Consider the following 72,089-nt stretch of genomic DNA (forward strand, 5'->3'; position numbering starts at 1 on the left):
TGATCTTGCACATCAGTACCCATGGAATTGCACTATACAAAGGCATGAAAAATCAAACATTAAAATAGATATTGCATCTTCAAAACCTAATCATCTTCCATAAATACTTTCTTCTCAATTAAAGTCTGCCTGTTCTTATAACAGAATCACAGATTTCATACAGAGAGGAAAACAAAAAAATCCAATGAGTACAGTATGCTGTGACAAAAAAAAACAGAAAAGACCCAACATCATTCTGAGGCCAAATGCATCAATACAGCAACAACATCAGAGGCCAATGGAGTCCTCGAGAGAGAGAGAGAGAGAGAGAGAGAGCGAGAGAGAGGGAGCGAGAGAGAGGGAGTGAGAGGTCTGAGCCCAGGGTGTCAGTATGTGCATGTGTGCATGTATGTGTGCATGTGGTTGTGAGTGCAGAAGTGTGTGTATGTGTGATCCCACACTTCAGTAACGACTGTAGGTTTTGTCTCTTGTCTCGTCTGTCCCTCTGTGCTCCATTCCTCTCCACCCTGAAACACAACAGACAGTGCCACTCAGTGGTCAGGAGAAGAAATAGCAACACTCTCAGGGAAAGGGCCAGGACACTGCTCTGGAGGGGAAAAAAAAAAAAAACATCTAGTCACATAATTTATGTAAAGACATTTTGGCTTTTACACATAATGCCATGTGGCATAGCACAGAACTCAGACACTGCTGTTATCGTCAGTGCTGCCACTGTCAGTGCTGTTAATGACAGTGCTTCCCATTGTCAATGGTGTGACTTCACCCACCTCGAAAAGATCACCCAGTTGCATGTCTTTTCCATTTTCATTCAAGCCTGCAGAAACAGTTATAATATCTGATATAATATCTAATATAATAAATTATTAGGTATATTGATTATATTTTATGTAACAAGTGTGGAATGACTTGACCTGAATCATAATGGCCATATTCCTACCACACACACACACACACACACACACACACACACACACACACACACACACACACAGACACACACAGACGGACATGATCACACACACACATGCACACTCAATCAACTTTTATTTGGTATAGCACCCTTTACTTCCCAGTTTTTCAGATTTATTTGCTCATCCTTGTTCCTATTTCAACCATATTCCCAGATCTGCCTGCTGCAGAGCTTTAAACCTTTTCCCAGATAAGTCTGTATGTTTATGTTTGTGTTTATTACTGTGAAATTCCTGCTGTGACTCCTGTCATTGACTGGAAAAACTCAAAAGAGACTGCCTACTTAAACAGACCTCACCCTTATCCCAGAGCTCAGACCAAACTGCCCAGAATCACCCCCTTTATACCCTTGCCACCACACCAGTACTGCTGTTCCTCTGATCCAGATACAGGAAGTGACCTGACAGGTTGTATAACATACTGTCTCCACATGCTTGAAAAGTTGAATATAAGAAAGCCTGTAATACGGCTAGTATTAATACTGCATAGAGTGAAACCACCACACATCTGGCCCCTATTAGGACTGGAATGCATGTTCCTGTGGTGATACTGCTCTGTGTTTCAGTGTGTTTAAGGCAAAGTTAGAAGTGTATCCATGAGATCCACTACCCATGTCAGAAAGTATGCATGGAGGCTACCACAGCTTCCCTCAGACACACAATAATCACTAATTTTCTAGATGACATAAGTATTAAATTTACAGTATAAAAACTGTTGACATTCTTGACAAAATAATGCTTGAATCGGACACATCGGTTCAGCATCAAACAAGTAATTTAGCTAAGGGCAGTCTTGATTTGTGTGCAGTATAGAGTGGCACATGTTGATTGCTGTCTGGTAGGTGGGGTGGGCAGAGACAGTGGGAGAGACACACACTTCTGTGGGTGTGGCAGCTGATCCTCCTCTTCTTCCTCCTAACTGGGGTCAGGTTTCTCTGGCGATTTCTGGAGCTGCAGAGAGAGGAAGAGGGAGAGCATGAGAAGGAGGCATAGGACAGCATAAACACAAACACATGCGCGCACAAGCACGCACACACACACACACACACACACAGTTACACAGTCATACAAAGCCTCTCTTTACATGAGGAGGAGCTGGTCCTTTAAAAGCATGCTATGGGTCACTGGAATCTAATTCAGAGTGTACATTACTCCTCATAAATGCACCAGTCAGGCCTGTGAGAGCAATTCTGCACACTCACTGTCCCCCTCACTGAAGCCAAACTGTACAACATGTTCTTCAGTACACCACTCCTCTGTACAAACTGGACTCCAGGGAAAGAGAGTACTCTGTTTTAACACTTAACACCCAACCACTCATAATGCAGGACAGGCTGAGCTAAAACCTGCATCATCCAACACACAGGACACACCTCTTCCCTTCCCAGCATGCCTCACTAATGACCCCACCCACATCACCCCCTGCAGGGTCCTCCTGAGCCCCACAGGGAGCGCTGTGTTCTCTCACTCATGATCTCTCTTTCAACCCTACTCTGCCCTTGCTCCTGCATCCTCAAACACCTCATAGCCATTGAATTTAGCGACTTTTCTGCTTTTATCAATTCATCTAATAACTCTACCAGCCAACTTGACCCCATACCAACTGGCTTCCTAAAACAGCTACTGCCTGCAATTGGCACACCGCTATTAAATCTTATCAACGCCTCCCTTATGTCTGGACACGTACCTCAGCCCTTCAAAGTAGCAGTTATCAAGCCTATTCTAAAAAAGCCTAATATTAATAATAATATAATATTAACAATAATCCCAATGACCTGTCAAACTATAGGCCCATCTCGAACCTTCCATTCCTCTCAAAAATTCTGGAAAAAGCAGTATCAAAGCAACTCTCTGCCTTTTTACACTCTAACAACATTTTGGAAGTTTTTCAGTCCAGATTTAGGCCTCACCACAGTACCGAAACTGCTCTCCTGAAAGTGCTCAACGACCTTCTACTCTCCTGTGACAATGGCTGTATCTCTCTTCTTGTGCTGCTAGACCTAAGTGCAGCCTTTGATACCATCGATCATTGTATCCTCCTTGACTGCCTCGAAAACCTGGTTGGCATAAGATATGGTATACCTCAAGGATCTGTGCTTGGGCCTCTGCTCTTCTCATTATACATGTTGCCTCTTGGCGATATCATCCGTAAACATGACATTAATTTCCACTGTTACGCGGATGACACTCAGTTATACATATCAGTCAAACCCGATGTCCCTCTGAATATTTCAAACATGGAGGCCTGCCTAACAGATGTAAAGAATTGGATGGCCCGAAACTTTCTCCTCCTTAACCCGGACAAAACCGAAATATTGGTCATAGGCTAAAATTCAATCAGGAGCAAACTCACTCATTTTACACTGGACCTTGATGGTGTCTCCCTTGCCCCGAGTGCAGCCATCAAAGACCTTGGTGTTGTTATTGATCCCGAGCTCTCCTTTGAAACTCACATAACTAACACCTCTAGGACTACCTTCTTCCATCTGAGAAATATTGCTAAAATCAGGAAAATTGTATCAATTAACAACGCTGAAAAACTAATCCACGCCTTTGTAATATCCAGATTAGACTACTGTAATGCCCTCTTGTCAGGATGTGCAAACGTCTCATTAAAACCCCTTCAGCTGGTGCAAAATGCAGCTGCTCGAATCTTAACTAAAACTAAGCGCTTTGAACACATCACCCCAGTTCTGGCTTCTCTCCATTGGCTACCTATTAAATACCGGATCGTTTTTTAAAATACTCTTACTCACATTTAAGGCTTTAAATGGGCTTGCCCCCACCCCCCATCTTAAGGACCTTCTTCATCCATATCTTCCGCAGAGAGCCCTTCGCTCCCAAAATGCCGGGCTTCTCACCATTCCGAGAGTGGGCAAAACTACTGTAGGCGGTAGAGCCTTTTCCTATCAAGCCCCTCTCCTGTGGAACAGCTTACCCTCCGAGATTCGGGGAACAGACTCTCTCTCCACCTTTAAGTCTAGGCTCAAAACATATCTATATAGTAAATCCTTCAGCTGAGGGACATGGCCTGGTGCTGGCGTGGATCATAGAGTCTCTGGTGGACTAAGTGGTCATTGCTTTCATGGACCCTGTGCCGTGATCTGGTGTTGACTGTCTTAGGGTCGCCCTCATGACTATGCCGGTCCCTTGACTCCCGTCCCCTAGGTATGCTGCCATAATGTTAGCCTGCCGGGGTCTTTCCTTGTTGCACACCTTTTCTCTGCCCCTCCTCTCCTGCCTCTCTGTTCTACATCCCTGCCATTCTTATCATCCACTAACCACTGTTTTCTGTTTGCTTCCTATCCCTGCTCCGGCCTCCTGTCCGGAGCTGTAGCCCAGGCGTCTCATCCTGTTTCCCAGTCCTGCTACCTCGCTGCCCTGCCCATCAAAGCCTACTGCGTTCCAAGAACCGGACATCCTAGGAGACATTCTTATAATAACTCTGCAGTTAACTACTATTGTCTGTCAATCGTAAATGTCTAAAGTACATCGCATAACTTGTCTCTAACTCTATCTGCCCAGTGCCGGCCAGAAGCAGATGGGCTCCCCCATGAGCCCGGTTCTGCTCAAGGTTTCTTCCTGATAGGGAGTTTTTCCTTGCCACTGTTGCCTTAGGCTTGCTCTCAGGGGGTCTCAGGCCTGGGAACAATGTAAAGCTGCTTTGTGACAAACTTGTATTGTAAAAAGCGCTATACAAATAAAAATGAATTGAACTGAATTGAATTGAATGGTGTGACATTATAGCATTCTTGCTAAAGGTCAAAAGAGGTCGTTGCTGCTCATTGACTCAAAGCCGCAAGATGGTCCCACTGCAGTCTACAGAGCAACAGCACCAGATATTACTACAGACCGCGAACCACTCCACTCCCATAAAATGGTCTGAAACCGAAGCATGTGAAATTGTGCTACTTGTAATCTTTTGCCAGGAGAGTGCAGTATACTTCCACTACATTTAAAGAGAAACGTCTGCTTTTATTAAAAAAATAAATAAAATTAAGCTGCAAACAAACCGCTGATGTGAAATTATGCTTTCCAAGCATGACGACAGGTAAAGATTTAAGATCAGAAAGGATACATAACACTGGAACAAAAACATTTACATTTTCAAAATTAATTTAAAAGACAAATTAGACCCAGTTCCTCAAAAGAGGAAATTCCAAGAGTGCTAAATAACAGGCAGAATGGCTACTGTACCTGTGGCTGTTCTTTTAGAAAATCAGGGAGCTGAAATTCACCTTTAAAGACCTGGAAAAAACAAAGCAATGGGTTTAGAAGCTGACACAAAAAGCATGGTGCATTTCAAAACAGCAAAGCTTTGTTTTTAGCTAGATCCTCAGAGCAAAACCTGGTTGTGGTTTTTTTTTGCTAGATCCAAAGAGAACATGGCCTTCTTTGGTTTACAGCTAGGTCCTGACAGCAAGGCTTAGTTTTGTTTTAACTCCACACTGGGCTTCATGTCGACCAAAGGAGACTGTTGTATTGTCACATAGACTGAAGCAGAGCAGACTATTATAGACTGAAGCAGACAGGTGAGTAGACTGAGTGAGGAGGATAGCTTACAGCATGGAAAGTGTCTGATCATAAGCTAGAGAAACGTACAATCCCCTGTTCAGTGTCTGCATATATCGTATGAGTCATTTGGTTTAAAACCCCTTTCAGTCAGTGCATGTATCGTGTGAAAGACGTTTGGTTTAACCCCCCCCCCCCCCCCCCCCTTCAGTCAGTGCATATATTGTGTGAAAGACGTTTGGTTTAAACCCCCCTCCCTTCAGTCAGTGCATGTATCGTGTGAGAGACGTTTGGTTTAAACCCCCCTCCCTTCAGTGAATCTGCGTATTGTATGCGAGTTTCAGAGGATCTATGAGCTCTGAGCTATACTCCTCATTAGCAGGAGGACGGAGGCATCTGTGCTCACTGCAAGCCAAAGCAGAAATGAGGGAGCAGAGCAGTGCACTTTGGGTAATTACTGATACTGCAGCCAGCCAGTCATTTGACTCTGTGACTGGAACTCCACCCTGTGCTCCAGCCCCAATCAGGATGAGTCACAATGAGCTCATTTCCTGTGGGATGGGTGTGTGTGTGTGTGTGTGTGTGTGTGTGTGTGTATAATACAGACAGACTTCAAACTGAGCAAATTCTATAAACTATTCTTCTAAAAAGCCATTCCTTTTTTCCTTGTGCCTGAAGCCCTCCCAAAACCAGCCGAAGAATCAAAGGATTTTTTTTCCAGAGGAAAAAAGACCTGTGTCGATGCCCAATGGAACAGAGCTGTCCAGTAATTCACTAATGACAAAAAAGAACCTTTAGAATGGATCCTTGTGTGACTTTTAACCTTTGGCTTTTCTTTGTTGTCTGCATGTCTGCTCTTGGTTTCCTGTTCCTGCAGTTGGCCAGCTCACAGTGAGCTCATATCTGTGAGAACTTCCTGACAGCAAAGCATTTTGTTTGGACTGTCAATACTCCTAAGGGTGCAATGTACAGATCACCACTAAAGAAGCTGTAGTTACTCTATAAAGGCCGTCAGGACAGAACATGCCCTATAAGTACAGGCCACTAAACACACATCCCCAAACTCAGACCCCCAAAACACAAACCCCCAAACACAGATCACCAAACACAGTCCCCTAAACACAGTACCCCAGACACAGAAACCCAAACACAGCTGTTGTGTAAATGTTTCTTAAACCCAGAGGGACAGAAGTCAATGGGTGACAGGGGAGTGCTCCCACTCCTAATTCTGTGAGTGTGTGAACAAATTCACAACATCACCAAGGACCGCTCAATAACCGCTGTCCAGCCAAATGATGTGTGTGTGAAGCAGGCCAGGGTGCGTTCTGGGAGGAGGGGGTGGCTTGGGGCCTCCTGGCCTCTAGCCTGTAAGTCAGAGGAATTTATTTGCGCTTAAGATTCAACATGAGAAGCATGCAAGATTTTTGTTTCCTCAGTGAACTTTCATAATGGTGTGGATCAATGACCTGGGCCAAACCCAGCACTTCTAAGCAGTGTTAAAGGACCCCTCTTAAAGGAGAAAGAGGGGTGATGTGTGATCGGGGTGGGGGAGTGGGTGTGCAGGTGAAAAAAGTGTCATTACACCAGTAATGGCTACAAGCTGACCAGAAATACCACTGGCTCTGGGAGCAGCCAGAGCGGTAACCTTGCACATTATCCCTAAATCTCCTACCAGGAGAATAGGGGCGGAGCGCCGCCCCCTGCTGAGAGCAGCTGGGTCAAAGTGTAGTGAGCGAGGCTGCTTCCAGGGAAACGCTAATCACCAGATGGGTGCTTGACGGCTTTGCAGCATGCTGAAATGCACACATTTCTGTGTGCTTGGTTTTTTTTTTTTTTATATTGTCCGCCCACATGTGAAAGTGCTGTCCCTGTAAAACACTGGTGAGGACTGCACTGACAGCCCAAGGACAGGAAAACGGGATGTCTGAGCTCTGGACTCCCCGCTCTCTGTGGGAGGCAGCGCTGCAGCAGTGGTCCTGACATCAGTGGCAGCTGGTGAGCTGGAAACAGGGGAGACTGAAAGATTACCTTTAAATCTATCATTACTTTCAACCTGTTCCCCTTTATCCTCCTTGATTAACAATAAAACAAATAATTCACAGAATAATTGACACCAATGTGTAAATAGAGTAAATGATTATGTTCGCTAAACAGCGCAGATTGTCTGTAGTTTGTGCGCTATTGCGAAAGCTACAGCATGAGGTTGTTTAATTAACAAGGATGGCAATTTGAACAATTAAGTGGCAAGTAATCCCAAAGCTTTCTTATAAATGTTTCACATTATAGCTTTCTTGTGTTACAAAATTCAAATTACAAAACGGATCTAAATTTAGTTAGATCAATTTAAATTACAAAGAATAAACTTTTAGGTTAGGTTGAGTGCAATGAACAATAACGTTTACAACACAGACCTCACAAAAGCTGTGATGTGTCATGAGAATTTAATATAGGCTAATTTAAAACAATCTGCACTGTTTCGGGAGCATGCTCATTTACTCCATTTATGCGATTGGTGTCAATTATTCTGTGAATTATTTGTTTCATTGTTAATCAAGGAAGATAAAGGGGAACAGGTTGAAAGTAATGATAGATTTAAAGGTAATTTTTCAGCCTCCCCTGTTTCCAGCTCACCAGCCGCCACTGCCTGACATGCCCACAGGGGGGTGGGGTTACTACTTTTATACATGGTTTTCACCCAGTGGAACCACTCTTAGATCCGCCCAGCAACATGGAGCTGACAGTGTGTGTGTGTGTTACAGTGTGGAGCATCTCCTGGTCACACACTGAGGGCCCATTAGAGGCTGCTGTTTCAGCTGCTCTCTGTATTCTGTGCAGGATCCAGTCTGTTTACAGCAAGGCTCCAAACCAATTAGAGCTTCTCTCTGCTTACGAGGGACATCTGAGCTCACTTCAATTATTTATCAAAACTGATCTCAAGCCTTCCATCTCCATACAGTAACCAAACCTTCCAGAGGTTACACAGATGTTCTCAGGCAGTAGAATGGTGTGGATCTATATGTGAAGTTTTTTTATCCATATACTAAGGAAACAGTACAGAATATAATCTTCTTGCAGCGGTCCTGGTCCCTGGGAGTGTGTGTGTGCACATGTATTGCATGTGAGGGTGAAACATGAACACAGCTTTGATTTCTGCATCCCGTTCCCATCCTGACACGTGATGCCTTTCCTAACTATCCCGCCCAAAACCAGCAGGACCCCTCTCTGACCTTCAGGGTTAGGATAACTGGATTAACTCTGGCCTGGCTGAGTTTACACTGCTCCTCAGACTTCCTGATGCCATCTCCATGGAAACGCCACATTAAAAGCGAAACCTCTCCTCTGATGGCTCCGATAACTTTGTGCCCAGAAGGCTTATGATGATGTCGACTGGTCAGCCTGTGCCTAAATGTTGAGGCGGTTCACTGGACAGGAGTCATAAAAAGCACAAATTATCCTTCTGTTTACCTCAGAGTGTTCATTGACAGCAATTGACAATCCATGGCAAGTCCACCTGTCACAGATGCCATTTCTCAGTGTGTCTTCCCAGCATTACTGCAGACACCCAGCAATTATTGATCAGAATATCCGCTTCTCCATGGAGATCAGGACAGCTGCAAAGCCACTTAATAGATATCGACTGTGGTTTTGGAAAGCCTCCAGGACCTCCTCATTTACAGGGCCCTAATATCGGATCCTTCTTCCTGTCAGATGAGCCTTGTGACCATACAGTAATAATTACTGCTTCTTTCTGCTGTCACACAGAGCTGAAAAACCACAACAGCAATTGGGCCGACTTAGGAGAATAAACATATTCTATTACATCGCTCCCGTGACGGAGTATCCTGGGGGAGTCAAAGAGTACCTGGCCGTTTCGGCTCTCTTGGACAGTTTGCAGGTGGGAGAGACCAGGGTCCTTGGTCTGTGCCCAGGCGCTTTGCATGCAGAGCACCACGTCCCTGCCGCCACATGGCTGCCTCTCTGAGATGCGGCCTGAGCTTTCAGCACTAAGAGCAGCCTCTCTCTTGCCTGAAGCCAGTCCAGATCGCTGCATTCTGCTCCTCTGACAGGCACAAATACACTACTGTACTCAGCTCATTCAGGCTGGGTCACACTCACACACTCATATACATACATACACAGATACACACATTCATACACACACACACACACACACACACACTCATATACAAACATACACACATATGCATAATATGCACAAGCACACACACACACACACACACAAACTCATATACACGGATCCTGACACAGACCCCACAAGCACATTAATGGCTTCTGCACAACCTTCACAGCCATTACAGCTCAACATGTACCACGCGCTGCACTCTGAAAAGTGACAGAAGTGACAGAAGCAGCATTATGACTCACTATGTACAAAAGAGAGCACTCCAACACAGGCAGATGGTGGCAGCCATTATGGCTCAATGCACACTGTGCTGTGCAGCTTACAGCTGCCTTTGTGATTCTGAATAAACAGCAAAGGAAGAATACCAGTGGGAAATGGCAGGCATAGAAAAAACAACATTTCCACACCTGGTCTTTTCGCACAGTGGCAAAGAGAAGGGACGTCTTTTGTCACATCCTCCTGTCCCTGCTGAAAGGGAGCAAAACACCATTGTTCTCCAGTTAATGCTCAAAAGGCAGACAACTGTGGCAGACAGCACGACGCTGCTGTTACAAGAGTGACTGTATAATCTCTGACATCACAGCATTCATTACTTACCCACTTACCATTCTTTAGCAAAGCATTTTGACAAGGTGTGTTCGTCACCTTAACAAATGACACAGCTAAAAACTACCTTGATTTCTATTCGTGTAAAATTTCAGACAGTGAGTCTTTTACCTTAGAAGGCACTATAGTGTACAGGCATCTTATGTAAGGTCACATTTTCCAGATCACCTATCTACTGAAGCAAATCGTCTTGGGCACTTGGCTTGGGAGTACCGCAGTGGTAGGTATGGATTCAAACCTGCAAACTTTATTTCAGCTTCATGCCTCCTTTCTAAACCACCTGCTGCCCCTTTAAAGAAAGGCAGAAGGAGTCCTTGAGTGTGAGGTTAATATATCTGAAAGATAGGTGCTAGAGGACATTTCTGACAGCATCTGGCGTGATGCCTCCCATTCGGGATCGGAGTCCCAGAGCCAAGGAAGCATTTCAGCCGCTCTGAAAACAAAAAGCCGCCCTTAAAGGTGGTGATCTTGCAGGGTGCGTTTCCCTGGAAAAGGAATCTGTCTCAGAAAAGCTGGGCATGTTCTGGCTGCACAAAGCTCACAGCCCCTCTCAGGAGAGGTCTGACTCCCAGGAACATGAGCAAGCCTCAGAGAAGAATGGCTACACTGAAAAACTGATTAAGGTTAGTAAGATTCTGGCGTGTTGCTGTGCATGCTGGGGAAGAGAGCACAGCTGTATGTGATCTTGGGAAACACTTTAATGCAAAGCAGATGAGGAGCCCACTAACAGCCCCTCCCACAGGAAGAGACATAGTGTCTAAGCATGACAAGAATAAGACTAACAGTCCATCTTACATATACATACACACACACACACACACACACACACACACGCAAGTACACAGACACACATACGTACACATACCCATACACACACATTAATGCACACACAGTCTGTGTCTTTCCTGGAAACAGAGATCAACTCCTGGAACACATCACTCACTGCTTTCCTTACACTGTGAGCAAAACCTCACATATTCCAGACTTAGTCAGACTTCATTGACAATTGCTTGGGGCAATGCACTCCCAGACAGGAGGGGAAGGGGTCATGTGGTCTCTATTCTGAGAAAGCTTTCACCGCAGCATGAGGCTTGCTTTGAAAAGGAACTGGATATTCTGAAAACATCAAACAGTCAAATTTTGTGCTCAAGAGCATGCAGCTCTGCATGCCCTGCAACTGGGAGGGAAAAAAAACATCAAAAGGCCCTTTCTTAATGAATGCAAAGCCCCAGACAGGTATAGCACAGAGTCATACAGGAAGCTGTCCCTACAGCAGAGCAAGCAAGGCCACATAAATCCTCATCTGTGACAAACCTAAAGGATTCTTTTATTCTGCATGATTTATCTGCTTAGCTGACAGAGCAGCTTACAGAGCTTACCTCTGACATATATCCTGTACACGTGGCTGTATATTTTCTGATGTCATTAAAGTGAAGTATATTTGCTACAGCGCTGCTGCTCCCAGGACATGACCCTGCGACGTACTGCTGCACTGCTCCAACACTACACATTCCACTTGCTTTTTCACACACACACACACACACACACACACACACACGGAGACTATTTCACCTATCCTCCTTTCATGTCCTTACTACTCCCCCAAATGTATGCACTCCAAACACATCCCCTCCCTACTAAACCCTGCATACATACACACAAACTCATGTAAACTCCTGGCTTCCCACTCAAATATTTTCCATGACTTCTCCATGACATTTTAAGGAAAGCATTTTTATGAATCAAAACATTTTTTGAGGGAAACTAAGATGGAAATGTGGGGGTTGAGGGAATACCTCTGTGACCAGTCATCAATTACTTTTTTGGATTCTGTAAGCACAAACCAGCACGCCTGCAAAATAGTTAGTAATATTAGGACAATAACATTGCTTGGTCTGATAGTGGTGCAAATAATTGAGGTGGTATTTTAGAGAGAAAGATGAACACATTTTGCTCATTAAACAAGAAGGATGAATGTGCTCTCTGTTACCTCTGATTTTGGCAATGTCCCATGACTTTTTAAGGACAGTCAGACACTACCAGTTTCTACAGCTTTTCCATGACCTTCCAGAACTGAAAAAATTTTCAGGGATTTTCAAGGCTAGTGGGAACACTGGCAAAACACACACATATATACACATACACTCACACATGCTCTCTCTCATGCTCTCTCACACACACACACGCACGCACGCACGCACAGCCAACGTCTGACTCAATCATGCAGCTCAGCAGGGGTCCTCTTCTGGGCCCCACTGAGCCATCTATAAAAAATTTTCGGCTTGTGGTCAAACAGTGTTTGCAAACTGGACTCACGCAAGTTCACGTCAGATGCTTTTGCAGCTCCATGTGAAAGCCATTACTGTGGATTCCGTCTAGTCTTGACTCTCTCCCCCTTGCCTATGTCTGCCTCTTCTCCTCCAGCCTACGGACCCTCGTCATTATATTACAGATAAATGTTTGTCTTGGAAGAATCCGGACCCCAGCACACATTTAACATTTAAAAGAGGATAGCATCACACTGAGCCGAGGGCAGACGACCGGGAGAGCCTGCTCAGACACAGCTAAACACCACCCACTTTGCTTTTTTGGGGCACCGATTCCCAGGATGTAAAATATATAGACATGCACACATACAGCCTAATTTACAGCAAAGATGGAAAATAGACAGCTTACAGACTGGTGGACACTATCTGCTTTTCAAATGCATTAAATGTATTTCAGAGCTGTGGGACTTCCTGACAGTCTGTTCTTTAGATGGACTTAATTACTGTTCCCATACATCATAACTGAATGTTAAAGTATGTAGTTATTGAGAGCAATATTGTATTACTATGGGGTAGCAGTGGGATCTAACGGTCACAGCGTTGGGCTATAACCATGAGGTTGCACGGTCACTGTTTTCTGGAGTAAGGTACTTAAAATATTTTCAGTTACTGGAATCATAATATCAAGCTGATAAATCTAGCAACAACAGATCAAGGGACATTCAATAGCCAACATAACACATGGCATGTTCTAAAGCAAGCAAAAAAAGCATTCTACAGTATTCTGATTACAAGACAGCCGGCTCCTCAGAGAAACTGTGATCATGCAAAGGAATTGATTTAAATGATAAGAAAGCTGACTTCTATACTCTGGCAGGCCTAGCCCCATTTTCCCAGGAACAGCAAGGGTCTATCAGCCAGTAACAGCTGAGATGAGTTAAGCGCATGTGGCTAAGAGAGAGTGAAAGACTGGTAGAAGCACAGATGGTGACATTCAGAAAAATGCAGCATTTACTAAATCTGGTCAGCTAATAACCTAGCCATCCAATACTGCAGGATCTGGAAGGAAATGAACGGAATAATGCAGTGAGCATCTGCTCACTTGAAAACAGACTTTCATGCTTGGCCTTTACGTTGGTATCCGTCAGGGCATATTCCTGTCCTGTATTTATAATGCTGGCTGAGCTGTATTTATCAGGGACACTGGCTGGTCGAGTAAACCGGCGTGGCTGGCATGGGCTGCTGGCTTTCCCCTGCTGGGACGTGGTACTTTGGGGGTCTCTGGCAATGACCTCATTGCTGTAGGCTCACGTGTCATCATGGATCGAGACGTACTTCATGTGACCTGAGACGTGTTGTGGCAGGGTTTTATGGCTCTACGGTCAGACTGACAACCGGTGGCTGACCCCGGTGGAATTAATCACCGAAACCCTGCTCTCGGTGCTGATCTTCAACCTTGCCGCTACACTCCAGGTGCACGCCCGTCTTAGGGAAAAGGCCGTGGATGAGCACCCTCAAGGCTGAGGCTCATGCCATAGTCTGTCAGTGGTGGTGGCAGGAAGCTGCAGAAGGGTGGTCTGTTAAGGACCTATTTCTGTAATATAGCTGCAGTTCAGACTTTATTCCCTGTGCTTGGAGAGACTGATCAATGACTTGAGCATATGGAGCAGCTGTATAAATTAGGGATGTCTGTGATCTGATGCTCTGTGTTAACATGCTCTCCATTAACATTACTGACCTAACACTGTAAAAAAAAAAAAAACACATAACAACAGTTTATGTTTGCAAGACTCCAAGTAAGTATTCCAAAAGCAGCAGTGGTGTGGTGCTGTGAGCACTGTCTAAAATGATACATGGAGTCTCCATACACAGATTGCGCTTGTATGGATGTTGAGTGACTGACTGATTCAGTATTCCATGGCACGCCCTTCATTACAACAAGCTACACCGCATCCGACTCAGGGGGGATAAGCTGTTTTCCTCACTGAGAAAGCAGGAGCAGAATGTATTTCATCTCAAAGAGACAGTCAAGGCCAGCCCACACCTCTCCCTCTGTGAGGCCATTCCAGGTATGCTGTAATACTCCAGCCTCCTCACAGACATGTAGCGCACATGCCAAAGCACACCTACATGGCCAGCCGATCTTCCTGAACTCTCTTTCCCTCAGACTCATATTCACACCTCTGCTTGTGAAAAGCTGAAAACAGGCGGAGTTAAAGTGCTGCTGGATTGAAAATCCCCCTGACTTCATTCCTGGCAGGTCCTGGGTGCTCTCCAGGGTTTCCTGCTGTATAAATCAGAGGGTGTTTTGAGGAAAAACACAAGCAGACACATATGAAATCTGCTGCCAGGGCAGGGAGTTAACAGGCCACATGCGACACTGCCCATTTAAACTCGGGACACGGGGGTAGCTTCGAGTTCAGCAAAGCCTGGGAAACACATTTAAAAAAGTAAACCAGGAGGATTTCCTATAAATAAGAGTCTCGTTTTAAAACTGCAATTAGTTTGTGAAGGACGGGGAGTTTGAAAGCGTGTGAGTTCTGTCAGCATTTTGAGGGTGTGTCAGAGAGATGAAACCGGACTCCAATCTAAGAGCAGCCCACTTTCTGACCTGCAGAAGAGTTTCTGATTGAAAAACAGGGTAGCGTTTTTAAATGCCGAGGATCACAGACAGTATCGACCACACAGTCACTATGGTAAGCACAATTTCAGTTCATCAAAAAAAAGTGTGTTTATGGATGCAAGTCTGCTATAGTACAGAATATGTTACAGTGCTGGATATAAGCTTGTTACAGTGCAGGATGTGACCTTGTTACAGTGCCAGATGTGAGCTTTTTGCAGTACAGAATGTGTTCCTGTTATGGCCTGTTATGGTGTCAGATGTGACCCTGATATGGTGCTGGATGTGATGCTGTCACAGTGCTGTAAGTAACCCCATTACAGTACCAAATGTGATCCTGTCACAGTGCTGTAAGTAAACCAGTTACAATGCTGGATGTGAGCGTGTTACTGGAATAAACGTGGCCCATTCTGAGCGCACTCACCCTTCTGGTGTTGTCCAGGACCTTGGGGTCTGGCCTGCCATAGTTTGGGGGGTTGGCATGGGGGTCGTATCCAAGTCGGGCCAGCATGGGTGCAACGACAGGCATGTCCCTCAGCACATCCCCGGGGATCTTCCCTACCCACTTGGACAGGGCCTCCACGTTAACCGGCTTGATCACCTGGTCTGTGGAGCGCTCTACCCTTCAAGAGAAAGAGCCTTCATCAGCCAAGTCTTCAAAGAAACATCTGATTATCCACACATTCGACTGTGCAAGGACAAGTAAACCACACTGCTGCATACTTTGGTCAATGAATTAGCACACAGAAAACACTTTGATCCAAATGGAACATTGCCTGTTTGCTTATTCATTCATAAAGGTATTCAGGAGCAACAGAATGAGGGGGTTCACTCATCTCTGTATACTGCCATACACTGGCACACACTGCCACTCACAACTGCTTGTCATCCAGGGTAATCACACAACTCAGTAAAAGATTCCCTAAAGGGATCTCTGAGAGGGTTCTCTGGATTAAAAGAGATCTTCCTAGATCTATGATGATGATGATCTAGATTATGTAGATTAAAGGAATATCTCTCTTTAGACTGACCCTTGTGATTAGCTGACTACAGAGTACTTCTGTTCTTGTATGGCAGGGGACTGTCATGCTGGGTTGTCTATCACACTATATATCATATCATTACACAAAGCAATTATAAAATAGTATTGCATGATACTGAATGTATCCGAGGTAAAATCCATATGACCATAGTAAAGTTTTCCATTTTACATTTTGTATCAAGTGTACCTCCATTCAAAGTGAACAGAAACAGGAGAAAATGGAGTGACGGTGACAGTCTGGATTTAGTTGAATAATAGGATCTCTCTTCAGACCTGCAATGATGGTCGGTACTGATAGGTCCCATTTCTCAGTCAACGGACTAACATTCCACTGTTATGTCATTTACTGAGGACATTATTAAAGGCTTAACAAGAGCTTTCTTACTCTGTCCAACACTCCCATGCTCAGCCCCCAAACACTGACACTGCCAGCCTGTTGGCGGGCGCTTGCCTAACATATCCACAGGCAGGGTTTGCCTTCAACAGGAAAACCCTTTCCAAGGCAAGCCGAAGAATTTACCTGTCAGCAAATGATCTGCTAATTTCACAACAATTTCAGCAGCACCTGTGAAGGAAGGAATGTTTCTACCTGCAATCTGTAAGCTTGTTGGCAATTATAGGCTGGGATTGCTCTACAAAGGTCCTAACCACTAAAAGCTCCGAACATGTGTTCTGTACCTTTTAAAACCTTCCTGGGATGCTAACTCTCTGTCCCTAAAATGCACGTGCTGAATTTGGAAGGATGTTAAAAATGAAGGGAGTGTGTCATCAGTCTCAAAGTAAATTATTTATGAATAAAATAAAATATTTAATAAGGAGGGGATGAGGCTCAGCCTTTTATTTTCTGTTGAAATAAAGATGAGATCATGGGTAGTGGCAGATTAAATGTCAGTCATGTTTACATTAAATCTGAACAGCCTCTCAGAACTGAGGGGAGGTTATCCATTACTCACTGCCAGCTGCGTGTGATTGGCTGTGTCTGACCGTTGAGTTTTGGTGATTGGCAGGGTATGATTGGCTGCTTGTGATTAGCTGACTACAGAGTACTTCTGTTCTTGTATGGCAGGGGACTGTCATGCTGGGTTGTCTATCACACTACATAACGTATCATTACACAAAGCAATTATAAAGTAGTATTGCATGATACTGAATATATATATATATATATATATATATATATATATGTATATGAGGTAAAATCCATATGACCATAGTACAGTTTTCCATTTTACATTTTGTATCAAGTGTACCTCCATTCAAAGTGAACAGAAACAGGAGAAAATGGGAAATGTGTGCAGACTGGGAGGGACCAAGGAGGAGTCAGTGGGTGTCTTACTAAGCGTGCTCAGTCATGCCGCACACAAGGAGACGCCCACTGGGAGAAACATGGGGGCAAGGTGCTCCTCAGGTCAGAAATGCCCTCCCACGTGAACACTCTCCTTAAGTACACTCCTCCAACCGGCACAGGAACTCAGGGCAGCCACGGAGAAAGGGAGAGAGAGGCTCAAGAAGAGATTCTGTCTAAGCCTTAGAAGAGAAAAGAACAGTCTATGTATATCCTAATCTACAGAACAAAGCAGTCAGTGTATATCCTAATCTACAGAAGAGAGCAGTCTGTGCACACCCAAATTTACAGAACAGAGCAGCCAGTGTATCTCCTAATCTACAGAACAGAGCAGTCTGTGTATCCTAATCTATGGCCATGTTTTGTTCTTCTCCAGCCTACCCATTAACACCAAAGCAACACTGCCCAATGGTCTATGTGTTTATCTTGGCTCAGCCATGATTGCAGTCTCCTCTCCTCTGGGTAGGAGAGCTTGTTTATTACCCATGGGCTGCCGTCCAATCCTTATTCACAAATGGAAATGGCCACACCAACGCAAGTCATTAAAAAAATTTGAACGACAGGCTGATGTGTGTTGAGAGGTAGCAAACCGATACACACCAGCCTGCTGGAAATGACTCATTTTTGACCATCAGGGAAGCAGTCTCCCGTATGCAACAGAAGACAGGTCTGTGTAACATGGAATAAAGCCAAAACAGGCTGGAACAGATGGAGTGGTTTTAGAATGTACCCCATAACCCCCCGCCAGCTCGAGAGGACACGTGCTGATGAGTGCCTCGCAGGGTCAGACAGAGGTGGAGCTGTGTGTGACACGCCCCTGCCAATGGCTGGCTGACATGGACATTTTAAAATCACATTAACACTCAGTGGGGGGTGGGGGGCCTGTCTCTGTGGGTGACCTTTGAATGACACCACGGGAAGATGTGATGTTCCCACCGACGCTGCCACCGCAGGTCTCCTTGCGTTTGGGCTGGCGCTCTCAGACTCCTGCATTCTGGCCTCTGCTGGCTCAGATCTCTGCTTCCTCTTCCTCTGCACCCCCCACCTCCCACCCCTGTCTGTAACGCACCAAAGAGTCATGCTGACCTACCTGTCAGCAGCGAGCCACTGTGGATGGATGCAGCACAAGGCTGCAGGTATGATTAGTAGGTGCTGCACTGTGGGTGTGTTGTTGAGCAAGGGTTTGAACCAGCATCGCATCAGTATGGACAGTACATCCAGCTGTATAAACGGATGATCATTTCAGTACATCCGGCTGTAAAAATGGATGACCATTCCATTGAATCCAGTTGTAGAAATGGATGATCGTTTCAGTAAATCCCACAGCATAAATTGATGCTGGTTTCAGCATATAGTTGTTGAAATGACTGATCAGTGTAAATTCTGGCTGTGTAAGTCATCACAGATAAGGCTGTCAGCTAAGCACATGAATAATGTAAGAGTGGATGAGCTGTGCCCCTGGGTGTGACTTCCAGTGGTGATTATTCTGGGAAACACTCAGCTGTGCAGACTACAGGCTCTCCATCAGGCCTGCAGGAACCAGAGTGAGGGCCTTCTTACTGAGCGCTGTAGCACATCAAGCTCAATAGCAGGCACCACGTCACAGCAGGCTCTCTATACACCCAGTGGCACCTCTGCAGGGAGCGTACACACACAAATATACACACACATACATGCTCACGTGTACACACATACTCTCTCTCTCTCTCTCTCTCTCATACACACACACACACACACACACACACTCTCTCTCACTCTTACATTCACACGTGTGACCTACATGTGCACATGCACTCACACACACCAAACACCCTCTCTCACTCTCTCACACACACACACACACACCTCTCTCTCTGCAGCACACACTCTCACTCTCTAACACGTACACTCTCTTTCCAAAACATAATCTCATTCATTCTCTAACACATACACACTGTCCTCTCTCTCTGAAACATGCACACCCTCTCTCTCGCTCTCTCCCCATCTGGTTGTGCTGGCCCTATGAGAAACACACTACAGCTTCCCTAAAGGACTGAAGTGATCCAGAAGAGAGCCCTCTATGCCAATATTATTGCTGTAAATATTAATATTTCATATCTCCACTTGGATGGTTTAAGGATAGTTACAGTGTGTGCTATTATGTGTGTATGTCTGTTCTTGTCCATGGCAGGGTGTCTGGGTAATGTGGAATTTGTAAGGGAGGTAAGAGGGGCAGCAAGGACAGTTCTGATCAGAGCAGTGGTTTCTGAGTCTAGCGTGGGGTTTACTTCTGCTTGTCAGTCATTTGCCCCATATAAATATCACGTGATCTCTCTGGGTGCTGCGTTTCAATTTCCACAGTACTGATTTCCATTTCAATTTCCGTGTTCTCCCCAGTTCTGCCCTCTTGCTGCCAAAACTGTCACAGAAGCTGCTCTTCCTCTCAGTCAAACAGAAGAAATAATCCATGACTCCTGCCTTCCCTCCCTTCCAGAAAGAAGTGCTTCATGGCGCCTGGTTGTCTGTCAATTATTCATGGTCTTCCACCTCTTTTTCTTGGGGGGGTGTTCTGCTGAAGAAGCTCAGATTGCCTCAGACTGCCATGTCTGTCCTGTGTAGCAGCTCATGTTCTGCTAGCAGTCACCTCAATGGCGATGTAATTGCTGCTAATGGGCCCAGTGGTGCTGGAAGCCCGGTGTGCAGGTCTGAGAGCACCCGCGGAGCCGGGACGGGACCCGGCCCTGCCTCCGTGAGAGGACGCTAAGTGCTGAGGCGCACTGTCTCTCTCTCTCCAACCAGGTGTCCTGGGACAAATGTAATGTACAGTTAGACCCCCGAGGCTCAGGAGAGAGGGGCCATTACAAACCGACGAGCCCCGCTCCTCCCCAGATCCCATCCATACACACTCTTATATGAGAAGTTACTGAATGACTGTTTAATGGTACAGATGTTCCCCCTGAGGACTGTGGGTAATTTAGCAGAAAGGAGATTCAAACTGATGAGTACTGCAGCCCCTACTGACTGCTTTGGGGGTGGGGTTATGTCAACTTCCATGTCCTGTGTTGGTCCTGGTGGTTTTCTGAGGTTGGCCAGCGTTGACAAAACTGTAACCTCTCCTGTTGCACTGTGCAAGTTGCTGGTTGTCGTGTCTCCCACTGACCCACTGAAACACACACTAACCCTCCTCTCTCCCACTGACCTACTAAAACACACACTGACCTTCCTCTTACATATAGAGCCCTCACTGTGTTCAGCCCTCACTGTAGTCCAAGCATCACACCCCGATCTCCAGTCCTGCTACTTCGCTGCCCTGCCTATCAAGCAAACTGCGTGCCAAGAACCGGACATTCTCTAGGATACATTTTATAATTACTCTGTTATTTACTACGGTATCAAAACTCGCATGTCTTAGAATACTTGAAATTGTACAATGTACTTTATGTAATTCTATATGCTCAGTGCTGGCCAGAAGCAGATGGGCTCCCCCTCTGAGCCAGGTTCTGCTCAAGGTTTCTTCCTGTAAATTAGGGAGTTTTTCCTTGCCACTGTTGCCTTAGGCTTGCTCTCAGGGGGTCTCAGGCCTGGGAACAATGTAAAGCTGCTTTGTGACAACTTGTGTTGTAAAAAGCGCTATACAAATAAAATTGAATTGAACTGAATTGAACTGAATTACATGTGAACAGGTTTGTGGGAGTGCATCCGACACATTTCAGCAGAGTGCTGTCTCCTGCACAGCAGCGGATAAAACTCTACTGGATATCTTATGTCTCCCACACAAGCCTGTAAGAACACCTCTCAGTCCTTCTGCAGGGATTACAATCACTCTCCATAGTGTAATTCAGGAAGTCAGACATTTCTGGGAAGAAGCGAGTTTGGAGATTAACACTGCATTCTGTCAACATTTAAAAGTCACAGGTAATTTGGGCAAAGATGCTTTAGAATAAGGCTCGGGTGCTGTGAGCCTTTTACTTTGAATTATGATAATTGTGACAATATTTTCCCCCACGTCAGTAATAGACATGATTGGTCATTCTAAAAAGCTTCTTTAAAGATGTATACACAGCCCGAACCCACCCCACCCCCTCCCCACCCCCACCACATTTGTTTCAGGCTGAGCTCAGCTGCATTGCCATGGCAGCACAGTCACTGTTGCAGACAGGATGTGTTGAAGGTCTTGAGAGCTTTCCTTCATCTCTTATCTCTGGGCTCTGGTTAAAATCTGTATTTATTAACATTTAACCAAAATCAATGGCCAGTGGGCTGATGCAGAGAGGGCCTGAGAGTGCTCTAGGAAGGGGAGGAATTTCACAGAAAAGGCACATGTATGTGTGTCTGTGTGAGTGTGTGTGTGTCAGAGACTGTGAGAGTGTGTCTGTAAGCGTTACAATACTCAGTCAAACTCTTCACAAAGCATAGAATAAAAAACACACACACCATAAAAACAGACCCATATAGCCCACTTGAATACTCAGAAGGCCTTATAAACTCCCCCGGGGGTACATTCCGAACCTCCTACCTGAATGCTCAAGAGCTCTTACAGACCCTGTGGAGTTATACTTCAAACCACTGACAGTTTAACACTGCAAAATTGTGCAGTGAGGATAAGACCAGACAAGCACATATCAGCAGCACTCAAAGCTCACAAGTCACAATGACTACGCCATACATTAATAATGGATGATTCTTCTGTTTAATCATGACTTTGTAAAACTGCATCGTTACAGAAAGTTGTAAGATGCTGTGTAAGGTCGTGCAATGTAAATAGTGTAGGTCACTGGATTTGTGTTCTGTTACTGGATTCATTTCATAACTAAAAGGAGGGTCCATACAGCACTGGGGAGCCACATCTTGCTTTGATGTGATCAGATCTGTTTCTGTCTTTCATTCCAATAAAATAAAATTGTAAATAAACATTATGATGCTCTGATGAAGGCAGTGCAACTGCCTACAGTCAGCTCACTACAGCGGGACGGAGAGAGGGACCAGCACGCCTGGCAGCTTTATGGTGCAGAAAGGAGAGAAAGAAAAACACTGCTGCTCACTAATGCAGGAGCTCCAGGGAGCCCCCTGGAGCTAGTGTCCTGTCACGCGGGGGTCAACCCTCTGAAGCAAGGGTAAAAGGGAGTAAGAGTGATACAGAGAATACGCAGGGACGCACCAGACAGAGAGGGGACACACCAGGGATGAACTGGGTGGCCTTCGAAGCAGCAGACAAGGCTACCTGCACATCAGCTGATGTGTGGGGCAGTGTGCTCACGCTCCTCTTTATTGCATTGCGGGGGGATTGGAGGGGGTTAAGGTGAGTCATCTCCCCCTACCAAAGCCACTTCACTGTAAAGCACTCTGAGCTCCTTGAGAAGAGGAAAGGTGCTACGTACACAAACCTCATTCTCATCCTTGCATGCTCTGTCTGGTGGAGCCCGTGGCAAGTGTTGGTTACACTGCTGCTGTACCAGCAAAAGATAATTTCAGAGGCGAAACAATCACTGGGTGGCATCATCAGCATCATCTTGCCAGGAAATTGGATGGCTTTTACAAGTTTATCTTGTGAGTTTGTAAATGAAAAAAGAAAAGGAAAAAAGGCCACAACCAAGAACTAGGCCCAGCAGCTAGGACTACACTGGTGGAACCGCTTAGCCGTGCCTTTCTGCCATCTAGCGGTGAATCTGCCATTTGTCAGTGAGTCAGACCACCATTTCTAGAGATGCTTAGTCACAGCAATGACCCTCAAGCAGAATGTACACAGGCAGCTGGCTGCTGGCCAGATCGGAGGGACAATTTCCTGAATTTTCCATCATCTTTCACCCATTGTGTAACTGCATTAGGAAAGGTCCCATCCCACAGCTGCCATTTGGGGGGTACAGTCCCCCCCCCGGTAGCCCCGCTGTCTATTAAAGACCCAAATCAGGGCAAAGTCAGGCTGAGCCAGAGTATTGACCCTACTGCAGAGGACAGGACTGGGAAAATTAACTTGGGATTGGCTACAGCAGATTCATTCCTACTCGCGTCACACCTACTAGACCAAACAAACACCAAAGCAAGCTGTCCAGGTCACCCCCACAACAGCATGGCCCTTCTGCATCACCTCCTGCAGGGGTAGGGGGACGCTGCCTTCTTCCTCTCTTGATATCTGAATATTTTTTGGCTTTTTTTTTATCCCAAGGTCTTCTCTATCAGTACTGGACAGACTGAGTTCGGGGATGGCCTTCCCCCTTTATAAGCAGACCTGGGGGCGCCCAGAGGAAGAGAAGAAAGAAGAGAGAAAGACTTAGAAAGATGACAGGAGTAAAAAGGAAGAGGGGGCGGACTTAACCGTTAGGCACAGATGTGTTCACTGTACACTTATAAAATAAAACAGCTGAGTAATATACAGCTCCCAGTCTACAGACAGTAAGTAGAGCAGAGCCAAACATCAACCTAAAAGGGGGGGGGGGACTTAACCCTGATCCAAATCAGCAATTGCAGTTTGAGAACCATCACCAAGGCTCTGATGACAACCCCCTGTGCTGACAAATTGAGCCAAAACAGCACAGCTCGCCCACTGACAGCACTGTATTAGTTCATGGAAACTCCTGAGTGAGTGCCTGAGTGTAGGTGCCAAACAAGCCACACCTCAAGTGGAAACCACACAGGTCTGCTCAGGATCAGACTCACCATTTCCGCAGGAGGAGAGCTGTCTCCATGTGGCCTGTTAGTGTGAGAGAGTGAGTGAGAGTGTGTGTGTGTGTGTGTGTGTGGGGGGGGGGGGGGGGACTGTGTGTGTGTGTGTGTGTGTGTGTGTGCGCTCCAGGGTTATTATCGTATACTGACATTTTCGTAAACTGAAATAAAATAATTAACCCGAAGAAAATGTAAAACTAAAACAAAACGAAACTAATAATGATTGCTAAAAAACTAATAAAAATAAAATGAGAAAAGACAAAAAATAATTGTCGATATCATTTCAAGACGGCGAGTGTCACACTCAGGGGCGGTTTGTTCCTTAGGGCGATCGGGCGACGCACCACCAAAGGAGGAAAGGGAGGGAAATTTTCACATCACACATCCTACCACAGTGCTACGCTAGCTGTGACTGTTCTAGACAGTTTGTCCTGCCTCTTAGTCCAATCAGTGTCAAGTCGTGTTCCGTGGAGTACCGCCCCTTTCGGGCGATTTCAGTCTGGTTGAAAATCGCACAGATCACTTTGATAGACTCTCATGTTAAGGCAATTTTTTTGAACTGCAATGCAATCTGTATGGGTTCTGAGTGGGCTTGCACTAATGTGCTTTCGTCATACGGAACCTGGTGTAGGGATCGCTGGGGCAGCCAGCGATCTTGTCACATTCAAGGTAAACATGGCTAATGTTACTTCAACTCAGAGCAACTCAATCGTGGCATTAAAAAAATACCGTTCAGTTGTCGTAGTAAGCAGGATAAATTGGCAACTAAAGAATTAGGACCACCCAGACCAAATTTAAACATCAAGCGAGTATCTACAAAGGGGGGTAATCATATAACTGGGGATTTTCGCGGAGCTGATATGAGCGGAAAACGTGGCTAGCAGGCTGCAAAGTAGGTAACGTTTTGTTCTGCTACCCCTGCTTAATTCAATGTGACAATGTCAAGTTGGCTAGCTGTTAATTTACCCATTGAACGGGTTACCGCTTAGCCATCATCGCAACAATTGGCCCCTCCCCCCGAGAGATTTGGCAGGAGCCGGCACTGGTCACACTCCCAAAATTCTGTGTAGTCTGAAACAAATGTATCGCATATGTTAGTTAAGTTTAGTCTTGAAATGTTGATATCTTCAATGATAAACAGATTATTTTTCACGCTGCACTAATCTTAGACAATTTTTTCTCCTTAACTAAAATTACTAAAACTAAAACTGAAACTATAATAAACTAAAATGAAATAGAAATGAGTCCATGAAATAAAAACTAAACTGAAACTAAGGAAAACACTGGTGAAACTAACTAAAACTAAACGGAAATTCAGACTGAATACAAACATATTATCAAAATAAAAATGAATTTGAAAATGTAAAACTCTGGTGTGCTCTACTGTTTCCACCTCCCTCTCCTGCCTGTCTCTGCCTGTTCCAAAGGAGCAGGAATGCTGTGCTGCCTGATCAGGTCACTACTCTCTCTGCCCTGCCCTCCCTGAGCCAATCTTGCTCATCACCTTGCCGTCCCGCACATCCTCCAAAGATGGCCTTGCCTCCGCTTTGCGTGAGTGTGACAGGAATGCGCCAACTGCCCACTACGCCAGCCAGAACCACAGCCAAGAACTGCTGGGTTTGCACTGGGAGAGGGAAGACTCTGTGACCTTCAGCAAATGAGATAAGGGGCAGGCGTCAGATGCACACAGAGGAAGTCCCAGGGTCCTAGACCTGGTTCCAAAAAGCAGTTCACACTTTTCAGAATCACAAGAAAGATGCCTACAGCTGTTCACTGAGACACAATCAGTAGGCTTACCCAACATTTCTCATTAAAAAAATGTAGATTATTTTACTGGGAAAAGAGTCATTAAGAATATGCAAATGAACCCCAGGAAAAGGGCTTAATTTAACAAACCAACTTCTCTCCACCCTAACAAGGCAGTGTTAACAAATGCTCACTTTGTCCATAAAACAGCTTTCTTAGAGTTCAGCTCTCACTTCAAACAACCTGCAGGGCCTTTTAACAGATCCTCCTGACCTGCTGACAAAAGGGTCACATTTTACATTACAGATGAGATTTAAGAGGTAATACTGTGGTAAAAATGTGCCAATGCTGCAGTCCCCCAAGAGCATGTGGCTCATTACACAGAAGCTAGGAAAAGAGTAGCAGCTACGCTCACCTCAGGTGGCACTAGAGTGGCACAGTACAGAGCTACAAAGAAAAACAACATTGACAACTACAACTTCCCTTCAAATTAGAAAAGGATATTTGGGGGAATTTTCAGAGGGGTGATTTATGCTTCTCTACATTTCATCTCCTTTGCAAATTCAGCTCAGCTCACCACAACATCTAGTTAAACTCACACAGCATGCAGTCATCTGACACAGTTACACCAAAAGAACTATTTTCACACTACATATCCTACAGCGCACCATGAGAGCAAACACAGGACAGAAAATAGACACTTCTCCCTGATGAAAGAGCAACTTGTGGCAGAGTGCCAAGAGTGAGGCGAGACGAGCACACCCTGGTTGGAACAGCTAGAGATTCCTAATCATTGTCAAGTGAATGCCACAACTGACTCCAACCCAGGGACCTGTAGGACTCGTCTTAGCTAGCCGAGCGGCTCAAGAGCCCTCCAGGGAAATTTTTACCAATGCACTTATCCCAGGGACACGTCACTCAGGATGGGGAGGGGGAGGGGCTGGGGATGGGGATGGGGATGGGAAGTGGGTTTAGATAGAAGGGCAGGGTTGGGGAGTGGGCGGCACCGGATGGGGCTTAGATTGGGCACTTACTTGGAGAGGGACACACCCCCCGCCTTGCCAATGAGCTCCTCATGGTGCAGTACAGCATCGTTCCAGGGAATGTCCAGAAACCTGAGGAGCGTGCGCATCCACTTCTCCGGGTGCAGCACCAGCTGCTCATAGTGCACCGGCAGGCACTTGTCTGCTGCCTCCAGGCACTGTGTGTACATGGTCTCGATGGCCCGGTTCCACTTGGTCAGGCAGTCCCGGTAGCTGCCCAGGTCGAAGCCGGCGATGGTGACCTTGCGGGAGATCATGGAATGAACCGAGGCACGGCCATCGCGAATCATCAGGATGAACTTGGCGCGCGGGAAGATCTTGGCCAGGTAGGACAGGGACTTGAGGGCAAAGGGGTCCTTGTTGCAGAGGAAGGTGGCTGGCTCGCCATGCTTGACAATGATCTCCAGGAGGAAAGCCTGCATGGCGGAGTCCAGCACCTCATCCGTCACGCCCGCCTCATCCAGGCGCATCTTCTCGCGGCCTGAGCGGCTCCACATCTGTTTCATGGCCAGGATGCGCGGGATGACGCGCGTCTCCTCGCCACAGCGCACGTCAGGGTGTGCGTCCAGCATGGCCCGCATCAGCGTGGTGCCGCTCCGCGGGACACCCCCGATGAAGATCAGCGGCATGTCCTTGCTGTAGGCGGGGCCAGCCGCACTGACGTTGTGGCTTGTGTGCAGGGTGGCCCGCAGCCCACCAGGTGAGGATGGCTGCGACCGCTCCTCGATGCGGTGGTGGCACTCCATGGCGTGCCGGCCCAGGTAGAAGACAGTGACCGAGCTGATGACCAGACAGGCCACCAGCAGGTTCTGCTTCAGTTTCCCGATCATCTCTGAGCAGGGCGGGGGTGGTGCAGGGAGGGGGTGGCAGACAGAGGAAGCGGGGCCCTCCCTTTTTAAGGCTGGTCCCGGGGGGTGGAGCAACAATGGTGTCTGGCAGGCCAATGCCCTCTTCTGGCACCCAGCTCCATGAGGTCTGCAAAAAAAGGAAAGGTGAGAAACTCATCACATTTGCATTTACATTACTGTCATTTAGCAGACACGGTTATCCAGAGCGACTTGCATAGATTACAATTTCACATGTGATCCATTTATACACCTGGATATTTACTGAGACAAATGTGGGTTAGGTACCTTGCCCAAGAGTGCTAGAGTACAACAGCAGTGGCCCAGCGGGGACTCGAACCAGCAACTTTTATAAGCCCTTCTCCTTACCACTGCATCACACTGCTGCCTTTCATACCTCACTTCAGCAGTAAAAAAAAAAAAAAAAAAAGCACACACACTGTAATGACAGCACAGAGACACAAGGCCAATCTGTGCACTCACCCACCATCTGCTTCAGCAACACCACACGAGCTCAGATGCTGCCAAGGCAAACAAGTCCCTCCTTGACTGTTTCAGTTAATAATCACAAATGATTACACCACTCGCCCCCCAGGAACGGGTCTGTAAAACAGATGCAGGTCTGACAGAGGGAGAGAGGCTAACAGTTTCTCTCATGTGAGATCCCCGTTTTTCTCTAATTGTTTCGACCGACCCCTAGCGAAGTTAGGGAGGATGCTGGCTGCAGTGATGTCATGCTTCTCTCTGCTTCCAGTGGGGCGTGAGACCATTTTTAAGTACCGTGGCTCCGTGAAGCAGTGACGCCGATGAGTGTATAGGATGGGTTAAATGCAGTGGACAAATTTTCGTTTTAATGTATGCCAGTACTGAGAAATGACAATAAAGAAATAAATAAATATAAATCTTATAAAAATAAATCTCAAATCTTAAATTTGTTGCAGCTAGTATGCCGTTTCTGCGCTTCTGCTTCACAGCGCTTTGTCAGGCGTTGTCTCAGTTTCGGAGCCTATTATTATGAGCATTTATGTAGGTCTATAATTTATCCACGATAAGAAAAATTGTCACAAGCTGTTATTATGTCACAAAAAGTGCATAGATAGGCCCTCGTTCAACCAAACCCCTTGGGATCACAAACATGTATAAAACACACCAAAGCTTTTGGAAAATGTTTATTAATAAATAACAATACAGCCATGCGTCGCTTAACGTCCACGATACGTTCTGCGAAATAGAACGTTATGCGATTTGGACGTTGTGCGAACACTATACTATATACAGTATATGGTATACTATGTAAGCTACTGTACCATTATATGCCTGGCAGCGCAATCGCTTTATTTCCATGAGACATGAGATACATGTGTATGTGTATCTCTACACCCGGTTTTCATCCACTACGTCCCGTTCTGCAAACAGGATTTTTAAACTTTATTATAACCTTATGGGACTATGTACGTATATGATAACGGATGTTGTCCAAATGGACGTTAAGCGGCACATGACTATACAAACAACAATACTATAGAATAACAGAATCCTTCTGTTAATTCTGAAATTTAATGCCTTAACCCCACCCCCACCAGTTGATAACTGAAGCTCCAGAGCCCAAAAAATGGTATTTGGGACAGCCCTAGTACAGACAGACACATTGCAGACTCGATTCCAGTGCTCAGCAGGAAAAGTGAACAGGAAGTTCAGTGGTGGCGGGAGGAGGGTTGGAGAAGGAGACTCAGCGTTCACAGCAAGGACAGTGAGAGACATGAGCTCTGTGGCAGCCCCCGGCCTCTTTCCAGCTGCTTCTCTGACATCCGAAGAGCCGTTTCAGTGGGGGACACTGAGGAGCAAGCGAGCACTCTAGGGTGGACAACCCACATTATTCAGGGCATCCAAAACCCCGACGCTCTATAGGCAAGTCAGAATATTACACGCAAACAGCCTGGACCTGAGTGCTTCACAGGAGGCTCAGCTTGGACTCTGAGGGTGGTGACAGAGGGGACAGAGAGAAACTGTGTACCCTATGTGGACAGCTCAGTGGACTGCTCAAGGCGGAGGTCTCCATGAACCTGTCTGTAGGAACAGAAAGATCTGGTTTGTTTCTACCCCTCAGTACCCCACCTGTACCCTCCTCCAAAAAACAGCAATGCCCCTCCTAAACAGAAATCCCTGTGGGGTCAGGGGTTGGAGGAGGTACAGCCAAGTCTCCATCTCACACTGCCCTACATCCATGACTGCGCGAAGTTAGCAAGAGCTGGTTTTACACCTCTCCGCTAACTACCTACACTTCCTCCACAGTACCCTGGCGGACACTACAGTAACATCTACAGCAAAACAAATGGGATTTCTAGGCCAGAACAGCAGGTTAAAAAATATAAATGGGCCTAGTGAATTGCACCTCTGCCGCAAATTCTGGGGCTGTAGAGACAGCCCATGGATGGGGCAGCGGTTCCTCCTTGAACTGGCAAACAGACGACTTGGTCCCAACCCCCGCCCCCCACCAAAATCCCCCATCCCTCCCTCTCCCTCTCCCTGGTCCCCACCTACATTCTCACACCACTCTCTCACTTCTGACTCAACAGGGAAAGGGAAGAAAAACAGGCAAAAGTATTGGAACAGCAAGGCAAATTCCCTTGTTTTTGTTGTTCACTGAAGACATTTGGGTTTAAGATCAAAAGATGAGTATGAGACAAGAGTTCAGAATGTCAGCTTTTATTTCCTGGTATTTACATCTAGATGTGTTAAACAACTCAGGACATACCACCCTTTGTTTGAACCCACCCATTTTTCAAGTGAGCAAAACTATTGGAACATGTGACTGACAGGTGTTTCTTGTTGACCAGGTGTTGCCTTTAAGGTTGATTGATCAAACATTAAATAGCTCTGCATGACTAGTCTACTTTTTGGCCTGGGTTTAAACCTATAAAGACTACATTTCTTGTTAAAGAGGATAAACCAACATGAAGACCAGAGAGCTGTCTATGGGAGAAAAGCAAGCCATTTTGAAGCTGAGAAAAGAAGGAAAATCAATCAGAGCCATTGGACAAACATTAGGCATAGCAAGCACAACAATTTGGAATGTCCTGGAAAAGAAAAAAACTACTGGTGTACTGAGCAACAGACGTCGAACAGGTTGGCCAAGGTAAACAACAGTAGTTGATGACAAAAATATTGTGAGAGCTGTGAAGAAAAACCCTAAAACATCAGTAAGTCACATCACCAACGACCTCCACAGTGCAGGGGTGAAGGTATCACAATCCACTGTTCGAAGAAGACTCTGAGAGCAGAAATATAGAGGCCATACTACAAGATGCAAACCACTTATCAGCAGTAAGAATCGGAAGGCCAGATTGAAATTTGCAAAGAAGTACAGAGATGAGCCGCAAAAGTTCTGGAACAGAATCTTATGGACTGATGAGACCAAGATTAATCTCTACCAAAGTGATGGAAAGGCCAAAGTGTGGAGAAAGGAACTGCTTATTATACTCATCTTTTGATCTTAAACCCAAATGTCTTCAGTGAACAACAAAAACAAGGGAATTTGCCTTGCTGTTCCAATACTTTTGGAGGGGACTGTATGTACTGTACTGTACTTTCTATCAGTGTTTTAAGTCTGCATACTTACAATTAAAAAGTTTACCGTATAAGTATATAGTATGGTGTTCGCACAACGACCAAATCACATGACGTCCTATTTCACAGAATGCATCATGGACGTTAAGCGACGCATGGCTGTACACCAAAATCTTTTTATTTGAGGAACACATGGGTATAGTTCCTTAAAAACAAAACCAACCTGTATCATTGCCTACTTATTAATGACACAAAGCAGCAATGTGTTTGCATTAGTTAGCTCAGGGAAAGCTGGTTTGTAAGGTAGCTACAATGACTGACAAAACGTAGATGACTGCCAGTAGCTACTCTGCAATTGTGAATGTTTTCTTGCCAGCCTAATATGAACAACCAGCTAGATAGCTACCTAGCAAACGAACATGAATAACTATGTTTCTCTTGAATTGTGCTAAATTACATTGCATTTGTGAGCAAGTGTTGCTGTTCAGTTTAGCTAGCTAGTTAGTTAGGTAGCTAGGTAGTGGTTGTGCACTGCATAAAGCTAAAAAGCTGTGATATATATATATGAATATGTATACCAGGCATCTCCACAATTTCAGACACCCTTCTCCACGCATCATTTTTTATTTACATCTCTGTACGTATCAAGAGACAAATTGTAGAGTATAGGGAAACCCAGCACTGCCACGATAAGCTTCTCCTCCATGTCTGACAGGAACCAGAATGTTGGATCATTTGTTTCAGCCACGTGTGTCACGCTGCCTTCGCCGTGTCGCATTACTCAGTATTTGTATAAAACAGACCTCGACGAGTCTAGTCTATTTTAGCCCCACCTAGTTGTCTTTGCAACAGCCACTTGTCTCTTGATGCTGTAAATCGTGAACTCTCATTCAAAATGAATGGCAGCTGGTCGCTTTGTCTCTCTCCTGTGTCATCCGTGTGACCGTAGGGTTAGCCATGGTGAACACTGAGAGGTCGCATCACAGTAAAAAAACTGATGTAACAGGTTTTCTTCTATGCGTTTGCAGGTCATTAAATGTTAAAAGTTAAACAAGAGAGCAACATCTAATGTAGTAATTGCCTTTAATACGACAGTCAGAGCCCGTCCATTTAATTCTCTGGCTGTGTTTAACCATTTTCGGAAATGAACCTAGAAAACTGGAAAAAATGCATATTAGCCTAAAAGATCGATCCATAAATTTTATGGATTTTACGGAATTTTAAAAAATGATTAATCGAAAAAACAATATTTTTGCACGCCCCTATGGATGACACCTGAGGTCCTGTGGAAAAAGCTCTTCTTGTGGCCAGTGTGAACTACCTCTGAGCACAGAGTGATGAACCGTTAACCACATCTGAACCGTTTTCAGTAGCTGAACCTACATGTCAGTGGCCAGTAACACACATTCCCTTGAGTGCAGCAAAGTCTTTATTTGTTCTCCTCTCCATCTTGGCCCTGCTGAAGGTCTGGGAAATGACTGAGGGTGTCTGGCAAAAGAGTCCAGAAAGAGCAAGATACTTCAATTTGTTTTTGAAACACCTGTTAGCAACTTGTAACTCATCAATTACTTGCTCAATAATGACATCAGTCAGTGACTCCACTAACCGCTAATTACCAAGCAAGAAAGTTTACAATGCTCCATGTGATTGACTTCTTAACTTGCCCATTATTAGCCAGCCTTCACTATGAATAGGCTCCATTTTATGTAAGGTAGTAGCTGTAATACACATGGGTAGTTGTCCTTCAACAAATGTGGGGTAATAAATTGAATGTGTTTGTTGCATCAACTGTAGAATGCAATGCTAGCTCTCATTTTGCAAATCATTAGTGTTCGGTTATTCAGATATTCAGATATTTAAATGTATGTTAGCTAGCTGAACAAAAGTCAAAATGATTGTTTCTTCAAGCTATTTTAATTTATCAGAATAACAAGAAGGAGCAGAAAGGAGCTGATCTTCTGATCACATCATGAATGTAGTAGCCTAATGCCCATAACGCTCCCTGCAGCTTCTGTTACTCACAAGGGAGCAGTTTAACTCCCATTAATGAAGAACAGCATCTCATATTACCATCTCAAATCATATCACTGACGTAGTCAACATTCAGACATAGTTTTTGTGTAAAATTATTTCAGTTTCTTCTGAAGAGCGGATATTGTTCCAATGATAACACAAGGGCCCGAGATGGGCCCGACATGGGCCCGACATGGGCCCAGCAAGGCCTCCTCATCAGGCCTCTCTCCACTCCCTCTCTGGAGGGAAAAAACAAAACGCCAAATCTGGAGAGGCAGAGGGGTATCTGTGGGTGAAAAGCTAGTCAGGGCTCTGGTCTGAATCTAGCCAACCCCAGTGAGCTTTATTCCCTTTCACGTTATACCCTACAGAGCCGAAATAAAGAACACACCGGGGTCAGATTAATCAAGCTTCTTGTATTCACTTTCACACCTCCTACTGTGGGCCGCATTGATCCTGGCGCTGGGCTTATCCCTCCAGGACTCAGGCCGAAACTAGACCACTCCAGCACTTAACAACAAGCAACACTCCAGGAAATCTGTGACAGGCAAGAAGTGAAGGCCTCTCACAGAGGCAGAGGCGGGGGAGGGGGCCATAGACTGAGAGGGAGAGCATTTTTCCATCTGAAGAAGGTGGCTTTGCTGAGTTCGGCAGCACCATGGAGTAAATCACTCCTTAATTGTGTATTCTGGAATACATGCCTCACGCTTTACATCAAGATGGGTCGCCACTCGGCAGGGGTGGACCCTAGGATGTTCCTAAAATCCAAAACTCTCACTGAGGAGGACCTACGCCATCAAACTGTCCCCAAATACAAAAACCTAAAAGCATGCTGCCACTCGATTTGAGGACAGGAAACACAAGACAGGCACAAGCCTGCTAATCTGAAAAGCAGACCCAGTCCCATTTTGCAAAGCCCATTTAACCTGGATCGAGCTTCTAAGAGGGGCAAGCTGTTGAGACAAGATCCAGAGCTCACACAGTGAGGGGGTCAACCCCATGGCGCAGCCCTCTTTGCCTACTATAAGTAAACCGATCCTTTACAACCCCCCATTTGCTCAGCTTCTATTCCTGGCAGAGTGCATAAGTCCAGAGAAAATATACCACTCGTCATCTGCACATCTTTTGTTGGTGTTTTTATAAACCAGTAAAAGCCATTAACATACTGTGGAGAGACTTGAGGCTGGAAGATTAAGAGGCAAAGTTTCAAGGCCTTTTCATCCTCAACCTGGTGATCCTGAGAATGATCCATGTTGCTGCAAACAGCTGTCTGGAATGGGACCTTTGCCCCCAGCAGTGCCTTCTTCCCGACACACTGATCAATCAGCAGGTCCAAAACAGAACCTGGACAAGAAGGATGCGCGGGGCACCTCCTGAGGGCGTTTTGCATCCTGTACAAGAGAGCTCCTACAACCAACCCCACCCTGTGCAGTGCAGACTAATCCAGGGGTGCTGGAGATCAGTGGAGGCACCCAAACTTGACAAAGCGGAAGGGGGGGCAGAACTTCAACAACTAGACAACAGACTGCTAATGGTCCCAGACCTGTTTATTTAGCGTGTTTGGTGTAATTACTAAGTGCATTCACTTGAATGAGTTGCACCCATCTGCTGTGCGACAAACAGATCGGAATCAAGTTAAAACCCATTTGCAATCCTTCTTGTGATCAAAAAGGAATGTATTATTGTTAGAATTACACATTAAATGGAGTAAACGAAGCTAACAGCACTGCACTGGACTTAATGAAGTAAAAAGAGAATCAGATGTAGAGGGGTGATCGTTATTTAAACAGGCATGTTTGCTAATCACGCAAAACATCAAAAGCAGGTTTGGGACAGTTAGGTCTGAAGTTTGAAAGGTCGGCTTCCAGCCTCCCATATTTAAAGCTTACCAGCCTCTGCTGGCTAAGATAAGATCTCAGACTCAATTTGCTGACCCCAATTTGTACAGGCTCAGCCCAGCACTGTAAAACCTGTCACAAGCACCCATTAAAGGTGTAGATATCTCCAATCGATAATCTGAGGAGAATGCAGTCCCATCTGCATTCCATCTGCAGCCAATGTGATCATCCAGAGCCATCAAAGCCTTCATTGGCTGGTCAATCTCCAGCACTCCATTTCCCATAGGACTGTACTGAAATTCAAAGCTTCAAAGCTTCGTTCATTGAATTGGCATTCGATTGTGAAATTAAACATTCAATTATTAGGATGGGTGCTCAGTTGCAGTTTTAAGGTTATTGCTACTGTAATACAAGAAATTTAGCCAATAAACTGTGGGGCGCCAAGTGTAACAGACTTTTTTCGTAGACAGAATGCCTTCTGTGCTACGAAACGCATTAATTCATTACGAAACCATGTAACGCCGTAACGCGTTATGTCCACGAAATATTGAAGAGAGCACATACTTTCATGCACAGACAACAAAACGGATGATTCCTGTCATGCACTGAATTGACCGTTGTGCTTTTCAATTTGTGGGGGAAAGAAAAAAAAAAAAAAACCAGAATGAATTATGTGTCATGAAATCGCACAGGAATAATTCCATACACTAAAGCAAATGCTGGTTGAACTTTTGTTAACAGAACTGTTTGTTACATTCTTTTGGTCACCTACAAAATACCAAAACGATGACGTCACGTCACAGACATTCGAAGCTTTGTTCGAAAAAGGTTGGCTAAAATTCAAATGGCAAAAAATGGCATTCAATACAGCCCTAATTTTCCATAACGCAAAGAGAAAAAGTGGCTATCCGTACATGGACACTTGGTTCATTACTTCTTATGCAAAACAAAACTGGAACTACCATTTGGCTAAATCTTGTCTTATTTTAACAATTAAGACCTTTAATCATTTTTATAGCCAAAGACATAAGGGTCATAATATTTGTTCTTCACATTTATTGGTAGCTCTCAGATACAAGTTGAAGGACTCTTGGCTTTTGAACTGATATAACAGAAAAACAGGGTGCAATAGCGGCATGGGCTCTGGCTCAATGTGGGGCCCTGATCTTTCCCTGTTCCTGCATAGCCCAATATGATTCAATATCGCAAATATTACACGTTAATGTCCTGTTCTTTAATTATGACTAAAAAATTATGACTTGTGAACATTACTGGTTTGTTGAAATGGAATAGTTCAGCATCCACACCCATGCATTGAGCTCGCAATCGACTGGAATCCATTAAGTGTCTGAACTGTATCGTAAAAATCTGGGCCACAGTTAAGATCAATGAATCGCTCCTTCCAACAGCTGGCTGACCTGGGAGGACCCTGCTGCTGGGAATGTATTCTTAAACACACCCTTTTGTGTGTACTTAAACCATCTGGACAGGTCTTCATTAATAGTCATGATAAGAGAGACCTGCACTGGGGTTAGCTTACGAAGTTCTGGTTGAGTACCCTACTAAGGGCAGTATTTAGGGTCGGTGTCTTTCTCCTGGGAACAGCTAAATGCCTCTCCGTATTCCGACATGAAGAGTGCAGTATGTCTTCACTCCTCAGGCCTAGGGACCATGGTGTTCCACACAGCTCAGGATCACATTACTGCCACATCCATTGTTAAATGGCATTAGCAGTCTAACACAGTGAGCCAATGCAAACAAGCCAACAATGCGCGAGTGATACATCTGGCTCCACCCAGAAATGCCACCAAAATCTTCCCCATCATCCTAATTCATTAACCAGCTCCTCTGTGATGCAGCTGCTGCTGACTGATTGTGAGGGACACTGCAGATATCTATTAAACACACATTTTGTGATTCACACTGAAAGTTCTGCCCCTCCCATTGTTGGAGTTAACAGTGTTCCAATTCCCTGGCTCTTCCCTATGAACAATCCTGAGGGGGTGTGGTCTGAGACAGAACATCCATACCTAGCACAGCACACACAGCACTGGAGCCTCCTCCTTACCAAGCTGGACCTCTTAAACAGGGAAGCACACAAATGTACCTGGTTGCAGTGCAGAACATCCACAGCCACACCTGGAGATGGGCTGGCATCAGAACAGCCACACATGCGGGGGAGGCACCAGGGGGGACAGTGGGGGTGAGCGCGGCTGGTGGAACACGCGAGGGGCCACACGATGGGCCACGCGGTTAATTACAAAAGGCAATCCAATCAACCCAGACAGCCTGCTGACCTGCAGCCTCTCACCACTTCATTACAGGTCCCTGATGAACAGTGTCCCAGTGTATTCCCTGTGCAAGTGCATTAATCAGCACGAGGGGAGGCCGAGGGGAGGCCAGGATTGCTGTATCACCATGGTGCTCCTGCACTGGGGTGGCTGTGGTGGGCTGCTGGGGTTGGGCGTAACCAGCGTGCTTGCTGTGGATGCATGTGCCCACTCGGTTGCAGCAGTGCCAGAGGTCCAAGGTCCGTGTTTAAACAGACTATGTGCCATGTAAAAGCATGGCTTTCTTTCAGGGAGGGGGTAAAAAATAACAGAGAGAGAAATCCATACTGTGTTGTCACTTTCATGCAAACCCCATCTGGCAGAGCCGTTCAGAGGGAACACTGGAGGGGGTGTTGTCCCGGGGCAAATATTCCTCTCTGGAATAGTCCCTAATGTGCAGGGTAATCAATACTTCTGACGCATGCTTGCAGGCAGCACCTTCTACAGTTTTAACCATTCGGGCCTCGGTCAGAGACTGCCTGAATACAACTGGACGATGGCTACTGCCTATAGGGTATAACATGACTGACATAACCAGCAATTTCACCAGCAATGGAGAGCCTCTCTGCACCCCCCTGGGGAAGTGTGATCAGTTTTGCAGTTTGAGACCTCACCAAATATCTCATTGCCCAGTGCCCACGGTGCAGTGCTGGACTGACCAACAGGGCCCCAACGAACTCCGTCAGAAGCCGCTCAGGTGGAGTCATGTGTGCACCCTAAAAAGAAATTGAGCGGCCATTGAAGTGTGGAAGAGGGGCCAGCAAGGAGCTGGCAGGGGGGCAAGAAAGACTAATTTAAACCCTCTAACACCCACCGTTTAGAGTTTTTTTTCCACTGCAGAGCAGAGCTCAGTACCCCACACGCCTACAGGGTCCTCTTCCTGGAAATGTGGCCATGTCGGCTGTGGCTGACCACAACGGAGCGAGTGGCCAATCGATAACACTGCACGGAGCAAGGTCGCAGCGACTCAGCAGAATGGGAAGCCCTCGCACTAAATCAGAGGCACAACAACAATAAACATGCTGCACTAAATCAAAGAGGGAAAAGATTAGATTTCCAGGCAGGCTGCAAATTGTGTGGTGGCAGCTGAGTCAACACCATGCCTCTCTGCGGGGCAAGTCGCTGTCTGTCTTTAGCACCACCCCAGATAGCAAACTTAAGGTGATGCCTGTCCCTGCGCCCCTGTCCCAGAACCACAGCATGAAAATGTATGGGCTGAGCCCCACAGGACAGTGAGGCTGAGATGGCGAAGCAGGGATACAGCTGCCGCAAAAGCGGAAGCTGCGGCCCAGGAGCGGCTCTGCAGAGGAACTCAATGCACCTTTCCTCTGCAAAGCCTTAAATCCTGCACTAATATAACAACATCAATCAAAGTCTTGAATGGGCACTCTTCCCAGCACCCTTGCGCAGTCAAACTGGATGACAGCAAGAAGACTGACATCCATAGCTATGCAGAAATGGGAGACTGTGCTGATCTGAGCCTCACAGTGCCGCAAACCTGGGATGTGCATTTCTTGTCATTCGATATCAGAGAAATTGTCAAACCCCACTGTTCTTCCTCTCATGCTCTGTGTGAAACTCCACTTCCCTCTGTGTAAATAGTGACTCACTGCAATGAGAGCTGTATTCACACAGTTTTAGGTGGGAAAAATAATAGCATAGGTGTTGTTTTTGTATGCGTGATTTTGGGCAACTCCATTATGAATACTGACAAGAAAAAATATAACTTTGGATTTTTTGTTAATTACTAAGCATGTGATCCGTCAGTCAGTGGTCTCACAGCCAATGAAAGCAGTCAATCTCTTCCCTGATTTAAACAGAGGCTGGGCAGGACAGTGAGCATTAAACGCATAACAAAATACACGCACTAATAAAAGGGAAAGACACAAGAGCATCTGGCTTATGTCTTGGCTGTCCATTAACCAACTGTCAAAGGGGCCTGTACACATAAGGCAGATACGCATGAAGAGGCCAGCGGTCCAAGCTACCCAATCCATTTGGATTCTTTATTTTAAGTAAACAGAAAGATAGTAAGTGAATAAGACCAGACTCTTCCAGCTGGTAGCACAAACACAGAACACATGTTGGATATGCATAGTGCTGTTCGACTGTCTGCTAGCTCTTCTGTCAGTGGGATGTCTAAATTGCATTGTACAGAGTGTTAATTGCATTGTACTTGGAGTGTACAGTATATAGGATTACCCAGCTTCTGAACAATGGGGAGTAGTCACTGCTGTAGCCCCTACCTCTCCCGTAAATCACACACTAACTTACTAAGATAAACATAACTTAGATTAAAAAAAATACGACTGTCTTTCTCATAGACAGAACTGAACACACGTGAAGCCAGTGTTCACCGTGCGCAATTAATCTTGATGTTCCGATCGCTTGATACAGTATTTGCGGATGCCGTCCACAGCAGTCTGTCTATGAATAAGTAAAGTAGCACGTTACAGAACACAGCAACCACACGCTAACACACAGTGTCTAGCCATTTACTGAGACTGAGGAGTGGGTTGTAAAAATCCGTATATCAAGGAAACAGTGCAGAAATCAGGACAGAAAGCTAGAGATCAATCACAACAACCACCACCCACACACCACTATTTGTTGCACTCATAACTTAAATCGCTGTTGCTCAACGGTTACTTAGCTCGCATTTCGTTTCAGATCGTTCATTTTATGATGATGATGATAATAATAAATAATAATAATAAAATAATAATAATAATAATAATAATAATAATAATAATAATAATAAATAAATAATATTATAGTTAGATAGCTAGCAATTAATACAATACATGAGTTGCCAGCTCTACCACGACCCATCGCACGTGTTTACATAATTGTAAACGACCATTAAAAGCAATACCATTGTGGAAACACATACACAACATTGTGAGCAGCTAGCTAACCAATTACAGCAACGTATCGGCGATTTCGACCGTTCTGAACCAATGCAGCTGGCTAGTTATGCCTCGGAGAAGCGGATGACCTTCTTAGTTAGAACCGGAAAACATGGAATTTATGTAGCAAACGTACTATGCTCCTGCTACAATACGCTGTTTGCATTTCCGTAGCCGGCACGTGCCGGGGTTAATCCGAATTCTGATTACGAGTGAGCGAAATCATTATTTCAAAAGGCTATCTAGCTCATTCACAAATATCGTTTCAGGATAACCACTGACGTTCAGCGCAGCCAGTCCTCTACTTTAACAGTCAACAAGCAGTGGACTGAAAGCGCAATGTTTTTCCGTTTAATAGAAAGGTACAAAATATTAACGCCGCCCTGCGCTTCGCCAGTATACGACACATCACTCACCTACAGTGACAGACCCGTAGCAGCGGAGAGGTGATCGGTTATATTAACAGCTCCAACGAGTCGATCACGGTTGTCCGTACATTCCATTCGCACCATTCGCAGTGTGAGACGACGCGTACATCACTCTCTCACGGACCCCAAGCAAACGCGTCACCTCTACTGGTCTTCTGCTGTGAGGCTTTAAGATCGTCCTGATTGGGCAGCTTGAGGAAGAAAAATTAGAAACGAAGCTTGCTCAGAGCAGTTGATTGGTTTATAAAGGGGTGACGAGAATGTGCTGTATGCCCACACGTTTAAAGCAACAGTAACACCACTCATACTCGCTTATTACACCAGCACTGGGAACGCAAAACTTACTGTGGTCCCGGGTATGTTCAAGTTAGACTACTTGTTCTGTAAGAGTCTTGAACATCAGATTATTTTGAACGAGTAAGGCGAAGAACGAAAAAAGGCTGATAACTCTGGTGAAAATGAGTCGTTTTGTATTAATTAGTAAAACGTAGCGATTATAAATAAATATATGTATTTTTATACATTTTACATCTATTAGTATTTTTACATGACGGCAGAGGTGGAAAACCCCGGCTTCAGAAAATAAAAGTCCTGCCATGTATTTGCTCCATCCACTACAGTTCCATGCACTACACCAGCTGAATTTAATTAGCACAACTCTTCAGCCAGGCAGAGGAGCTAATTAGTGAAATTACCTTGTTTAGTGAATGGCTAGAACAATACATGGTAGAATTTTTTTTTCTGAAGCCGGGGTTTTCAACCTCTGCATGCACGGTCACTGCAATTAGATAACTAAATCATAAATAACATTCAGAAAATTTAAGATTACATTACATTGTAATTGTACCAATTGTTCCACTTGTTCCACATATTTGTGAAGAAATTACCATTCATAAGAACAAATGATTTATATATTTTTCCAAAATGCTATTTGACATACGCTGCCCTCTGTAAGTATTAGGACAAAGACCTCATTTTTTTCTGTTGTATATAAGAGAAATTGAAATTCAGATAAACAAATTACTGTGAGTCAACAGCGCAGACTGCTGTAGCCTCTCTGTGTATTTCCAGTTGACATTGCTGTTGACTGTGGTGCTTTCATTAATATTTGAAATCACACATTCTGAAGAGTGTTTCTTCATTTTTTTAGTAATTCACTGAATGTCTTTGTTGGATGAACTGTTCTTAGCTTACTGGTGTCTCCTCCAACAGTTTTGTTGTTTCCTTAAGGACACATTCCAATTGTTGATCTGGAATGCCAAGAGTCTTACTAGTTTCTCACTTGTTCCTTTCATCTTCACAAATGGCCTTCTTTTCTATCATAAACAGTTCTCTGGTCTTTATTTATTTATTTATTTTGCTGATTGACTCAAGCAGAAGACTCCAAAAATAGTTTTTAAAACACCACAACCAAACCTAGACCTTCACTGGTTTATATATTAACCATGTCCCACAGTGCAAATTTGCCTTCAATAAAGAACACGAGCAGCTCAAAGAGGACCAGACCAGCAGAGGTCCTTGGGTTGCATGGGCCAGGTGTTTTGATCCACCATTGATAAGAACTATTTTGGTTTGTTGACAGCAGGGCCACTTTATCCCCAAAGCCTCACAGCTGGGACTGGTTGTTCACGCTCTGATCGCTAAACCCAGGCTGCCAAGCCCTGCTCATGGACCACAGAGACAGACACTGCAGGCCCAGGCAAGGGGATCTGTCACTTTGTAACGGGGAAGGATGGCTGCAGAGGAAATAAATATGCAACCTGGAGCTGTTCTAAAGCAAACGGTTCTGTGATAGGGACAAGAGAGCCTACAGAGAGATGCCACTGGATCCTGAGGAGAGCCAGGAGACCAACAGCAGGGGAGAAACGCCCTTTCGTGCCAGAGTGAATTCCTGCAGCAAATTGGTCCGCAGTTCAGTTTTTCTTTTTTTCTCGATAAAGTTGAGCAATTTGAGCAGAGCGCAGTCAAGCAAGGAGAGCAGCAGGGATCAGTTTGGCCCAGTTTTCTGGAGCGGGTTTTCAGCGGCCGCCTCTGCACCGCACTGCCATAATCAATAAAGATAATCACGTTTCACAAAACACAAGGTGGCCTACAGCAGCCAAGACCCTCAGCAACCACAACAGAAATCATTTCATCTCTCTTATTTTTCCCACATCCGCACTTATTGGGAAGTAATTTCACAGCACATGTGCCTTAAATTTAAAAAGGAACTCTTATCAGTCCCACACACCTGTCTCATCTACCTGCAATTGTACCCACACGTGATTCACCAGCCTATAATCTCACAGCAGGAAGGGCTCATGCTCATATGTTGCTCATGATTGTAATTGTGACCATGGCTGTTGGTATTGGTATTGGGATTAAGTTCAGTATCAAATCTATTTGGCAGATATCTTATCTCAATCTACTTGCAGGATAATATGGCATGATCCTAAAAATAACACAGAAGCAGTGCAACGCAACATATGGCATGGTATTGCATTGCATTTCAGTATAGTGTCTTGTTCTGAGTTGTATTGCTGTGAGGCCGTTGATTTAAATCTTAAACTGTGGTGACACAAGTTCAAACACACCCCTCAGAGCAAATGGCTGATTCCCAGTGAGGTGACACACTGTCACTTTAAGGGACGATGGGCTTTGTTCTCTTGTGAAATGAATCAGGTTCTGTCCAAAGAGACACTTCTCACGGAAAAGGCTCTTTGAACCGAGGGGCTTATGGGAGAAGAGGATGCAGGATGATGAATGAAGGCATTATTTCAGGTCCTCCGGTTTCCCCTCTATTACCAGGTACTCATCTCCTGCTGAGTTCAAAGGTCCCGTTAACAGATCTGATTCCCTCTGGGATGCTGAAACAGAGTCCTCGCTGCTTCTATCAGTGTGTCATCCAACAGCACTTAGCTGTACCCCCCCCCCCCCCCCCCCCCCCCCGCTGGAGTCGAGAGGAACACTGCTTTTGTTTAACTTATTCATCACCTGTGTTCCTTTAATGATATGCAAGAGCAATAGTTTTACTCAAGCAGCTTCTCTCAGTGTCCCAGTGCTTCTGAGATGAGGTCATAATGGGTTACAGGGTGTGACGGGACGGCGAGTGGCAAACAGGTGACGACAATGGAGATTGGGGTGAACGAAGACAAGACGTTTAATAGTGCTATTCAATAAACAAAACAAAGAAATAATTATTTACAATCAGGACTGTGGGAAGCAGGGGTGCTGCAGCACCCCCTATTGGAAAAGGCAGACATCACAGGTCAAGGTCAAGGTTACCTTATTTGTACCCGTAGGTAGATTTGGTTTGCAGTGGGCGAGTTCATACATCTTGACACATTTTTTACAAACACAGACAGTAGACAGCATAATAAATATGATAAAAGTGCTCCAAATTCCAATCATCACTAAGAACCACTTGAACTAAAAATAAAATAAATTAGTTAAATAAATAAAAGTTGCTTCTTTATCATCTTTGCAATGTTGCTACAACTTGTTCAGCTGAGTAATGGCTTCTGGAACAAAGCTTTTATACCGCTTTGTTCTGCACTGTGGGACTAAAAACCTTCATCCAGAAGGGAGAAGCTGGAATTCACTGTGCAAAGGGTGGGAGTCGTCGTTTAAGATTGACCCAGAAATCCACTGTAACTGTCTGGTGTACATGGACACTGGGTTAAGCTGTGACTCCCCAATCAGCCTACTAGACCATTTAACAATTTGACTCAGAATTTCTGTCCTTTAAAGATAGGTTTCCAAACCAAGACACTAAAGAAAAACATAAAATCGATTCAATAAAAGCACAATAGAATAAGGTCATCATGGTTTTGTCAATGTGAAAATGGGACAGTTTCCTCAAACAAAACAAATGCTGGTGCCCCTTTTTGCACACGGCTTCACAATTTGCTTCAAGGTTCAGTCCTGAGTCAATAATTGTCCTAAGATATTTATAAGGTTGCACACATCTTTCTGCCAGATAAACATATTAAAACATTTAAAATAATTCTTCTGTTGTTATTTAACTAAGAATTTAATGCTTGAGGAAACTGAGAAATAATTAGCAATGCTGAATAATTATTAACTAGAAAACTGCATTTCCTGAAGATAATGCAGAGTGTGATTGCAATCCGGCAGCGAAAACGTGGTAACGTAGGAGACGATCGCTAGGATGTGGCTAAGTGGTTGCTAAGGTGTTGCTAGGTGGTTGCTAAGCAGTTTCTAGGTTGTTGTTGGATGGTTGCTAGGCTGTTGCTAAGGTATATGAGGTGGTTGCTAGGGTGTTGCAAGGTGGTTACATAAATAAATGAAATACATTTTGGTAATGAAAAAGGCTATTTCTGTATTTTTACATTTATTCATTTCTGTATTTCTGTGTCCGTATGTTAATTGAGTGGGTGGTCCTATACCGCAGTCTAAAGCCGGATTGGTCAGCTGGACGAACCAGACAGAAGCAAACGATTCCTATCAAATCTACATTACACAAACTGGTTAGCTAATCTTGGTACAAACGCCACGCAATGGCCCGTACAAAAAAAACCGGTCTAAAATTCCCCGTACGCCGGCATCCTTCGCAATTAAGCCCCGCATCCCTCCTACACCTGCCCGGCGCCCTAATCAGGAACCAGGAGCAGCTGCGAGCCCGCACTCCAGCCAAAGCCGCCGCTCAAAAGCCAATCAAACAATCATTCAATTTTCCCTGGAATTGCGTGCAATCGGCGCCTCACCCACTTACCTCCAGGGAATCCAGCCTGGCCAATTAACCCTGTCAGGACTCCTGACAGAAGTGTTTATGACAAGAGGTGTCCGAGAGAAATTTGGTGATCATTGATCGCTGTTTTGGAACATTAAGACACGTTAAGCCGTTTCTAAGCGTTTTAGAATGTCTGCAAAAGCCTTGACGCTTGGTCGTGGGCTAGCCTACTTCAGTGATGAGGACACCAGTGGATATTCTGGTTGTATGTGGTTTGTACAAATATTTTTATTTTATTACAATTTTTATTTGAAAAACTGTAAGCTACACGTTTCGGTGCCTGGATTCCAGTTGTTTCTGCGAATTGCAGCGATCCATTTACTTCTCTTTTCTTTAGCTTTCGTAAAAAGATAGCTCCGATTTCTTGTTGAATCTATTTGTACAGTCAATCGCACAACAGGTCTTTCCCATTTTATATGTGTTTTCGCGGCATTCTAGCTGAACGGTAACGCTGCCACTCAGTAAAAGTGCTTACACATGACTCGCGTTGGGGCGTCAACGCAACGCTCAGCATAAGCTTGACGCGCCGCTCAGTCCTCCAATTAACAATCGTCCTAGTTACGGAAGCGCTATTTTAAAAAGTAGAGGGCGGGAGAAATAAGGCAAAGACAGAACCTCAAGTACTGAACAACTTTTCTGAACATGTAGGCCTATTTCAGCAAACAACAGAAAAAAGCCCTGCAGATTGCTCTATAAATTATTATAGCCGAATCTACAAACCTGGTAGTCCCATCTCGATGCTAACTTTGCGCCATTTTTTTTTTTTTTTTGTGCTACCACTTTGAAGTGGTGTCATATAGCTCTGGAAAGTCTGACACACACACACACACACACACTATTCGTTTCTCCAGTTGGTCCTTCATTTTGGCTTTGATTGGATCCCTAAATTCAGTGTTTATATTTCGCGCCGCCCATGTTCCAGTACGTCACACTGTAAAATCATTGGTTACATTCGGAAAGGTCAGCGGCAAACGGGCTCGAAGTTCAACCAATTTGAACTTTGAGCGGAGCGTTACAACGCCTGGTTTGAACACTACGCTACGCTGAGGTCGGAACGGAGGCGTGACGCTCTCTTAATGGGAAAACAATGGTAGGAAAACAATGGCAAAGCGAGCCTTGGGAGATTTTGACGCTAGTCATGTGTTAGCACCTTAAGTCTCTACCACTCAGCGGGTGGAACCCGCAGTGACTCCGCGTACTGTGACGTCATGTGCATAACCCCAGTCAGTAGTAGCAGTTGATCAAATCGCACCGCTATAACCAATCGGGCTTTAGACTGATGTATAGGACCACCCACTCAAATAACATACGGACACAGAAATACAGAAATAAATAAATACATGTAGAAATGTAGAAAAACAGAAATAAATGTAGAAATACAGAAATAAATGTAGAAATGCATAAATAAATAAATGTAAATATACAGAAATAGCCTTTTTCATTACATTTACATTTATTCATTTAGCAGACGCTTTTATCTAAAGCGACTTACATAGGTTACAGTTCTTTACAATGTTATCCATTTATACAGCTGGATATTTACTGAGGCAATTGTGGGTTAAGTACAATTTCATTTATTTATACAATTAATTTGTTTATGCATTTATTTATTTATGCTTATGTCATTTTTTGTCCTCCATAGTTCTTCCCGTGACTCCCGCCCACATCACTTCAGGTTGTTCAGGAGCTGTCGGTGTTTCACTCTGGTGATGTGGTTGGATGAACCAGGTTTTGGAATGGAAACTCTTTGAATGTATTTTCTAGGCGTGCTACGAAATGTTGAAATCAACACAATCATGCAGTCTTGCAATACAAAGGGCTGTGCAGACAGTTTAACCCAAAGTTTCCTGTGTTTATATGGAGAATGCGGCCTTGACTTACAGTGGTAGTTTACCGCTCAGGTGTCTATATTTGTGAATTTACATTTTCAGGAAAATTCTTCACAGTAGGTTTTCAGCTCATTAAAAATTGTTGCGCTTTCAAATAGTGATAAACCATTCTAACTATTCTAAGAAAAAAAAAACAATGAAAGCCACCTTTCAAAGTCAGCCAGAATCTGAAATTCCTCATGATTAAGTCTTGATCATAAAAATGGTAAAACACGGCAATCGTGGGGCTGTTAAAATGCTGGCGGTTCGCAATCAGTTACAGGCACGTCAATGCATACATATTCGATCACACCACTATCGGGGTTGTGGCCGGAGGAGTGCTCAAAGCTCCCAGTGCCAAATCGGGATACCAGCCCCTCTCGTGAAAAGTGAAACCGCTTTTCCAAATGGAAGAGATTCAGATCTCGTCACACTCATCTCTTTATTTTTGCTTTTCAGTTGGTTCGCTTTGGCACAGGCAAAGTTCCACAGCTGTGTTTTAGAAACAGCCCCTCTGTGAAACGTTTCTCCCACTTTTAACCCCTCGTCGCCTGCCGAGACTCCACACACAACCCTCCCCTGTGGCGCCAGCGGCGTTTCAACCGTCGGCGTGGCTCCTGTCTTCAGGAGCAGAGACGTGGGGAAAGGCAGTACAGGGTGCCTCACAGAAGCCGCCGTTCTCCGGAACATTCCACGACTCCGGGACTCCGGACGGGTCTCTGAGCGGCGCTGCTATCCACAGTTCTTGCTAACCTTGGATCGTGCCCTTTGAGTAATAGGAACACTACTGGAATATTATAATATCGCTGATATGTCTGTTACGCAGCGATCGACACAGCAAAACTTTGTTGTATTTACATATATACTATACTTTGTACAGCATTTACATATGAAGAAACAAACTTAAACCCGTTCAGAGGAAAGATGCACAAAGAAAAAACATGACACTGAATAATGTTGATGTCTTCTAACAACGGAAATATATTTTTTGGTAGCCTGATTTCGTTACCACGGTTCTTTTGTGTCTATATTTTAAAATCAAGAAATGAAATCAGGTATTATTGTGTCATTTGCTCAAGTTTTCCAGACAGCGTAGCTCTGGCTCTCTGGCTGCGGCCAGTCCTCCAGCACAGCCCCCCCCAACCCCCCCCCCCCCCCCCCCCCCCCCCCCCCACCGAGCCCCACCTCCTCCGGTTCTAGACTCCCCCCAAGCACCCGCGCCTATTCAGTCGTGAAGCATCTGGGCTGATTAGGCAACGGTTTTCAATCCCTGCAGAAAACAGATTGAAAACAGAAAAAACACTCAGCCCAAAGACTGCTCCAGATTCTCTCTCTCTCTCTCTCTCTCTTTCACACACACACACAATATCCCTTATGCATACATACACACAGTCTCCCCCTCGGACATGTACACATTCTTGTATACATACACACAGTCTCTTTCTTACAAATGTAGGCACACCTGTACACACACACATACACACACACACATTGAGACATGGTTGAATTTGTATACACACACATACACATACACACACAGAAGGCAGAACAATGGAGACTCCAGTTGAAGAGGTTCCCTGCCTCTGTTATTGTTCAGGAGAGAAGCACTCATTATGGCTGCTATAAGCGCTTGTTACTCGGATTTCACCAGTACATCCCATCACCCCCAATGTGCCCATCACTCAAGCTTCTGGACCGCAAAGCCCACCTGCCCCTCTACAACCCAAATGCACCGTGCCAACCTGCAGCCAGACAAAACATGCTTGCTGCTAATCTCACCCTGCAATCTGTGCCCAAACAACATATTCCATTTGACTGAAGCACTAATCTGACCTATTAAAGCCTAGAGTGACCCCTTCAACCCCCAACCAACATGCTCTGAAGAAAACTGCAGCTCGTGGCCATCCCGTGGTATAGTGGTATCCCGGACAGGTCTCACCACAGCAAGGCAGTGCCAGCGATTCGGCGCTGGCAGGGTGCCATGGCGGGTCTGAACATAAGATGATTGTCAGCTGCCCTCTTCACCCTGAAGCAGAATGGCTCTGTGGCAGGGGCTCTGAGACGAGCAGGTGAAGCAAGCAGGACTGGGGGGGCGGTGATGGGGGCTGGGGCAGGTAGAGAACGTGGAGGTCCTCGCTCTCATTCGCCAAGACTTTCCCCTTTACCCAACAGGCAAACATGTGCTCTTAGTTAGTCAGCACTCAGCAGCATGAGGTTGGCAATGACAGCAACGCTGACAGTCACATGGGACAGAGCTTCTAAATCCTGCCTTTGAAGGGGGGGGGGGGGGCGGTGTACATAAGAAGCAGGCCCCCTTTCAGTGCCTTTGGGCTGAAGTCACTGGGGTTTGAGGCTCAGAGGAGGCAAACACCACAGCTGGAAACTCTTCTGAGAGGAAATCCCTAAAGCTCCAAATTCTTCCCTCAATGTCAGCTGCCTCTGTAAAAATCTTCATATACATGCAGCACGATTAACTGAAAATCAATGCGTTGCTTAATTGATGCTAACTGGCTGGGGAGCTAAAGTTAGCTATCTAGAGATAGATTTGACAAACATAGCTAGTTAGCTAACAGGCCACCTATCTGAACGATTGTTGAAGACTAGCTACTTAAACTGGTTGGCTGCTTCATTTGTGATACTCTGACTAAGCCCCTGACAACAGCAATGCTTACATCGCCACGTAAAGTATGGTTAGTTTTATTTCACTTGCTAGTAATCAAGCTAATGTGGGGATCCACAGAGTTATTTTTAGGTATAGATCTACAGAACTAACCAATCAAAGATCATTTTGGAGGTAGCCAGATCAAATTCAATTAATTCAATTCAATTCATTTTTATTTGTATAGCGCTTTTTACAACACAAGTTGTCACAAAGCAGCTTTACATTGTTCCCAGGCCTGGGACCCCCTGAGAGCAAGCCAACAAGGCAACAGTGGCAAGGAAAAACTCCCTATCAGGAAGAAACCTTGAGCAGAACCGGGCTCATGGGGGGGGCCCATCTGCTTCTGGCCGGCACTGGGCAGATAGAGTTAGACACAAAATTATGCAATGTACATTTGTTATTGACAAACAATAGCAGTTAACAGTAAAGTGATTATAGGAATGTCTCCTAGGATGTCCGGGTCTTGGAATGCAGTTGGCTTTGATGGGCAGGGCAGCGAGGTAGCAGAACTGGAAAACGAGATGAGACGCTTGGGCTACAGCTCCGGACAGGAGCCCGGAGCAGGGAATAGGAAGCAAACAGAAAACAGTGGTTAGTGGATGATAAGAATGGCAGGGATGTAGAACAGAGAGGCAGGAGAGGAGAGGCAGAGAAAAAGGTGTGCAACAAGGAAAGACCCCGGCAGGCTAACATTATGGCAGCATACCTAGGGGACGGGAGGCAAGGGACCGGCATAGTCATGAGGGCGACCCTAAGACAGTCAACACCAGATCACGGCACAGGGTCCATGAAAGCAATGACCACTTAGTCCACCAGAGACTCTATGATCCACGCCAGCACCAGGCCATGTCCCTCAGCTGAAGGATTTACTATATAGATATGTTTTGAGCCTAGACTTAAAGGTGGAGAGAGAGTCTGTTCCCCGAATCTCAGAGGGTAAACTGTTCCACAGGAGAGGGGCTTGATAGGAAAAGGCTCTACCGCCTACAGTAGTTTTGCCCACTCTTGGAATGGTGAGAAGCCCGGCATTTTGGGAGCGAAGGGCTCTCTGCGGAAGATATTGATGAAGAAGGTCCTTAAGATAGGGGGGGGCAAGCCCACTTAAAGCCTTAAATGTGAGTAAGAGTATTTTAAAAATGATCCGGTATTTAATAGGTAGCCAATGGAGAGAGGCCAGAACTGGGGTGATGTGCTCAAAGCGTTTAGTTTTAGTTAAGATTCGAGCAGCTGCATTTTGCACCAGCTGAAGGGGTTTTAATGAGACGTTTGCACATCCTGACAAGAGGGCATTACAGTAGTCTAATCTGGATGTTACAAAGGCATGGATTAGTTTTTTCAGCGTCGTTAATTGATACGATTTTCCTGATTTTAGCAATATTTCTCAGATGGAAGAAGGCAGTCCTAGAGGTGTTAGTTATGTGAGTTTCAAAGGAGAGCTCGGGATCAATAACAACACCAAGGTCTTTGATGGCTGCACTCGGGGCAAGGGAGACACCATCAAGGTCCAATGTAAAATGAGTGAGTGTGCTCCTGATTGAATTTTGGCCTATGACCAATATTTCGGTTTTGTCCGGGTTGAGGAGGAGAAAGTTTCGGGCCATCCAATTCTTTACATCTGTTAGGCAGGCCTCCATGTTTGAAATATTCAGAGGGACATCAAGTTTGACTGATATGTATAACTGAGTGTCATCTGCGTAACAGTGGAAATTAATGTCATGTTTACGGATGATATCGCCAAGAGGCAACATGTATAACGAGAAGAGCAGAGGCCCAAGCACAGATCCTTGAGGTATACCATATTTTACTCTGGAACGAGCGGAGGATTCGTTGTTGATGGAGACAAACTGATATCGTTCTGATAGATAAGATCTAAACCAAGATAGGGCATGTCCACTTATGCCAACCAGGTTTTCGAGGCGGTCAAGGAGGATACAATGATCGATGGTATCAAAGGCTGCACTTAGGTCTAGTAGCACAAGAAGAGAGATACAGCCATTGTCACAGGAGAGTAGAAGGTCGTTGAGCACTTTCAGGAGAGCGGTTTCTGTACTGTGGTGAGGTCTAAATCCGGACTGGAAAACTTCCAAAATGTTGTTAGAGTGTAAAAAGGCACAGAGTTGCTTTGATACCGCTTTTTCCAGAATTTTTGAGAGGAATGGAAGGTTCGAGATGGGCCTATAGTTTGACAGGTCATTGGGATCAAGATTAGGCTTTTTCAGAATAGGCTTAATAACTGCTACTTTGAAGGGCTAAGGTACGTGTCCAGACATAAGAGAGGCATTGATAAGATTTAATAGTGGTGTGCCAATTGCAGGCAATAGCTGTTTTAGGAAGCCAGTTGGTATGGGGTCAAGTTGGCTGGTAGAGTTATTAGATGAATTGAGAAGAGAAGAAAAGTCGCCAAATTCAATGGGTATAAAAGAGTCAAAGCGCGAGGCGGGCCTAATAGACATGTCTACATAATCTGGAACGGGACTGGCCAGGCAGGAACCAGAAATTGATGAGAATTTTTGTATTGTGTCTCTTATCTTTAAGATTTTACTGTCAAAGAAGTTCATGAAGTCACTGCTACTATAAATTGCTGGTATGGTAGGGTTAACTGATGCAGGACTCTTGGTTAATCTGGCGATAGTGCTAAACAGGTACCTAGGATTGTCCTTGTTTCTCTCAATTAGAGTAGAGAAATATTTGGATCTGGTAGCTGTGAGGGCATGCTTGTAATTTAGGAGACTTTCCTTCCACGCCAGGAGAAAAACCTGTAGTTTGGTGGAGCACCATTTTCTTTCGAGTTTTCCTGTGGCTTGTTTGAGAGCACGAGTATGGTCGTTATACCAAGGTGCTAGCTTCTTGTCTGTGATTTTCTTCCTTTTGAGGGGAGCAACGGCATCTAGAGTTTTACGCAAAGTAGAGTCGATTCTGTCCGCGAGTAGATTAATTTCAGTTGAGCTGGGGTTTGAACATAAACTAGAGGAGATTTCGTTGTGCAGGTAGTATGATGTAGGGAGCTCGTCGATAAAGGCATTTGCTGTAAGAGAGCAAAACGTGCGCCTGGAAGAAAATCTAGGCTCCGAGTATGTGAAGCACGTTAGTGGTAAATTGAAAGAGATGAGATAGTGGTCGGATAACACAGGATTGTGTGGCATGATTTCCACCTGGTTAATGTCTGCTCCATATGTGAGGACCAAATCAAGAGTATGGTTGCGGTAATGTGTGGGTTTGTCCACAGCTTGATAGAGTCCAATGGATTCGATGATGGACAAAAATGCTGTTCTGAACGGGTCATGTTCATTATCCATATGGACATTAAAGTCGCCTACTATTACAGCTTTTTCTATATTGACAACCACCACCAATCAAATGGTGGTTTAAAGGATTTATTGTGATTGGGCGTGTAACTAACAGATATCCAGCTAACTGTTGCTATAATAAATGTATTTGTTAAATGGGAGAGTCGCATCATTAATGTCATGTTCGAGTTCCGTGCTCGGGCATGGTTAGCAATCACACTGCTGCGTACCGTGCCCTAGCCCACCTCTTCAAGCGGGTCTGGGCACGGTACGGACTGATCACACTAGTCAAACGAACTGGACTTTGAGGGTCAAATGTGCTCGGGCACGGTATGGATTGCCTAGTGTGAGTACACCCTAAAATACGAGCGAGACTTCTCATCATCGAGCAGAATGCAGGCTATTACGCCTGGAACTTTTTAAGTGCAGATTCCTGGGAGCATTGCAGCTCTCTGACAGAGTCTGGGGACGCACAGGAAGACAGGTAGGGTTGAGCTCGGGATACCAAATGCAGTAAATCATGTTCCCCCACACCTATCCTGCTGCCTCTGGTTGCCTGTGGCTGGCCCCTCCATCCTCCATCCCCTCTTCCTAACCCCAAGGGACATGCATGATCATTCTCAGGACCTCCAGAACTTATCACAGGGGTGTGTGACTGAAATTTGCAAATGCAACCCAACCCCCCAACCTTTGCAACCACCATTACAGCACTGAACAATTCTCGAGAACACCTTTCCTCACCTGAGTCTGCCCCCTCTGCCCCTGGATGGATATACGGTATAAATATTGTATGAATGTACAAATGGATGATGATTATGGCTTATGCTAGAGCGCCTGCCCCTTCGCCCTCTGCACTTGAGTGGAGGGCTCTCATCCCAACCTTAATCCCACTCACCTGTCGTTTTTTTCTCTCAAAACTGGAGGTGACACAGTGACTGCTCAGAGGAGCCGTGAGCACTTACTGGTGACGGGAGATGGACAGCAGCTCTGTGTGTGAGTGACATCTGTGTGTGACTGCTTACTTCTCTTGTCTTTCCAAATACTGACTTGTACCCACACAAAAAGCATGAACCATTTACACATATCTCTACTTGTCTGTTGGACTAACAATATACATTTCCTCAGTTGAGCTCCAGAAGAACTATTTATAACTGTGACCTCATCTCATTAAAAAAGAAAAAAGGAGACACTTTCCATGTACTGTTCCCCATCTTGAAACAGACTCTCCACGGAATGTCAGTGGGATGAAAGCTGAGCAGACGCTAACCCAGTGTACAACACTAGGCTGAAGAGGGAAACAGACAGGATGACTGAGGAGTAGAGTTACGTGATTGGCTGAATGATTTTAATTGCAGTCACATGATTGGGTCAGTGAACTTTTAAGCGGTCGTACATTTGGCTGAGTGAAATTGGATCAGAATAGATTAGGTTAATGTCTTGTGCAGTAAAGGTAACAGAATTAAATGAAAATTAGCTTGTTAAAAAAGCTTCAGGAGACCTGTTGTCTCCACTTGCTTTGGGGATTCATGAAACCTCAGTATCTGATTGCTCATTTAAGGTATACAGTTAGGTAAAGCAGAGGGGTGTGTTGAGCAGGTTTAGGTAAAGCAGAGGGGTGTGCTGAGCAGGTTTAGGTAAAGCAGAAGGGTGTGTTGAGCAGGTTTAGGTAAAGCAGAGGGTTGTCACCCCCCACCCCCCCCCCCCCCACCCCCCAAAAAAAAAAGCAGCTGCAGTCAGGAGCAGAGCATCCTGGGTGCAGTGGGCCAGGTGGACGTCATGCTTCACTGTGCTGCATTATTAAAGCTGTAATTCTATACACAGGGCTGAATCACTGTAAACCTTTGCAGGGCAACCCAAGGGCAAGGGACTCACAGCAAGCCTGATCTTTCTCCTGCGTCTCACCCATCTGTGCTGCTCGCCTGCGACAGACGCTGCAGTGCTCTCAGGCAGTGGGGTGGGTCTCTTTTGCCGAGTCCTGTCTCTTTCTTTGGCCCCCATCTGGGCCACAGAAAGAGACAGGTCTCGGGTTTCAGAGGGAGAGAAGAGCTCCATTTCACACGCATTCAGCCGGAGTCAGAGAGGCAGACTGAAGCTCCACATCGCCCCCCAACCGCGAGGTGTGTTCTTCCCGTGGAGCTACAGATGGAAATGGTTACAGGCATTGCTTCAAGGGCAGGCTGGCTCGGCCTCACAGTCACCAGGCCTCTCAGCAAGAGGACAGCTTTAACTCTTTCATAGGAGAAGAGCAACAGGACACTGCTGCTGTTTAAATGTTACCCTCTATGCCCATCCTACCAGGCCACCACCCAGGGGAAAGATGGTACGAAGAGGTGTGTGCAGGTTGCCCTCTGGGTGTGTCCTCTAGGCATGTCCTCTGGGCAGGGCTGAATGGGGGTGGGCAGGACAACAGGCTCAGCTCATAACTATGCTAAACATCTACATGCACATACTCTCTCACATACACAATTTCCTTCTCTCCTTCTCTCTCTCTCTCTCTCTCTCTCTCACAGACACACACACACACACACACACTTCTTCTCTCTCACACTAAGAAAGTCTTAGATTGGGCTGTGCCAGACAGGACCTGCTTTTTTTGGATTGTGTCTTTTATTACCTTTGGACATGATAATTCATCTGATTTCTCCAGAATGTTCGCTCAGGATGGTGTGTTCTGCACAGCTTTGTTTTCTTTATATTTAATGAGGAGAGAGCCAATGTTGAAGCAGTAAGAGAGGTTACCTTTTACTTAGAGCTTAAAACTTGCTGACAGATTTAGTCTGAAAGTCTTGACTGTTTGGGCATGACTTGAGACCTGAGTGGCATTTCCAAAACTGAGATAGAATGACAGTTTCTGCCTCCAGGGCGGCACCACTGCACCAGCGGCCACTTCATTAAGCTCCGAGAGGCTGTCAGCATGTCTTCAGCAGGCTAGCACAGCGCAACTCATAAAATGCATAAACACCAGCTCTGATTCATCACTGTGGAGCAGGGCTGCAGCCATTTACAGCTAACACACTACAGCTCAGGCAGAGCTGGGCCTATAACTGGCAGCACAGCTTCACAAACATTACCACAACATTTCAACAACTTTTGCACAGCAAACACATATCACAAACACATCACTCACACAATACTTAAATCACATTGACAGGGCTCACACACACAAACATTCAAACAACACTCACACATCACTTGCACAAAACTCAGACAACTATTAAATAATGCCCACACGTCACTGACAAAACAATTACACATCAATGACACATCACAAACACATCACTCATACAACTTTGACACAGCACTTGCACAACATTCAGGAAACACTGACACATTAGTCACAAAACTTTCATAGAGCACTTACACAACACTAACACAACACCTGCCACAGATAACATCACAGATTTCTGAAAAACAGCACTAACTCAATCTCCAATACACATTTGCTATAGTAGTATTTCTATGGCTAAGTGACTTTTACATAAAGCCTCAGATGAATTAGCATCCACATTCAGGTTTTGGTTTTACTATGCTGGGGTATGTCGGAGCCTCATTGTGTCTCAAAAAGTGATGAAAACATTCACTCCACAAACAGGAACTGCTAACTGCCTAACTGCCTCCTTCTTTCTTGCACAAACACACATCCCTGTGGCAGATATTAACAGACCCACAAACACACAGTCCACAAAGACATACACACCAACATCTCACCAACACAGCTCACAAATACACACACACACACACAAAACCATACTGACACAGTCCAAAGACACACACACACAGAACTGAATTGACACAGTCCAAAGACACACACACACACACACACACACACACACACACACACACACACACACACACACATACACATACACATACACATACGCATAAACACACACACACACACACACATACAAGCACATACATTCAGCCACACAATGACAGTCCTGGGGCCTGCATAATCTAGGTGGTTGTTTGTTCTGCTCTCTTTCTCTTTCTTAGAAACATGCAAAATAAAACTGTCACAGTACATGAGGAAGGTGTTTGCTGCTCTTCACAGATGTGCTTTTTATCCATTGGAGGTTCCAGGAAAACAGGACAGACTGTGGGTTGATAGGCAATGTGTCCACACACAGGTTTCACTTCCTGGTGCCAGTCACAGACTGCACAGCTTGGCACAGCACAGCAAACACACATCACCATGCACAAACAGGGTGCTGAGTTTTTCTCTTGCAAACAAACTGAATACATTGTGGTGTGAGAGGAGCTGACACTTGATTGAATTTCAGCCCTAGGGATCATAAACCAGAGCTGTATCTCTTTGCTGAAACCTGAAACCCTGAAACAGACACACTGCTCTTCACACTTCACACCCAGGCCCTTATCTCTTGCTATATCTGCAGGGCTGACGGTAGATTAAGGGGTGGTACCATCACACACACGCGCACACACACGCATACACATGTACATACACATGCACACACACACTCACACATGCAATCGCAAGCATACACACAAACACTCTAGGGCACACATTGTCTCTCTGTCGGGGTGCAGGGTGTTGTGAAATTCATTGATAGGAAATAAGTGTCTCCCTGGTCCAACACTCAATGTGATTCCTACCCTCTCCTTGACTCTCCTGAACAGACAGATTGCTGATATCTTAAATTTAGGATAGATTTCACCCCTGGAATCCTGGCAGACATCTCCTTTGGTACAAGAGTTGCCAGCAGGCTCCAAACCACACTTATCTGCCAATGATGGGAGAGGCAGGGCTTTAACAAGCAGCTCTTTCATCTTAGCACCCTTTGTCAGCACAAACAACTCTGCCCATGCAGCAACTTAGCCCTGCCCACTATAACCAAGAACACTGCAGCTCCACACATTGCATAACATGTAAGAACTGTAACCTATGTAAGTTGCTCTTGATGAGAGCATATGCTAAATGACTATAATGTAATAATGTAATGTAGTATCGTTGCAGCCAGGCAAATAGGGCTTGACTACATGTCCCAGTATGCACTTGGCCAAGCTGCATGTGCCCAGTGTTGACCCAGATTGGAGTGAGTCCACTGTGCTGAACAGCCTTGGGGCATGTTTTTGTACAGACAACATGTCCTCCTTTCTCCTCAGAGGAAATGATTCTGCCCCAGCAGGACAGCACCAGTGTCCAGTCAGACAGAGACAGAGAGGGAGGGAGAGAGAGAGAGACAGAGAGTGAGAGAGAGGGCCAAGGGGTGACCGACAACCAAATTCCCTCTGTTCAGATATCACAATTGGACTGGTCCCTCACCTGTGGGGGCCAAGCCGGGCGTCTCTCTGCTGTCTACACTGATGTGTGGCGGAAGCAGAATCATCTTACTGTGAGAGAGACGAGGAACAAGACGAGGAAAACAAATGGAAATTCGGAGTTGGGGGGGGAGACAGGCATGGCTGCAGGGCACCAGCCCCCATCCTCCAGTGTGAGAACCAAAGAAATCAAAGGAGCTGTTTTCTCACTTGAACAATTCCTGCCAGCACAGCAGTGACTCATTCCTGCGAATGCAGTGCCTTCAGTGGGAGAAACAACAACTCAGAGTTTAAAAATACCCCTCTGTCACAGCAGCCCATATGGCTATGTTCAAGTTTATATAGGAGCATCACTGCTCAGTGCATGTGTGCATCAGCAACACAGGCTCCGTAGAACCCCCTCCGACCCAACCTCCCCAACAAACAGGCCAAGGTCACCGTGCCATGTCCATGACCCTCTGCAACTGTGATCCTGAGTCATGTCCGCTGACGCATGTGTGACTATATAGCAAATAATGCAATGTGTGGAAATAAAATAAAATGAATATAGTTGGGGCTCCTTAGTGGCTCAGTCAGCCAGAGCACTTGTTTGGAGTGCTGGATGAACCCTATAGTGCAGTTTTGAGCTTGGCCTTGTCAAGCACCAACAATGACCAGGAGCTCATCGGGCAGAACAAATGGGCTTGTTCTGCCATGGTAACGATGGCTATGACAGGCTACCCTGCAACCGCACCACTCTCGGCACCCTGCAACTCAATTGGGCAGTTATGAGTTGCTCAGATGACATCAAGAAGATGCACATGTCCTCTGTTCAGCTGTTCACATGTCCTCTGTGTGAAAATCCCATAGTGCACTGGGGCAGGTAGGCATATTGCAGCAGGCATGTGCATTGAAGGATGCAGAGGTTGTCATGGTACAAGCTTAATATACAACAGGCAATGACAAAAGTTCTGTTGAAGGGGGAAAATGCATTAAAATGCATTTTGAAATAATCCTAAAGAGATTATTCTGGCACAGAAGACTGCTTTACATAAAAATCAATATCAATTACAAGTATAATGTAATGCAGACAAATGAAGAGATGGTTTTGGAATCAATATGCACAGTTAATTTTTCAATACTGTCAATGCATACTGGTGCTGGACACTGTGTGATCACAATTTATTCTGCATTATTATGAAAACCCACCTCTTTATGTTGGTTCCCTGGATCTTTTCCTCAAACACTGCAGTCCTTAAAACCATGGTTGTTTGATTGCTGTAGCACCTTACAAATGGTGTTACAGCACTTTTATTTTTGGGTTGTTTTATATCAGTCCCTTCACCACAGGACTTATGCGTAACAACGTGTTATACAATGACATACTGTTTCAATCATGTCATTGATACTTTTTTCCAATACATGTTACAGCTTGTATAGCCTGGTTATACGCACTAATCTGCATGTGGCTGTATGTGTACTAAATTCAAATGTGAATGTAAAAATGCCACAGACTGATTTGTGACCATGACCATGACATACTGAGACTGTCATGTCACTTAGACCACAGCCACATACATCAGGATGTGATCTCTGTACAGGAGCCACAAGTGCTGTTTATTTGTTTTGCATAAATTTGACCTTTACATGTTTTACATTTATTAATCTGACAGTCACTGATGTATAACAGGTTGAGTCCCTTCCTCAGTGGCACACAGCAGTGTCCCACCCCTCAGATTGGAACCTGAAACTCTCTGGTTCCATGTCCCGTTCTCTTATTGAAGCAGCACTGTGCTGTTTTGGACAGACTGGAGACCTACTGCGTCAGCCTGAAGAGAGGAGACGTCACTGGCTGGGAACAAATCATAAACAGCAGAGGGGAAGAAGGAGAAAGATGCAACAGACAGCACAAACACAAAGTGGACTGAAAATAAACCACCAGGTGTTCCTAATCTCCACAGAGACCATCTCTCCTTTAGGCAAACAGATCCATAAATGCAAACAGCTCCATCCTATGATAGATTGGGGGGAGGAAGTAGTTATGATGGAGGAAAGGGGACACCCAGCATTCCAAACCAAAGATCAATGAGGTGTGGAAACTGGGAGGCGTGTGGGTTGAGGCGTAATTACAGCATGCGAGCCACTCTATTATCTGAAATCTATACCCTCTCTTCCTTCTCTGTTGCTGTTCGTCCTGAGTCATACTGAGCTGACATCCTGGGTCTGCAACAGAGACAACATATATGGCCTCAAAGGCCATCAACCTACAAGGTGTTTATGGTACCACGTGTGGAGCACTTACAGCACACAACTGCCTGAACTAGCTTAGAGCAGTAACTCATCACTTAACATGATTTGGAGTTTGGACAGAATAAAAACCTGAAGCTTCTCTGAAGTTCCAGGGGCTGGGGTGCCCATGCCTGTCACAAGTCTGTGTTCTTTACTAACAAGCTCAGAGTTAGGGATGAGGCTTCACAAGCCCCCGAGTAGGTGGAACTGAGGCACAATCTGGGATCAGTGGTTTGGCAGCTTGAACCACTCTCTGTATTTTGAGAGTAGAGAGAAAAGCCTTTTGGTTAGATCTCACAAATCAGTGATTGACAGCACGTGCTGACCTACGGTGTACAGGTCTTACTGTGACATCACTAATCCCAACCCTTTTAAAGTTTCATATGGACTGAGACCCTCGAGATCCTCGACGAGCAACGTGGCAGAAAACAGAGGACGGACTTCAGAGGACTGGCTTAAGGGGGTGACGCTCACCTGTAGTCCCCTTGCTACAGGTGAGCGCTGGCTTTTTGCTGGGCAGGTTGCCACGAAATGCCCAGGTTGACCGCAGTACAGGCACGCCCCGGCGCTGATCCTCCTCTGACGCTCAGCCGGGGACAGGCGAGTCAGGCGAGTGCGGTCGACTTGCATTGGCCCCGGGAAAACAGGCGGCGGTGTAGCAGGGCTATGCGTTGCTGGTGTGGGTAGGGGCTCACGGGAGGGACTCTGCAGTTCACTGGCTCCTCTCTCCCGGTGCCGCTGTGACAGGCACTGGTCAACGCGGATAGCCAGATCCACCAAGGCGTCAAAGCTGACCGGCAACTCCCGAGTGGCCAGCTAATCCTTGATGGTCTCCGAAAGGCCGTGGAGAAAGGTGTCATACTGCGCCTCCGTGTTCCACCCACTGGAGGCAGCGAGGGTGCGGAAATCGATTGCATAATCAGACACCGACTGGCGCCCCTGGCGGATCAGGAGCATCTCCCTCGCGGCTTCACGACCGTGTTTGGAGCGGTCGAAGACCCTCCTCATCTCCTCGGCGAAGGTGGCGAAGGAGTGGCAGAAAGGGGCGTCGGCATCCCAGACCGCAGTGCCCCACTCCCTGGCACGTCCCGTCAACAGGGTAATAACGTAGGCGATCCTCGCCCGGTCCGTGGGAAACGTGGAGGGTTGGAGTTCGAAAACCAGGGAGCACTGGGAGAGGAACGACCGACAGGTTCTGGGATTCCCCGCGTAACATTCGGGAGGTGGCAATCGGGGTTCCCGGCTCGGGAGAGCTGGCGGGGCAGACGGGGGAGCTGCCACAGGCGGTGCGGGGCGGTTCTCCTGGCTCAGCTGCTGCAGTTGCAGCAGCTGGGACGTGACGCCGGCAAGGTTGGTGGCGAAACTCTCAAAGGACCGGCCTATGGCTTCCAGCTGGCTTTGATGGTCCCCCAGTAATGCGCCTTGCAGCTCCAGCGCAGTCTTCAGCTGGGGTAGGTCTGCTGAGTCCATAGTGGCCAGTTCGTACTGTAAGGGCTCAGGCAAGGACTCAGTCACAGACCAAGAGAGCTTCAGGTTCCAGGCGGGTTTATTAATGACGGCAGGCAAGTTGCACAACAAAAGCAGGCAGGGTCGAAAACCGGAAGGCAGTCCGTAGACAAAAGCAGGGTCGGTAACAGAAGCAGGCAGGGTCAGGAACCCGGGCAGGCAAACGATCAGGCAACGGGACAAAACGGCAGGCAGAAAACAAAGACGAAGGGCAGGCAGAGTCAAACACGGAGAAATCAGACATCCAAAAAACTGCGGGAACGAAACAGGTACTAAACACACTGCAACGAACTGGCAAACAAGACAGGAACAAGCAGGGTAGAAATAGGGCTGGGCTGATGAGGAGATGGGATGCAGGTGAGCAGGCAGGCAGGTGAAGGTAATGGGGCAATCAGGTGGGTGGGGACCAGGCGGGGAGCGGGGCGGGGCTGGAACACAAGGAAAAACAAAAAGCACATGGACAGGGAAAAACAAAAACACCACAGCTAGGGGGGCGGAGCCCTGACACTGTGTTGCTCACCCCGTGAGCCAAAACATGTGCAGATGTCCTGTCCAACTCGTCCTGTGCAGTAATTGCAGTCCCTGTACATTTCACAGTTCAGAGGGAGGGCTCTGCAGAGTCTAAAGCGTCTCAGACAGAGCTTGGCCTCACAGAACCCTTTGAGCTGAAGATGACCACACAAAGAGACGGGAGCATCTTTCCCTCCCTCTGCACTGGGCACAGAGGCTCTCCCCTGGTGCATGCACACACCTCTCTGGGTCAGCTGCTAGTAGGTTGATAATGGCATAAATTGTATTCATCTGCAGCAGCTTAATTTCTTTCAGGTTACCCACTTCAGCTGTCTAGCTGACAAGACAAAGCATCTCATAAAGTTTATCTTCAGCAGCCATTAGGGGGAACGGTGGAGATTTTCCACATTTTTCCCTGCACTTCTTCATTCTGCCTAGTGGGCCGCAGATCCTTGGTCATCAGCCAGCAGCCACTGAAGGGCCGCGGGATGCGTTCTTGCACAGTCAGGTGACCACGCTGGTCCCTCCAGGGGGCTCAGACAGGACGCAGCTGGCACAGACAAACACCACGAGGTGCCGCCAGCTCGTTCCCAGGGCTGACTGGCTGCATGTGACCTAAAAAACACACACACACACACACACACACACACGCAAACACACACATGTACACAGAGGTACCACATGAACACAGGATCTGTCTCCAGTGCTCACTGTAGTGTGATTTCAGCAGGCTAGGATAGTGGGGTGTAGCAGTCACTTAGAAACACTTAAGGGAGCACCACTTTGAAAAGCATTCCTGACCCATGTCCTTCATGCAGGGGAATGCAAGAGGAGGAGAAATCACAGCACCCGGCCAAACAGAACAAGGCCCTCAATTGTTGGCGTGTGCGCCTGTCTGCCCTGTGCCCCACGGCCCTCCCGTTTCAGTGGTAGCCAGCTTTCTTAACGAACGGACACCCTGTCCCGCAAGGCTGGCCCAGACACAGACCCATTGTAGTTCTCAGAGCCTGTGAAACAATTTGCCACAGAAGGCAAATCGAGGGGTAGAGAAAACAGAGGGCTGGAGGGAGAAGGGGACAGAGGGAGAGAGGGGACAGAGGGAGGGAGACGAGGAGAAAGGAGGGAGAGACGGAGATGGAGACAGAGGGGTGGAGGGGAGGGGCAGCAAGGAGCAGAGGGAGGTGAAGTGTAAGTAATTATCACCAGCTGGAGTCTGTGGCAGTCTGCAGCCTGCAGTCAAGGAGCTGTGCTTTATTTTCCGCCCTGAGAGACAAGTGTGGCTCAATTAATAAGAGGAATCCGATCACCTTCCCCAAAATCAACCCGTAACGGCAGAAACCTGGCAGCCACTGCGGCCTGCTGCGTCAGCAGAGAAACAAAGTGAATAAAGTGACCCCCCCACCCCCCTAACTGCCCGAGGAGGCTCAGAATTCTCCTAAAACGCAGTGGAATTGATTTGTTAAAATGGCTGCTGTCTCCCAAGAGCAAATGAGTTTTAATGAGGGCCAGACAAATAAAACACAACAATAATGGACTCTAACACTAATAGACTCTAGCACTGATAGGGTCTATAACATTTATTGACTCACATGTCTCACATGGACTGATTGTAACTCTAACACTGATTGGCTCTCACACTGACTGACTCTGACTCTACCACTGATTGGCTATGACTTTGGTGCTGATTGATTATGACTCTTGCACTCATTGACTCTGAACCCAACACTGACTGGCTCTGACACTGGCAGACTCTGCTCTGGCTTTGGCCCACAGTATCACCACGGTTGGATGCTCCTGGCAGGGACTGTTTATGTAAAAGTCTTGGAATGCTCAAAAGAGCTGTGTGATCATGATTTTGCTGCACATCTGAAAACAAATACCTTTGGTGGACATGCCCTGGCCACACTGAGTTTAAAAATGAACAAAGCACAGCAAAAGTGCTTTTATGGTCAAAGTGTGCATCAGCAAAGTCAATTACCATGACAATGGACATGACCCCCCCTATGTAAATCCATACAAATGGAGCATGCTGATTGGGTGAAAAGTATTGCCTCTGATGTGTTGTACAGATGATCGGAGTGAGGCTGGAAGGGTTGGGGGTGCAAACTGAGCTTGGTAGATGAGACCCCTGTAGCTTTTCCTCAATGACTTTACAAGCCAAGGCCATTGTGGGGGTTAAGTGGCTCCCACAACCACTGTGCAGGTCCATCTGAGCAATGCAAGGCTGAAAGCATCATAAAAAACATGAGAGTATGACCCTGGAAATGAGCGCACCAACAACGAACACTCTACATGAAACTCAATGAGGTTTTATTTAAAACAAAAAAAAGGTTTGCTGCTGTATTTTTTCCTGCGGTGTACATGACTCTCATTAAAGAGCAGGGATCGTATTTGTCCCATTTTCATTCCACTTCTGATGCCCTGCTCACCTGAAAAAAGTGCAGATCCCAGAGGAGGTTGAGAAAATGATGAATGACGCGATTTCACTCAGGAGACAAAGGCCTCCAAGTCAATTCTTTTTTCGGGAACACCCAAAACCAAACAGGACAGGCCGTCAGCCCCAGGCCAGAAAGAGAGGGAGGTTTTTGGCAGCAGTACTGAGGAAAAAAACACTTACTGGAAATGCAGCTCCTCTCGCTACTTTTCAGGACTTTCACTTCCTCCCATCACTGTCCATTACGGAGTGCTGAAGCACTGCGGTACAAGGCTTGCTCCCTGACTGCCTGGCACCTGTCCAGGAGAGACCGCAGAGGGGAGAGCCATCACTGGGGTGCCATCAAAGACTAAACCTATTTCTTTAAAGGTCAAAGTATAAACATGCACTGTTTGCTCAGTATTAGCTGATTGGCTGATAAACAGACTACAGACTTGAATCATCTACTTGAATCACCTATAGACTGGAATTACCTTGTTTCCTCACAGGCCTAAGAGATAAATTCCAACAGGCACAAGTCTGTCAGTACGTTTACATGGACAACAAAATTCCAATATTAACCCGATTAAGACAATACTCTGATTAAGAAACTATCATGTAAGCAGCGATTTCTGATTACCTTAATCCGGTTAAGGTCATACTCGAAGTAAACACTAATCGAATTAAGACATGTGGAGTATTCCTATTTTAGTCGCATTATCGAAGACATGTACACACCTTAATCACACTATTAATGTCCTGTGGGAGTTTTCGCTGCATTTTGTGACAGGACACATACACACGGCAGTGGTCAACCATTTGACGGCAAACGAGAGCATGGCTTAGAAAGATCTGTAAGATCGGTTTAGAAAGATCTGTAAGATCTTTGGCATGGCTTCAAGCAAGAAAGCACATTTTTGGTCCGAGCGCACATGAAGCTTCCGCAAACTTGAAAATGAAACACCCAAAACAGTGTATGGTACCATAACGAACTGTATGTCGATAGCCTAGCCTACGTGAAATTCTGGAGGGTACGTTGGATGGCGTGACGTGGCAACATAATAAACGTGTGCCATTAGTCGATCTATGCCCTATAACATGTAAAACGGGAACATGAAAGGAATATTCTAAAAGCAACTCATGTAAACACCTTAATGAGAATATTGTCTTATTCAGAATAAGGTCAATAGTTAGATTACTGCTGTCCATGTAAATGTAGTCTGTGAGATAAATATTAATGGTTTAACTATGGCAAGACGGTCTTGTTCGTCAGCATAAACAGTCATGCTTGTGTTTCACTGGTGATTTGTGTTTAGTTATTTGTGTTTAGTTACTTTTTGTGGAGAGTCTGTGCTTTATCACAGTATCAGTTACTTTTTGGCTGAGAGATGACAACACCTTGGTTTTGACGAGCTAGTTACAGTCCCTTGTTTATGAGTTGCCCCGCCCTCTCTGGCCTCAGAGGTGATGTCACTGAGGTTGTGATGCCTAGCAATGTGCGTGTTCGCTCCTCTCCTTCCTCCTCCTTTGCTTGGATGTGCACACCAGCATATGAGGGCTTTTTACCAGATGCTGAGCAAGTGGATCAATTGATAGATACTCAGTCAAAAAAATAAAATCAGATGTGTCCTCCACATCTACAGGTGCTTTGTATCCCACGCTAAGTGAACAGCACCACAATGTGGCTCAGTTTTCTATGCATCCTAATGGGCTTGTGATATTGACAATGTGTTGATGCAAAAAGAAAATGTTTTACTTTTAGGCCATTGCTGAGAGTGAAGTTCTACCCTTCATCTGGGCCTGCATATAAGCACACAAAGCCTCATCCAGGAGCAAGCAGAGGGTCACAGATACAGCCAATGGGCTCAAAAGTCCTCTTGATCATTGATCTCGCAGTACAGCATCGTTGCCATGTTTCCTGAGGGCTGAGAGAGATATCTCACTCACAGTGACACACCAAGGCATTCATTCACAAACCTTCCTGTAATGGCTGAGTCAGAAAGAGTTTGGACATAAAAAATTCAAAGCGTAAAATTTAATTTGAGTTAAGCTCCTACTTATTGTTTGACAGTGGGAGTCAATCACAGCCCTCTATGGTTATGGGAACTGGCCAATCTTCCTATCACCTGATTTTTACAGCTCGGAACACACCCAGGATCCATTACCACTGCTGTGAGGGCTCATTCAGAGAGACATCCACTTTGCATTGCCTCGGTGATGAAGCGTTAACATGCTTGCCAATCAAGCTGGTGTCAGAGAGTAAGGCTGCCCCCTGGTGGCTGGAACCTCCCCGATCTCTCAGATTAAAGGAAATCATGTAAAACCACATCGGCCTGCTTTTGCACTGGCTCCATACTAATCCCCGTTCCCCCAGGCCAGTTCTCCAGGCAACCCCCCCAAAAAAAGTGTACATATGGAATGGCATTCAAGGACAAATGTGCTGCTAGACAGCCACATTTCAGTGCAAAGCTGACCTGAGCAAATTCCCAGTCTGGCCATCAAATCATACCCCAGTTTAAATAGCGACATAAATCTACCCATCCTCACCTCGGCTGATGATGGTTGAACTCCGGCACAAAATGGCTGCCATGCATCGCCCAGCAGGGTGCTACACACTGGTGACGATTGAGGTGGGACAGCCCTTACTCATTGTAAAGTGCTTTAAAATCTATGGAGAGGCACTGTGAGTTGTTATTTTTATTATTATTATTGTATAAATGTTACAGTAACTGGATAAACACAACAGCAACTAAACAAACTCTGTCTCAGCTAAATAAATGCCAACGGAACTGAATAACTGCTAAAATAGCTCAATAAAATACTGAAGTAGCTCAATACACACTACAAAGATTGAATAAATAATTCATAACTTTAATAAATACTGCAATAAATGAATAAATGGCACATTATTCTTAGGGTGAGACAGCTAAAATGTCAAGACTTGCTTATGTGTGTGCATGCGTGTGTATGTGAATGTTCATTCATGTGAGAACATGAGAATGCACATGTTTGTGACTGTGTACATGAGCAAAACTGTGTATGTGCAAGCTTATATGTGCAAGTGCAAGTGTGCCTGTGTACATGTTTGAGTTTGTTTGTGAATGTGCATGCATGTGTGTGCATGAGTGTGTACTTACAAGAGAGTGCATGTGGGACCCATCTGTACTCTGCCTCGGCAACAGATGGTGATAAGTTCCAGTCCAGTTCAATATTTTGGGAATTTATGAATTCGACTTGACATGTTTGCATGAACTCAGCTACTAAAATGCATGACCCCAAAAGGCTTTGCTTTGCTGTCACATTCTCTCACAGCCTGAAGTCAACAGCATACTTTGTCAGAGGTAAGAGGGATATTCTTTTTGTACTCTGGGGATTCCTTAAAGCACAAAATGATTCAAAATGATTTGCTGACCTCATGATAAAGCTTACACGTCCAAGGATAGTTGAGGACCAGTGACCTCCAGCATGTCTTTCGCAAATCCTTGTAATAGAAGCCCAAAGCTTTACTCTCTAGTCTAGAGCACATGCAACATCTCCAATATTAACTAAACCATTAATGCTGTGAAGGTGGTAGTATTAAAACATGTTCAAATCAAGCACTCACTATTGTCCAGTACTGCCTTGTCATCCATTAAAAATAAAGACAATAAAATCATCATTTTCATTAGCTATCACAGCATATCACGCAGCTTGTAAATAAAGCTTTTACAATGATGACCAAAAAAGCACCTATCTGGCTGATATAATTCCCATTAAAAATAAAAAGCATTTGATATTTACGTGAATCAGGAGATTTAAATCAGGAGGATTAAGACAGCAAAGAGAAGGGGATGCAGGAGCTGACAGTACACAGCGCAGTCAAACAATCATCACATGAGCGCTAATTAAAACATCTATTCAACATTGAAACTTTACCGTTATATCCAAGAGCACCTGGGCCACCTCAGTAGGGTTGGGTATTGTTTGAATTTTACCGATTCCGATTATCGCAAGACAGTCTTTCAGACTGACGCTGTGCTGCCTTAAATGTTTGGTCAGATTTGATGTGCAACCTGACTTGCAGCTAATTAGCTTCCCACATGCATTGCACTTTGCTTTGTTGTCGTTTTCTTTTCTAAAGTGAAGCCACACTTTGACTGTTTACTGCGATCCATCTTTCACACTGTTGTGATGTTAGCCATGCATGCTAGCTTGTATTTAACCCTTTTGCACATAACTTATTTTTATGCTATGTAGCGCACGTGTTATGTTACATGGTTTGTTATGCTTTCATCAGCATTATTAAGCTTCTCATAGTTTTCTGTTAGCATTTGCTATATTTTTTAGAGTTAAATCACTGTTTTCTCAAAGCTAAAATTAGCTAGAAAATTAGCTATTTTTCCAATCTAGTCTTCTAACTGCACCGGTTTTAGCATACGCGCTAAATGACTAATCACACCGGTGTGACCGCACACGTGAAAGAGCTAAACAAATGGACACAATGTTGCGTTGATGCGTGACGTAGTCACGTAGACAGGTCCTGGCAGATAGCTACGTACGTCCTTGCAGATATGTAGCCTTTGTTTGTGTCGGGAGAGTACCAGGCATTTTATGGTTCCTTGCCCTGTTCTGGGTTTTTATGGTTCCCTTCATTAGTCAGGACCAGACCAAGGGCAGATAAGTCAACAAATACACACACATAGCAGGCAAGAGGGCAAATGGCCTACTACCATAAATACCACTAAATCAGTGACCTCAGATCACATACCTACTTAAAATACTCACTTTAAGATTGCAAGAAGTCACCTAAAACCCAGTCAGATACTTAAAAAACTAATGATTGACTTTGGATACACATTTGATTTTGCCATATAAAAGCAGAAGTAGGGCGTGGTACACCTGCTTTGTGTATTGACAATGAATTTCAATTTGACAATAAAATTGAACCTGAACTTGAACTGCTGGTAAGCATTAATCTGCCCCTCAGATGTAGAATCATTGACTAAACGGTGGCCACAGTCTTGTTTGGTTTAATCTGAAAGAGGATGGAATGTTGGAAAACCCAATGTCGTGTGATAACGTGCATTTCTCAATATAGCAGCAAAACCACCATTTTACCAGTTCCTCTGAGCCAACTCTCTTCTCTCAACCCATGCCTATTAATGTTTGATGTCATTGCGATGCTCATGAAGAGCTGAATGTAAAAATGATACTCTCAAAAATATATCTGGTATTTCCAGATGTTGGGATCTGAAGCACAAAATTAATTCCTGAAGAAACCTCCAAGCATTCCCCCACCATAAAATTAATTATGTGTGGGTCAGGGAGGTGGAGAGAGCTTCTTTTTGAGTCAGGCCCAGAGCATGCTCAGTATGAGATGCTCAGTTTTTGCCAATGCACAGTCAGCTCAGCCTTGATGTTCAGCCTCATGCTCAGATAGACTCTCAGTCATCCGTTCAGTCATCCAGTCCGTGGCTCAGTTCCTCTTGCAACTTTTTGGATTTTTCTTTTTGGAGTTTTGCTGCTCTTGTGAGTGGTTCCTGTGTTCTTCCTTGGGAGAGGTAAACAATTGGCTTGGGTAATTTTCTCTTCAAGCATTCAATCACCCATTCCGTGATCCGTCCATGTTCTTGTTTTGTTAATGTCTTTATGTAATTTGGTGTCTGTTAAGGTAGTGGACCAGGTCTGTAGCCCAGACTCAGAATTTTGTCTTTGTCTTAGTGTAACTGCTCAATAAACCTTTTTTAATTTATTCCAGTTGTGATTGTATATTTCTGGCAAAGGTTGATCCACCAGACTGCTCATGTCCTATCAATGAATTCAGTGATTTAATTGATAATTAATATCTTTAATAATAATTACTAAATTAAATCAATTAAAAAAAAATATTTTACATGTTGGTTAAGTGAGGAGTTTTAGTAATTGGTGTCATTTGTGTTTGGTATTCAGAGTGCCGGAGGATAAACAAGGGCATTAATTTCTAAGACCGCTGGGTTTAGACCATTTAATTTTTATTAAATTAAACATTTGCAATAATAAAGGGTTATTGTGTTTAGGAACCGATAAGCAGAACCGAAATTCAATTTTTTTTTTACAGGTACCCGGTACCTGGCGTTTTGGATTCGGTTCTAATTTGGAGCCAAGTTTCGGTTCACAACCCTACACCTCACGCTCACTTCCCTTGTCTGTCTGGAATATGTATGCAATCATTGCGTATACATTATGGAGAAACCCCAGGGGCTCCTGAAGGACAGACCAGGTTCATTGCTGTCATAACATTAAACTTGCATATCAGGATAAGGTGGAGAATTAGTTAGTTAAGACCGTTTAGGACATGAACAGGACAGAGGGAAGGACAACTACTAAGGATGTGTTACATTTAAACAGCCTCAGCAGGGCATGTATGGATAAGAAATTAATGCACCATACACTAACTACTACTGTTTTTAGAGGCTAATCAGTATAAGATAAATCTAAAATAACCTTACTGATCTAGCATGTTAGGAGCAATAGAAAATTTACTCTGCTGTTCATTCACTGTTAAAAAAGCTTGAGGTTCAGTAAGTCTCCCTCCAGTCAGCATGCTGTACCTGTTATCGACAACAAAACATTACCACGTTACCACAACACTGTAGAAATGTACTGAAACTCCTATATAGTGTTGCTTTTGTCCACAGATTCGGAGGAGCAAGTCAGCACTTACTGGAGGTTGAGGACAT

At 45.3% G+C, this 72,089-nt stretch overlaps 1 protein-coding gene across 4 annotated transcripts; it reads right to left on the reverse strand.

Annotated features, from left to right (window-relative positions):
- Positions 1–366: 366 nt before the first annotated feature.
- tpst1 (tyrosylprotein sulfotransferase 1) lies at positions 367–41,004 on the reverse strand. Of its 4 annotated transcripts, none has more exons than XR_005005191.1 (7): positions 40,851–41,004; positions 26,924–27,907; positions 15,542–15,740; positions 5,166–5,216; positions 1,846–1,919; positions 768–814; positions 367–581 (listed from the first exon to the last, which is right to left on the reverse strand). XR_005005191.1 is itself a non-coding variant. In XM_036537273.1 (6 exons), the coding sequence occupies exons 2-5, from the start codon at positions 27,760–27,762 to the stop codon at positions 1,884–1,886; spliced, it is 1,125 nt and encodes a 374-aa protein (XP_036393166.1). In that variant the 5' UTR covers positions 27,763–27,907; positions 40,851–41,004; the 3' UTR covers positions 367–506; positions 1,846–1,883. The 4 variants fall into 4 exon arrangements, 2 of the variants coding, with proteins under 2 accessions (XP_036393166.1, XP_036393167.1); XR_005005190.1 differs by having other exon boundaries at positions 367–586; XM_036537273.1 differs by lacking the exon at positions 768–814 and having other exon boundaries at positions 367–506.
- Positions 41,005–72,089: the final 31,085 nt, after the last annotated feature.

This window comes from Megalops cyprinoides, chromosome 9 (genome assembly GCF_013368585.1).
Source record: "Megalops cyprinoides isolate fMegCyp1 chromosome 9, fMegCyp1.pri, whole genome shotgun sequence".
Classification (NCBI taxonomy): domain Eukaryota; kingdom Metazoa; phylum Chordata; class Actinopteri; order Elopiformes; family Megalopidae; genus Megalops; species Megalops cyprinoides.

Bases quoted from the DNA above. Each gene is read 5' to 3' on its own strand.
- tpst1 (XM_036537273.1), bottom strand. From the start codon at position 27,762: ATGATCGGGAAACTGAAGCAGAACCTGCTGGTGGCCTGTCTGGTCATC. The intron at 5,217-15,541 runs GTGAGTGCGCTC...TGTTTTTTCCAG, and splicing joins TCCTGGACAACACCAGAAGG to GTCTTTAAAGGTGAATTTCA. The intron at 1,920-5,165 runs GTACAGTAGCCA...CTCTCTCTGCAG, and splicing joins TTCTAAAAGAACAGCCACAG to CTCCAGAAATCGCCAGAGAA.